The following is a 72,089-nucleotide window of genomic DNA, read 5'->3' on the forward strand; positions in this document are numbered from 1 at the left end:
CATTAGCGAGACCGAACGGCAGAACCCGGTATTCAAAATGCCCTTAACGGATTGTTAAACGCCGTTTTCCACTCGTCCCCCTCCCTGATGCGCACGAGATGGTAAGCGTTACGAAGGTCCAACTTAGTAATGAACCTGGCTCCCTGCAGAATCTCGAAGGCTGACGACATAAGGGGAAGCGGATAACGATTCTTAACCGTTATGTCATTCAGCCCTCGATAATCCACGCAGGGGCGCAGGGTACCGTCCTTTTTTCTTAACAAAAAAAAACCCCGCTCCGGCGGGAGAGGAAGAAGGGACTACGGTACCGGCGTTGAGAGCAACAGACAGATAATCTTTGAGAGCCTTACGTTCGGGAGCCGACAGAGAGTATAGTCTACCCCGGGAGGGAGTGGTCCCCGGAAGGAGATCAATACTACAATCATATGACCGGTGAGGAGGAAGGGAGGTAGCCCTGGACCGACTGAAGACCGTGCGCAGATCATGATATTCCTCCGGCACCCTGTCAAATCACCAGGCTCCTCCTGTGAAGAGGGGGCAGAAGAAACAGGAGGGATAGCAGACATTAAACATTTCACATGACAAGAAACGTTCCAGGATAGGATAGAATTACTAGACCAATTAATAGAAGGATTATGACACACTAGCCAGGGATGACCCAAAACAACAGGTGTAAAAGGTGAACGAAAAATCAAAAAAGAAATGGTTTCACTATGATTACCAGAAACAGTGAGGGTTAAAGGTAGCGTTTCACATAATATACTGGGGAGAGGACTACCATCCAAGGCGAACATGGCCGTGGGCTCCCCTAACTGTCTGAGAGGAATGTCATGTTCCCGAGCCCAGGCTTTGTCCATAAAACAGCCCTCAGCCCCAGAGTCTATCAAGGCACTGCAGGAAGCTGCCGAACCGGTCCAGCGTAGATGGACCGACAAGGTAGTACAGGATCTTGACGGAGAGACCTGAGTAGTAGCGCTCACCAGTAGCCCTCCGCTTACTGATGAGCTCTGGCTTTACTGGACATGAAATGACAAAATGTCCAGCGGAACCGCAATAGAGACAGAGGCGGTTGGTGATTCTCCGTTCCCTCTCCTTAGTCGAGATGTGAATACCCCCCAGCTGCATGGGCTCAACACCTGAGCCAGTGGGGGGAGATGGTAGTGATGCAGAGAGGGGGGACACTGTTAACGCGAGCTCTCTTCCACGAGCTCGGTGACGAAGATCTACCCGTCGTTCTATGCGGATGACGAGTTCAATCAAAGAATCCACGCTGGAAGGAACCTCCCGGGAGAGAATCTCATCCTTAACCTCAGCGTGGAGACCCTCCAGAAAACGAGCGAGCAACGCCGGCTCGTTCCAGTCACTGGAGGCAGCAAGAGTGCGAAACTCTATAGAGTAATCCGTTATGGATCGATCACCTTGACATAGGGAAGCCAGGGCCCTGGAAGCTTCTTTCCCAAAAACTGAACGATCAAAAACCCGTATCATCTCCTCTTTAAAGTTCTGATACTCGTTAGTACACTCAGCCCTTGCCTCCCAGATTGCCGTGCCCCACTCACGAGCCCGTCCAGTAAGGAGAGAAATGACGTAGGCGATACGAGCTCTACCCCTTGAGTATGTGTTGGGCTGGAGAGAGAACACAATATCACACTGGGTGAGAAACGAGCGGCATTCAGTGGGCTGCCCAGAGTAACACGGTGGGTTATTAATTCTGGGCTCCGGAGACTCGGAAGCCCAGGAAGTAGCTGGTGGATCGAGACGGAGATTGGGAAACTGTTTTGAGAGGTCGGAGACCTGAGCGGGTCTCAACGGCATGCCGAGCAGCAGACAATTCCTGCTCGTGTCTGCCGAGCATCGCTCCCTGGATCTCGACGGCTGAGTAGCGAGGATCCGTAGTCGCTGGGTCCATTCTTGGTCGGATTCTTCTGTTATGCAGGTGAGTGAGGACCCAAAAGCGACTTAACAGAAACTGAGTTTATTAAAGTCCAAACAGAGAAAACATAATCCTCAATCCTTTACAGGAAATGTCCAAACAGGGAAAACATAAATCCTCCTTAGTTGTTGAGGAGAATTGCAGGATAAGCGGCAACAGACTGCAGGTCCCTTCGGGTAAGCGCGGGCCGTAGCGGACAGAGACACCTGCTCACACGCAGCATCTGATGAAAAGGCAAAACACGACAGGACGGAACAAGGACACAGCAAACAGCAAACAAGAATCCGACAAGGACAGAGGCAGAAACCGAGAGAGAAATAGAGACCTAATCAGAGGGCAAAATAGGGGACAGGTGTGAGAGAGTAAACGAGGTCGTTAGGAGAATGAGGAACAGCTGGGAGCAGGAACGGAACGATAGAGAGAGAGAGGGATAGAGAGAGAGAAAGAAACCTAATAAGACCAGCAGGGGGAAACGAAGAGAAGAGAAAGCACAGGGACAAGACATGACAATACATGACAATACATGACACAAGGGACTAGATCAATAAAAAAGTGGTCAGAGGAAGCAGATGCTAAGCTACAGGAATGTTTTGCTAGCACAGATTGGAATATGTTCCGGGTTTCCTCCGATGGCATTGAGGAGTACACAACATCAGTCATTGGTTTCATCAATAAGTGCATTGATGACGTCGTCCCCACTGTGACCGTAAGTAACCCAACCAAAGCCATGGATTACAGACAGCATTTGCACTGACCTAAAGGCTAGAGCTGCCTCTTTCAAGGAGCGGGACTTTAATCCAGAAGCTTATAAGAAATCCCGCTATGTCCTCCGACGAACCATCAAACAGGCAAAGCGTCAATACAGGACTAAGATCGAATATTACTACACCGGCTCTGATGCTCGTCTGATGTGGCAGGGCTTGAAAACTATTACAGACTACAAACGGAAGCACAGCCGAGAGCTGCCCAGTGACACGAGCCTACCAGACGAGCTAAATCACGATGCAAGTTACACTAAAACATGCATAAGAGCACCAGCTGTTCCGGACGACTGTGTGATCACCCTCTCTGCAGCCAATGTGAGTAAGACCTTTAAACAGGTCAACATTCACCGCAGGGCCAGACGGATTACCAGGACGTGTAATGTGAGCATGCGCTGACCAACTGGCAAGTGTCTTCACTGACATTTTCAACCTCTCCTAGTCTGAGTCTGTAATACCAACATGTTTTAAGCAGACCACCATAGTACCTGTTCCCAAGAACACTAAGGTAACCTGCCAAAATGACTACCGAACCATAGCACTCACGTCTGTAGCCATGAAGTGCTTTAAAAGGCTGGTCATGGCTCACATCAACACCATCATCCCAGAAACCCGAGACCCACTCCTATTTGCATACCGCCCAACAGATCCACAGATGATGCACTCCACACTGCCCTTTCCCACCTGGACAAAAGGAACACCTATGTGAGAATGCTATTGATTGACTACAGCTCAGTTCAACACCACAGTGCCCTCAAAGCCCATCATTAAGCTAAGGACCCTGGGACTAAACACCTCCCTCTGCACCTGGATCCTGGACTTCCTGACTGGCCGCCCACAGGTGGTAAGGATAGGTAACAACATCCGCCACGCTGATCATCAACACTGGGACCCCTCAGGGATGCGTGCTCAACCCCCTCCTGTACTCCCTGTTCACTCATGACTGCAAGGCCAGATCCGACTCCAACACCATCATTACATTTGCCATTGACACAACAGTGGTAGGCCTGATCACCGACAACGACTAGACAGCCTATAGGGAGGTAGCCGTGTGGTGCCAGGACAAGAACCTCTCCCTCAACATGATCAAGACAAAGGAGATGATTGTGGACTACAGGAAAAAATGATTGAGCACACCCCCCTTCTCATTGACAGGGCTGCAGTGGAGCACATTGAGAGCTTCAAGTTCCTCGGTGTCCACATCACCAACAAACTAACATGGTCCAAGTACACCAAGACAGTCGTGAAGTGGGCACAACAAAACCTATTCCCCCTCAGGAAATTGAAATGATTTGGCATGGGTCCTCAGATTCTCAAAAGGTTCTACAGCTGCCCTAGTAATAGCCTGTTCTCTCTGCTACCGCACGGCAAGCGGTACTAGAGCGCCAAGTCGGGGTCCTAGAGGCTTCTAAACACCTTCTACCCACAAGCCATAAAACTCCTGAACATCTAGTCAAATGGATACCGAAACTATTTGCAGTGCCCACCCCCCCTCTCACCCCCTCTACACCACTGCTACTCTCGGTTGTCATCTATGCATAGTCACTTTAATAACTCTACCTACATGTACATGCTGGTCATTTATGAACATGCTGGTCATTTATGAACATTTGAACATCTTGGCCATGTTCTGTTATAATCTCCACCCGGCACAGCCAGAAGAGGACTGGCCACCCCACATAGTCTGATTCCTCTCTAGGTTTCTTCCAAGGTTTAGGCCTTTCTAGGAAGTTTTTCCTAGCCACCGTGCTTCTACGCCTGCATTGCTTGCTGTTTGGGGTTTTAGGCTGGGTTTCTGTACAACACTTTGAGATATCAGCTGATGTACGAAGGGCTATATAAATACATTTGATTTGATGTACATACTACCTCAACTAACCGGTGCCCCTGCACATTGACTCTGTATCGGTACCACCCTGTATATAGCCTTGCTGTTGTTTTTTTCCTGCTGCTCTTTAATTACTTGTTACTTTTATCGCTTATTCTTATCTGTATTTTTTAAAACTGCATTGTTGGTTAGGGGCTCGTAAGTAAGCATTTAACTGTAAGGTCTACACCTGTTGTATTCGGCGCATGTGACTAATAACATTTGTACAGGTGCCTTCTTTTTTGTAAGCTCATAACCATGTCTGTGAGGTGTATACTTTTGTTTCAGAAGTAGATTTGTTTAAGACTACCAAGAAACACTCTGCGACCCTGATTTAGCCCAATGCAGTAATATGTAATAAGGGACTTTTATCAAAGACTGTACCATCTTATGTGTAAGATGTTTCTCAAGAGCAAGTTGGAGAGGCTCATTGCCACTTGCAACAGTTCTGAGATACCTTTGCAAGGTTGTATGGAAAACAGTATTGCACACCAGACATGCACCTACATAGCCACTTGAAGAAATGTGCTTTTGACTATGGTCCAGTATGATCAGAGGAAGAATAAGGATCTGATCAGCGTTGTCCATTTTTTTTATATGGAACTTTGCATTGTACTGTGAAACTGCTTGAGGTGTTAAAATCCCATTTGCCAACCAGCCTTTTTTTAGCTTGGCCTTTAATCAATGATGCCTTTGTGTTTTATGTTCTTTGATAACATTTTATCTATTTTATTGCCGACCTTGTTTTTTAACATTTTATTGCTTTAAGTGTGTTGCTATTTTATATGCACTTCAAATAAAGTTTGAATTGAAGTTTGATTTTATATTGGATCTTTAATTAATGATTGTATTAATATAGACTCCATTAACTTTATAGTCCATCATTCTTATTAAGACATTTTTTAATGTATGAACTAGGTTATAGGCCTACTAAATACATTGTTGGAGTATATTGCCTACTGAACTGGGGCATGATATGAGGACAATGAAGAGAATGAGTTAGGGGCTAGCATGTGTAAAGACCCATGACCCTTCTGACTAATCAAGACTGGCCAACTCTGTTTTTATTCTGACTTCTCAATACTGAGCTTCTACTTCTACTTCTTAATATTAAAGATATTCTGACTTACATGTCCACACTCAGAAACAGGCCATTTTACAGTGTCTCAAATTCATAGACAGAGCAATGGATGCAAGGACGAACTGACCATATGATCCATCGATATACATTCTTTTGTTTTAATCATAGTAAATCAAGCTTATATTTTTGGGCTCATTTATTTATATTATAATAACGTAAGCCACATAACTGTGGGGGATCTCCTCCAATAATTTTGTTTTACACTTTGGCTCAAAAGAAGCACTGGCCACTGTGTTTTTTGTATTTTTGTTTATTTTCTTGTTTGTGTTTCAGAATGGTCGTAACCATGGGAAACCTTAGTTGATCACAGACAAGACATTTACCCGAAGAAATACGCTATAGCCTACAAATATGATATACTAGTCAAAATGAAAGCCTCAATTTATTATAGATATGACAAACAGTAGCCTAACTTCTATGATTAACAAGCATCGAAGAAAATCCATCAGGAAAAATGCTTTTGATCAGGTCAATGCTCTGTAGAACCTAGGATTGAACAAGATCAAGACTGGACATTATCATAAATGATTTGTTGCATTTCTGTGATGTTTTAGCCTACTTCTCACTATTTCAAAACTTTGTGATCTTGTCCTTTTCATCATACTGCAGATAGCCTATAAGTCTACTCAAGTATACTTTGAAAAAGAGATTTGCTAATCTCAATATGATCTCCTGTTTGATACAAATAAAAAATAAAAACCGGACAGTATCGACAAGCTTAATGATTTGTTGTGTTTGTGTGATATTTAAAAATTAAACCTCAACATGCGCTTTGCATGGATTGTCCATTGCCCCGTATAGAAAGAGAAAGAAAGTGCTATTATATTACAGGAAATATGAGTGTTTTTAAAATGATTCGGAGTTGAGAATATTAGCGGCATATCCAGACACATTTTATTTTTAAAGATAAATAACATTTTCAGGAGAGGGATTGTCACGGCTGTCAAAAGAACTGGACCAAAGAGCAGTGTGGTGATCATACATTTTCTATTTTATTCAAAATAATGCCGACTAAACAATAAACAATACAACCCGTGACGCTTAATGCTATGTGCCATCAAACAAAGTTAACTTCCCACAAACACAGGAGGGAAAAAGGGTACCTAAGTATGGTTCCCAATCAGAGACAACGATAGACAGCTGTCCTTGATTGAGAACCATACCCGGCTAAAACAAAGAAATAGAAAATCATAGAAACACAAAACATAGAATGCCCACCCCAACTCACACCCTGACCAAACCAAAATAGAGACATAAAAAAGGATCTGTGAGGTCAGGGTGTGACAGGGATTGTATTATTTTTTAAACTAATCTTTATTATTATTTGTTTTTTTTTCATGAATCGCTAATCACAGGAAATAAATCATAATAATCTTCAGAAATGACTTTGTCAAAGATACAAAATAACTAGGGCTTTGGGTTAAGTGGGTTAAAATGCTGAATTCTTTATTCATATAAAAAAATTGGATTTATTGCATTTTCCGTGTGGTCTATATTAAAGGGCACTTCATTTAATATAAAAGGCGTTTAAAATCCAATATTGGTGCACAATTTATACTTAAAAATATCAAAGGGATGCAAAAGGGACTCATTTCGTGGAACGCTGTTGCAGATGAAATTAGGCCGTTCCCTCTATACTGGAAACGTGTATCTGTCACTGATCAAACAACAGAAATACCACGACCATCATTGACATTAGCAAGGGTTGATGTGTGAGAAAAACATGCAACTAAAAAGCTGTCAATCAATCTGTGGCTAAGCCACTTCATTTCCAGTCAACTCTGTCTCAGAACCCCCCCGCTGATGGAAACCATCTAAACATCTTTACCACATTTTCCACCACCATGGTTTCGTCACAATATGGCTTGCTTTGCACCTGTGTGCTAACTCTAGCAGTTAAACGGTACATTATGGTTATAGTCTACTCTTTGTTATCATCATGATGAATCATGTTCATAAACGTTCTCTGATGTAGCTTATAGTCAGCCAACGGCAAACCGTTTGTTTAATGTATTTTTTAAAGCCTTTACAAGAGAAAGCAAACATGTTTAAGTATACTAGCAGATTCAATAAAAAAATAGTCCCCTTTTATCTACAGGCACATAAATACTGCGAATATGAATGTTTTGCCAAGGTTTATCTACCGATTTCAATGTGTTCCAGTTATTCTATCAAAATCCTTCTTTAAAAAATCTAGATCAATTTATTCCCTCTTTTATTCAGAATTTAAAAAACCTGCGCCTACGTAGTTTACCTTCAAAGGCCTAAAAACCAAGGTGGCCTGCCAATACCAAACATGCAGTTGTATTATTGTTCTACCAAACGGACGATTCATTTAACTTCTGTCATACTACACTGAGTACACCAAACATTAGGAACACCTTCCGAATATTGAGTTGCAACCGGTGCGTCGAGCACCTACTGCCACACCCCGTTCAAAGGCACTTCAATCTTTTGTCTTGTCCATTCTCCCTCTGAATGGCACACATACACCATCCATGTCTCAATTGTCTCAAGGCTTAAAAATCATTCTTTAATGGATTTAACAAGTGACATCAATAACTGATCATAGCTTCCTCCTGGATTCACCTAGTCAGTCAATGTCATGGAAAGAGGTGTCCTTAATGTTTTGTATTCTCAGTGTATTTATATCAACTATTTTATATTTAATACAAATGTTTTGTTTTTTACTGAGACTGTTGATGGATGGAATAATTTGTTGAAAATAGATAATGTTATTAAAAGCAGTGCTGGTATATGGTAGCATTGCCATAATTATGACTACTTTGGGATATGCACTTCAAGTAGCAGTGATTGGGAACACTCCCCGCTTTCAACATATTGTGCCCTCGACCTGAGGAACAGAAAGGACAAGAAAACAAGGTTACACACACATTGCATACTTTCTCCCCTAGCTATAATGTCACTAGCTCTGGTCCAGGGTTTTAGTGTGCTGCACACACACCTGTCCACACTAGCAGGTCTGTACTAGCTCTAGTCTAGTACGTAGCTAGTTAGGTCTGGTCCGCACTAACACTGGTCTGCATTAACCAGTTCGGGTCCAGGTAGTAGCTAGTAACTAGCTAGTTCTGGTCTGCACTAGATTTGGTCCAGGGCATAGCTAGTTGCTACCTGGCAAGTAGCTACTTCTATGTAATTTTACTACCCGTGCTGTTGGTAACGGTAACACGCCATCCTGTCTGGCACCATTCGAAATCCTGTTTCAGTTCCCGTCTCACAGTGTTTGTGCCTTGAGGAGGTATCTGCCAGACAGACCCTACTGCAAAAGTCCGTCCTCTCTTTGACTCCTCCGTCCTCTTCTCTGTGCATGCACATAACTTGCAGGGGGCACTGGGGGATCATGACACCCCCAATATTAGAGACAGGTCAATTTGACCACTTCAATAATATACAATGATGAATTTGGGTGCGTTCCTCTGTTCAGTGGGCGAACCCTGCCGGTTCACGCTGGGGTCATAGGCAGAAAAAGCATGCATGCAGTCCAGAAAAAAAAGCAGCCGTTGGAAGTACAGTCACCGCCTGGGTCAGTGAAATGGCCAAGAATTGTGCAGCGCTGTAGCTGGTCTCCACTGCCTAGTTAACGCAGCAAAGCTGCTCAATGAACAGAGGAATGTTTGGCGGAAATGAGGAGCCGAGCACTGAAAGTTTAGCATATTTTCGACATCTACATGGAAGGTGTGAACTGAACTGTAGGCTATTGCCATCTGCTGTGTGCTCAGTTAGAAGCCACATTAGCCTAGCCATTAGCCCAAACAAAGAAACTATCCGTCAAAGTTGATACACTTGCATCCAGGTGTAACAGTTGTTCTTCCTTCCCTCTCCTTGACCCAACCTGGACTCAAACCAAGGACCCTCTGAACACATCAAGAACAGTCACCCACAAAGCATTGTCACGTATCGATCCACAAAAGCCTGAGTTCTTGCAGAGCAAGGGAAACAACTACTTCAACGTTTCAGATTGAGTGATGTACCAATTGAAACACTTCTAGCATGCGCTGCTAACTAGCTAGCCATTTCTCACCGGTTACACACGTATACATACTTATGTGGGTGAGTCAACTTATTTTAATGACAGCATTTAATATGATTCAATCCATGTTATTATCAAATGTGTGCTCCATTTGAAGTCGAAAATATACTTTATTTCATTAGACAAAAAAAGTTGTATAATTTTTTACTGCAGTATTGGTTGCTTTGGTTATTAACAGCCTTGTGGCTATTGTAGTCTTTTGACTGTAGAAAAACTTGTCCCAGATGAGGCAGGCATGCGAGGGATGGGCAACTGCGACTGCGCAATGAAGTGTCTGAGCAGAGGAAGGCTTGATTGATAGGGGTGGAAAATCCCACCGTAAAGTGTCAGGCAGCTACTGGCTTTCTGTGTCTTTACACCACAGAGTGCTATTCAAGTCATCTTTTTATGATTGGATCCCACCTGCCGCTTCTGGTTTTGCCCGGACCTCAGAGGCCGTGTTTTTTAAGGTAAAAAAAGTTGAGCAAGGATAAAGGTGCTTTCTCACCTCGTCCGTTAAATACGAGCACGTCTTCTTTATGCCGCCTTTCACCAATCCGTAATCCGCCAATTATTTGATCGGAACTGGTTTGATTTTTGTTCTCCGAGACACGTGTTGTAGAGACGGAAGAGGAAGTGAGACATCTCACTCACAATCGTTTTCTGGTTCAATAGACGTCAATAAACTGAGCAGACCAGACCCAGCTGCAATCGCATGGTGACTATGGCAGAGCCACCCCATTAAGCAAACCATAACTGTCATTTTTTTCCAACGGTAAACAACCTATCTTAATTTATCCTCCATATTTGACGTGTTCTGCCACTGACAGGTTCAATGTGTCAATGAATTTCTCTGTGTCGGTCTGTCCAGTGCAGCAATGTATCAATTCCCACAGCCAATCTGATCACATCACAACAGAGCTTCACGCTCTCATCACTGAAACTTCTCCGGCAGTTTATTTCCAACACTGTAGAATATTTTATATTCAGCATGCAAGATCAGGTGCTTCTCTCCTCGAATAGGCCTATTCTTTTTTTTCTAACTCAAAAGTTGTGACTAAAATATATTTATATTCCTGGGACTCACATTGTTCTAGGTGACAAATTCAAGAGCTATAGACATTTACATTTTACATTTAAGTCATTTAGCAGACGCTCTTATCCAGAGCGACTTACAAATGTTGAATAGTGAGAGGAGAGAAGAGAGAGAGGCCAGCAGAGCATGAGATGCCAGTGGAGATGTGTGAACAGTGAAGACAGAGAGATATGTTAATTCATACATCAACACATTATTCAGATGCTAGCCTAGCCTATATACAGAGTGTACAAAGCATTAAGGACACCTTCTCTTTCCATGACATCGACTGACCAGGTGAATCCAGGTGAAGGCTATCACCCCTTATTGATGTCACTTGTTAAAACTTTTCTGGGATTGGTTTCCCTTCCACGGGACAGTTAAAATAACGTAGGCTAATGTGATTAGCATGAGGTTGCAAGTGACAAGAACATTTACAGGACATAAACATAACTGATATTGGCAGAAAGCTTAAGAACTTGTTAATCTAACTGCACTGTCCAATTTACAGTGAAAGAATACCATGATATTGTTTGAGGAGAGTGCACAATTTTGAACTTAAAAGTTATTTTAATAAACAAATTAGGCACTGATGTCATCTAGTGGCCAAACTCTAAACTGCAACTGGGTTGGAATAATACATTATGGCCTTTCTATTGCATTTCAAAGATGATGGTACAAAAAATACGAAAGAACGGTTAGTTGTTTCTTTGTATTATCTTTTATCAGATCTATTGTGTTATATTCTAATACATTCCCTTCACATTTCCATAAACTGAAAAGTGTTTCCTTTCAAATGGTACCAAGAATATGCATATCCTTGCTTCAGGGCCTGAGCTACAGGCAGTTAGATTTGGGTATGTCATTTTAGGTGAAAATTGAAAAAAAGGGTCTAATCCTTTAATCCACTTTAGTTAGTGTAGATGAATGGGAGGAGACAGATTAAAGACTGAGACATTAATTGTGTGTCATTCAGAGGGTGAATGGGAAAGACAAAAATGTAAGTGCGTTTGAACTGGGGAAGGGGGGTTACAAGGTAATTGAGATATATATGTAGGATCTAAGGATACATGCCAACTCTTTTCAGCCTTGTGAGGGGTAAGATGCATTGTCGTTCATTCTTCACGACTGTGTTGTGTGTGGACCATGTTAATTCCTTAGTGATGTCAACACAGAGGAACTTGAAGTTTTTGACCTGCTGCACTACAGCCCCATCGATATGGATGGGGGCTTGATTGGCCTTCCATTTCCTGTAGTCTGACATTGAGGGAGAGATTATTATCCTGCCAGGTCGCTGCCTGCCTCCCTGTAGGCGATCTCATCATTATCGGTGAACAGGCCTCGCACTGTCGTGTCGTCAGCAAACTTAATGATGGTGTTGGAGTCATGTGCGGTGTCGTGTCTTTGGCATCATTCAATTCTTATGGGTAGGTGGGACGGTAGCGAGTGCAGAGTGCGAAATTCAAACTACAGAATTATAAATATTTAACTTTCATAAAACCACAAGTGCAATACATCAAAATAAATCTTAACTTCTTGTTAATCCAGCCACTGTGTCATATTTCAAAAAGGCTTTACGGCGAAAGCACACTGAGGATTATCTGAGGACAGCCCCTCGCATACATAACCATGAAAAACATATTTCAACCAGGCAGGTGCGACACGAAAGTCAGAAATAGCGATATAATAAATGCTTGGAAACACTACAGCCAAAATGGGTGCCACCTAGAAAATGTACAATTTATGGCTAATTTTTCCAAAAACCAGCCTGAAACTCTTTCTAAAAACTGTTGATATCTAGTGGAAGCCATAGGAACTGCAATCTGGGAGGACTTTGCCTTATAATAAAAGTGACAGCCATTGAAAATACTGGTAGGCTGACATTTTTATGGGGTTTATTTGTGATAGTTTGAGAGCCCTGCCAGATCCGAAGAGTGTCAGAGCCGACGTAGTACGATTAGATCTTAGTCCTATTTTGAGTATTTGCCAGTTTGATAGCTCGTCAGAGGTCGTAGAAGGATTTCTTAAAAGCGTCCAGATTAGAGTCTTGCTCCTTGAAAGTGGTAGCTCTAGCCTTTAGCTCAATCCGGATGTTCCCTGTAATCCAAGGCTTCTGGTTGGGATATGCACGTACGGTCACTGTGAGGACGAAGTCATAGATGCACTTATTAATTAAGCCAATGAGTGATGTGGTAAACTCGTCAGTGAATATTGTCAGTCGGATGAATATTAGGCCTACTACAGTGAATATAGGCCACTACTTGTGCTATGAAAGACAGAGATTGAGACAATCACTCACTCTAATTAAAATCTTTTGCCGGCAACCAACCATTACGTCCCAAAATGTATCAAAGGCTGGCTAAAGAACAGGTTGCTGGCTAAAGGCTGGCTAAAGAACAACAGGTGTTGTTTCATTGCCTTCAAACCTTCCTTGTCAATTCATTTGATCAGCTCGATTGGTTCAGCGTTATCACAATGTAGCCCTTGCCTACAGACAAGATTTGAAGGTAGGAAATGAGAAATGGGATTTGCTTTTGCTTTTGTGTCTGAGATGCGATGGTGATTGATAGATCCAATTAGAGGCGTGTGCATGTGTGAGTTCGCTGATTGTCTCTATGTCCATTCAGAAAGTTTCCTAATGTAGCCTGTCTGGACTCCATCTCTTTAATTCGATAGAAGAAACAACTGCTATAACTGAAATGAGTGGAACAAAAACCAGGCATAGGCCTATGCGAGGAATGCCAACATCAGACTATTGTCAATTTAATCTTATCTTTAGGCTAATTCTCTTATAATACACTACATGGCCAAAATCATTTCAACATCATGGGCATTTATATGGAGTTTGGTCCCCCCTTTGCTGCTATAACAGCCCCCACTCTCCTGGGAATGCTTTCCACTAGATTTTGGAACATTGCTGCAGGGGCTTGCTTCCATTCAGACACAAGAGTATTAGGATGGTCGAGCACTGAAGTTGGTTGATTAGGCCTGGCTTGCAGTCGGTGTTCCAATTCATCCCAAAGGTGTTTGATGGGGTTGAGGTCAGGGCTCTGTGCAGCAAAGTCAATTTCACCCACACCGATCTCAACAAACCATTTACAGTATGTATGGACCTCGCTTTGTGCACGGGGGAATTGTGATGCTGAAACAGGAAAGGGCTTTCCCAAACTTTTGCCACAAAGTTGGAAGCACAGAATTGTCTAGAATGTCATTGTATGCTGTAGCGTTAAGATTTCCCCTTGCTGGAACTAAGGGGCTGAGCCCAAACCATGAAAAACAGCCCCATACCATTATTTCTCCTCCACCAAACCGTACAGTTGGCACTATACAGATAGCTTTCTCCTGGCATCCGCCAATCCCAGATTCGACCGTCTGACTGCCAGATGGTGAAGCGTGATTCAACACTCCAGAGAACGCGTTTCCACTGCTACACTACACTACTGAGTGTAGCAGTGGCGGCAAGCTTTACACCACTCCAGCCGATGCTTGGCGTTGTGCATTGTGATTTTAGGCTTGTGTGCAGCTGCTCAGTCATTTCATAAAGCACCAGAAGAACAGAGACAGTTTGGAACTCGGTAGTGAGTGTTGCAACCGGGGACATACGATTTTCACTCGCTACATGCTTTAGCACTCAGCTGTCCCGTTCTGTGAGCTTGTGTGGCCTGCCCCTTTGCGGCGGAGCCAATGTTTCTCTTAGACATTTCCACTTCACAATGACAGCACTTACAGTGGACCGGGGCAGCTCTAGCAGGGCAGATATTATACGAATTGACTTCTTGGACATGTGGTATCCTATGAAGGTGCCACGTTGAATGTCACTGAGCTCTCCAGTAAGACCATTCTACTGCCAATGTTTGTCTATGGAGATTGGATGGATGTGTGTTCGATTTATACACCTGTCAGCAATGGGTGTGGCTGAAATAGCAGAATCCACTAATTTGAAGGGGTGTCCACACACTTTTGTATATAGAGTGTATGTACGAAAGGTTTCTATGTGCACTGAGTATACAAAACATTGAGAACAACTGCTCTTTCCATGACATATAGTATATTGACCAGATGAAGCCAGGTGAAAGCTATGATCCCTTATTGATGTCACCTTTTAAACCTACCTTAATCAGTGTAGATGAAGGGGAGGAGGCAGTTAAAGAAGAATGTCTCAGCTTTGAGACATGGATTGTGTATGTGTGCCATTCAGAGGGTGCAGGTGATAGTTGCAATTTGTTGGGTCGTGCATTGTGAAACCCCCCCTAGGTAATCATCGAACAGATCTCATCCTTCCTTGGTTGCTATGTAAAAGAGACAGATCTTTCTTCAACTGATGTTTTTTGGTAAACCAGCAACAGCATGGGCAGAGAGGTTGTGGCAATGGTGCCACAAAAGACCTTGGTTTCTACGTTGCACTCCAAAGAAACACCTTGTGTCCTCTAACCCACCCCCCCCCAAAATATAGACATTGTGGGACCCCAGATAGCATATAAATTGCAGGAAATTAACTTCAACATTTTCTCTCAGCCTCTAGGCATAATGTGTGGAATTGTACTTATTTTATTTTATTTAACCTTTATTTAATTAGGCAAGTCAGTTAAGAACATATTCTTATTTGCAATGATGGCCTACCAATAACCTAATTATTTGGGGGATACAGACGAACACATGGGTGTGATCCTTCTACAGTGGTCCCCTGCAGCATATACGCTCAAACCCGTGTGATTAGAGGACTCTAGTTACAATTGACGTAACAGTTAACATTGAGCTGGCCACACTGTTTTTACACTGAAACATTTTGCACAAACACAGTCTTTATAATGTTATGTCCTCAATGTGAGCAATTTATTTTTTGGATGCAATGTTCAGATATTCACAGAAGTAGCAACAGCATAACACAATTCTCATCCAAATCAGAACATGTAGGCTACATTAGTCCTAGCGCTAACTGAAGAAAGAGTGAGCTAACGCAAGCGGTCATATTTAGCTAACTCTCCGCTGACAGAAACTATAGTATGAATGAGCTAATATCCATTACAGTTCATCACTGGAGAATTCACCACGAAGCCATTTTTGGTTATGCACTTCAACCAAAGATAAGAAGAGGTGACAAGATGAGTTGGGTCTGTTTGTAGTATGCATGTTGAAGGTAGTGTGTCATCTACTATCATCACATCACAAGTTTCCTCAAAAGACGTGTGACCCATCCCTACACCTTGTTTTGTAATTGTCACGCGCTGGCCATAGAGGCTTTTATTCTCTATTTTGGTTAGGCCACGGTGTGACTAGGGTGGGCATTCTATGTTATTTTTTCTATGTTTTTGCATTTCTTTGGCCGGGTATGGTTCCCAATCAGGGACAGCTGTCTATCATTGTCTCTGATTGGAAACCATACTTAGGTAGCTTTTCCCACATGGTTTTTGTGGGTAGTTATTTTCTGTTTAGTGTTTTCTGCACCTCATAGGACTGTTTCGGTTTTTGGTCATTCACTTTGTTATTTTTGTTATTTCAGTATTCAGTTAATAAAAATCATGAACACGCTGCACCTTGGTCCTCTCCTTCCAACAGCCGTTACAGTAATACCATATGTGGTCCAAGAGACATTTACGTGACACGCAGAGTGTAAAACATGGCTCCACACAAAGCTGTCAATTAGTTTAGCATTAGCTCATCATAATTAGTATAATCTCAAAGTGTTTTACACATATCATATGTGTCCATTACAATCTAAGCAAGAATTGGAAATAATGATTTGTCACCAGTACTTGGAAACGTCAATAAAACATTACATAAATAAATTATTACCACACAAACTATATTCTGATAATGATTTATTGATACAAGTGGCACCTGCCGGCAGTCAATCACGTAACCTCTGACACTCATTCATAGTCATTCAGTGTTGTTGTTTATGCAAGTAGCTAGTGGGCTAAGCTGTAGCATTAGCAATGTCTTTAAAAAAGAGACCTCTGACGTATGCATTTGTATGACAGTGAGGAATCAGATTGACAGTGACTGAGGACCTAACCCAACCTTCTGGCCATTGAGAACCCTCAATCTGATGACTCCTGGCCGTGTGGTGCCAGGATAACAACCTCTCCCTCAACGTGGTCAAGACTAAGGAGATGATTGTGGACTACAGAAAAAAGGAGGACTGAGCTTGCCCCCATTCTCATCGATGGGGCTGTAGTGGAGCACGTTGAGAGCAACAAGTTCCTTGGTGTCCACATCACCAACAAACTAACATGGTCCAAGCACACCAAGACAGTCGTGAAGAGGGCATGACAAAACCTATTCCCACTCAGGCGACTGAAAACATTTGGCACGGGTCCTCAGATCCTCAAAAGATTCTACAGCTGCACCATCGAGAGCATCCTGACTGGTTGCATCACTGCCTGGTATGGCAACTGCTCGGCCTCCGACCGCAAGGCACTACATAGGGTAGTGCGTATGGCCCAGTACATCGCTGGGGCCAAGCTGCCTGCCATCCAGTACCTCTATACCAGGCGGTGTCAGATGAAGTCCCTAAAATTGCCAAAGACTCCAGCCACCCGAGTCATAGACTGTTCCCTCTGCTACCACACGGCAAGCGATACCAGAACGCCAAGTCTAGGTTCAAGAGGCTTCTAAACAGCTTCTACCCACAAGCCATTAGACTACTGAACATCTAATCAAATGGCTACCCAGACTATTTGCATTGTGCCCTCCCCGCCAACCCCTCTTTTACGCTGCTGCTACTCTGTTTATCATCTATGCATTGTCACTTTAACTATACATTCATGTACATATCTCAATTAGCCCGACTAACCGGTTGTCCCCGCACATTGGCTACTCAGACTATTTGCATTATGTCCAGCCACCCGCCAACCCCCTCTTTTACGCTACTGGCACTCTATGCATAGTCACTTTAACGATACATACATGTATGTTTTACCTAAATTAGCCCAACTAACCGGTGCCAGCGCACATGGACCCTGTACTGGTACCACCTTTATAGAGCTTCGCTACTGTTATAATCACTGTCATTTTACTTCATTTTTTTGTTGTTGTATTTCTTTACTTATCAATTGTTTACCTAATAAATATGTTTTACTTAAAAATTGCACTGTTGGTTAGGGCTTGTAAGTAAGCATTTCTCTGTAAGGTCTGCACCTGTGTTCGGCGCACGTGGCAAATAAACTTTGATTTGGATGATATGGGGTGAGTTTTACTGTAGACCTAGCTACATAAGCTGTATGTGTGTGAGTATATATCTCTCTCTCTTTCTCTAGCCCCATGTGATAACTTTAATATTTTAAAATTAATTTGGTATCAGCATTGCTGGCTTCATTAAATATAGTTCATGTGATGGATTTTGGATGTCCTTGATCATATTTGGGGCGGTAGCGTAGCCTAGTGGTTAGAGCGTTGGACTAGTAACCGGAAGGTTGCGAGTTCAAACCCCCGAGCTGACAAGGTACAAATCTGTCGTTTTGCCCCTGAACAGGCAGTTAACCCACTGTTCCCAGGCCGTCATTGAAAATAAGAATATGTTCTTAACTGACTTGCCTGGTTAAATAAAGGTAAAATGAAATGAAAAATTTATTTTCCGGAGGGCCTATACATGAGGCCAACTTTAACACCCAGTCTCATTATTTTGCGTGAATGATATATCTGAACTTTAAATAGACATTTGAATACAAAATCATTTTTATAGGAACTTTTTATTCTGTGGCTGCATGAAATAGCAAACATAACATGAATTCAGTGATGACATTACTTCATCTTTGTCAATCATTGTAACGGCTGTTGTTGGTGGTGGAAGAAGAGGAGGAGGACCAAGATGAAGCGTGGTAAGTGTCCATGTTAGATTTATTCGATAAGCTGAACACTGAAACACAAAGTAAACAAACGTACAACCGAAACAGTTCTGTCTGGTAGAAACACAGAGACAGAAAACAACTACCCACAACTCAAGTGGGAAAAACAGGCCGCCTAAGTATGGTTTTCAATCAGAGACAACGATTGCCAGCTGCCTCTGATTGGGAACCATACTAGGCCAAACACATAGAAATGGAAAACATAGAACACAAAACATAGAATGCCCACCCCAACTCACACCCTGACCAAACTAAAACAGAGACATAAAAAAGGAACTAAGGTCAGGACGTGACACTCATTGATGAAACAGAAACATCCATACTGTAGTTAGGCGGTGAGTTGAAAATAGATTCCAAGATTCAGACTTGAGCGGGTGCTCATCTCATTCTCAATGCTGTGTGCACCCGTATTGTTATTAATTATTATTATTATGCACACTGTAATCTATGCCCACAGTGATATATGGCACCGCCCACAAGGCGAAATGGTGTGAAAAGAGTGTGTTCCGGTAATGCCAGCCTACTAAATCCAAGAGTTTGACATGTTGGGAGGGGACCAGTAACTTACTGATCAAACTTTATCAATGTACCAGTTACAGTCATTTGTCATATGTGGGTTAACCTACTTTAAACTAGTTTCCTCTGAATATCATCCAGTTTGATGAAAAACATGATTTTCAATGTTCGGGACCTTTCAATTGTTTTTAACCTGTCTTTTATTAAGCATTCAAAGAAAGCTAACATTGCAGGTTAGCTTACAGCTGAAGCTCACCACCCTACAACTTTGCAAAGCATAAAACAACAGACTGATTTCAAAGCCGATTGACCACCCAAAAATGGTTTATTTCAAATTGCCTGCATAAGTGATTTGTGAATGAGTGACTGGTGACTGGTCTTAAAGAGACAATTGCAATTGCAAATGGACAAAAAATATTAGCTTTTCTTTCAAAAACAAAGACATTTCTAAGTGACCCCAAACCTTTCAATGGTGGTGTATATCATTGATAGATGCCAACAACTTTAGCGGTTCCCAGTCATTCTTAGCATCCATGTTTGGTCTAAATTAAACTGTAGAGTCTCAGAAATACGATGATATTGCCAACACAGGGCAAATATTAAGTAGGAAACAATTTTGTCAGCATTATATGTCTTCACATTTACTTCAGACAGATGGCAATGTCATTAGCTAGTAAAGGTTGTCCAAAAAAATCTAGCAATACTAATGTTAGCTAGGTAACAGTCGGTGCTCTCCCCTCACGTTCAGATAGCTAGTTAACGTTATACTACAGCTAAAGGAAATCTGGTGACAGCACAATGATGACAAAAGGTTTTCCTACTAATTATTTGTCTACTTGAGAAATATCACAGTTTCCCAGTCATTATAATGCACTTTAGACTAAATATTAATCAGCGCCAATTGAGAATGCATCGAGTAGAACTTTTAGTCGGCCACCAGTCCTCAAGAGAAAGCTCTAAAGAATATTGTGACGAAACAAGCAACCCATTAGTATTTTTTACCTTTAAAACTTTTACAGATGTTTTCAAACGACTTTGGAATACAAAAACTTCTCATAGATATCAGTAATAGTACTTTTTTCTCACTGTGAGGAATTGGAAGACGAATATGGGGACCGAAATTTCCTCATTTCCCAGAGCTCTTTCAGAACTCTTCATAATGAAGAGATGAGCTTTTCTTCAGGAAGGGGGGCTATTTCCCATGTTCCTGTGGTGCAGCAGGAGAGAGAGCCCACAGCAGTACACCATGCTCTTCACTATCATCACTGTATAAACCAGAGAGGCCAGATGCAGACTGCACATGGACTGGAAGGTTGCTGAGGAAGAGGGAGAAGACTGATGGGTTCATTTCAATCTCGTGCCTTCAGATTGTATTGATACCCCTTGACTTATTCCACATGTTGTTGTATTACAGCCTGAATTCAAAGAAAACATTTGTTTTCTCACCCATCTACACACAACACCCAATAATTAAAAAGTGAAAGCGTGATTTTAGAAAATGTAGATAATTCATTGAAAATTAAATACACGAATATCTCAAATACATAAATACAATTTTATTTGTCACAAGCTTCATAAAAAAGAAAGTGTAGACTAACAGTGAAATGCTTACTTAGAGGCCCTTCCCAACAATGCAGAGAAAAAAAATGAAATTATTGAAACATTAAAACACAAGGAATAAATAGACAAGTAAAAGATAACTTGGCTATTTACACAGGGGACCCGTACCGAGTCGATGTGCAGGGGCACGAGGTAATAGAGGTAGATATGTACGGTGCATTCAGAAAGTATTCAGACCCCTTTACTTTTTCCACATTGTGTTACATTACAGCCTTATTAAAAAAAAAAACTTTTTTAATCTCATCAATCTACATAATGACAAAGCAAAAACTGGTTTCTATACATTTTTGCAAATGTATAAAACATTTAATTTGAAATATCACATTTACATAAGTATTCAGACCCTTTACTCAGTACTTTGTTGAAGAACCTTTGGCAGCAATTACAGCCTCAAGTCGTCTTGGGTATGACACTACAAGCTTGACACACCTGTATTTGCGGAGTTTCTCCCATTTTTCTCTGCAGATCCTCTCAAGCTCTGTCAGGTTGGATGGGGAGCATCGCTGCACAGCTATTATCTCTCCAGAGATGTTCGATCGGGTTGAAGTCCGAGCTCTGGTTGGGCCACTCAAGGACATTCCTGTGTTGTCTAGGCTGTGTGCTTAGGGTCGTTGTCCTGTTGGAAGGTGAACCTTTGACCCAGTCTGAGGTCTAGAGCAGGTTTTCATCAAGGATCTCTCTGTACTTTGCTCCATTAATCTTTCCCACAATCCTGACAAGTCTCCCAGTCCCTGCCGCTGAAAACCATCCCCACAGCATGATGCTGCCACCACCATGCTTCACCATAGGCATGCTAACACCATGCTTCACCGTAGAGATGGTGCCAGGTTTCCTCCAGATTTGACACTTGGCATTCAGGCCAAAGATTTCAATATATTTTTCTTCAGACCATAGAATCTTGTTTCTCATGGTCAGAGTCCTTTAGCTATTTCCAGCCTTTCAAAGCATTTCATGGCTACAGATGTGAGTGCTACGAGGCAATAGTCATTCAAACAGGTTATCTTGGCATTCTTGGGAGCAGGGTCTGCTTGAAACATGTAGGTATTACAGACTGTGTCAGGGAGAGATTAAAAATGTCAGTGAAGACATTTGCCAGCTGGTCAGCGCATGTTCTGAGCTCTGGTCCAATTCACACACTTATCAAGAGAACATCCCTGCTCATCCCTACTTCCTCTGATCTGGTGGACTCACTAAACACAAATGCTTTGTTTGTAAATTTTGTGTGTGCCCCTGGCTATCCGTCAATAAAAAAAACAAGAAAAATGTGCAGTCTGGTTTGCTTAATATAAGGAATTAAAAATTATGAATACTTATACTATTACTTTCAATACTTAAGTACATTTTAGCAATTCCATTTACTTTTGATACTTAAGTATATTTAAAACCAAATACTTTTAGACTTTTACTCAAGTAGTATTTTACTGGGTAAATTTCACTTTAACTTGAGTCATTTTCTATTAAGAGATCTTTACTTTTACTCAAGTAGTATTTTACTGGGTGAATTTCACTTTAACTTGAGTCATTTTCTATTAAGAGATCTTTACTTTTACTCAAGAATGATTATTTAGTACTTTGTCCACCACTGTTAAAGTGGCATTAATAAAGTGACTAGTGCTCCATTTGTTAAAGTGGCCAATGATTTGAAGTCTGTATGTAGGCAGCAGCCTCTCTGTATTAGTGAAGGCTGTTTAATACTCTGATGGCCTTGATGCAACTTTTAGAGGAGGAACCACTGTGTCATACTGCGGCACACCTTGCGGGCTGCTGCAGCACTCTGTGGCATGTTATCTATTTGTCAGACATTTTTTCTGTTACTGCAAGTTATTGCTAGTTTGAGGGCATCAGAGGGCATCTTTGAGAAGCATTTGATAGTCTTCCGTATTGTCATTAACAGAGAATTGAAAACATTTTTGTAATAACATAGGATATGGGATTGATTTTAAGAAATTTGGCTTAATTAATTTGATTAATATTATGGTGTTTCTATTCAGAGAAACTAAAAACGAAACCCTCATGGTTTCCGTTAGGATGGAATGGAATATATGGAAGGAGTATGCTGTCTTTGCAAATAAGAATTTGACTTGCCTAGTTAAATAAAGGTTACAGTACACTAAGAGCATAACATTTCTGCACCCTAATTTTATAATTATTGTCTTACCAAAACAGAAATTAAGTGAAAATAAAAATCTCATTAATTTACCAAGACCAGTCCCCATGCTTTTCTCAGAGCAACGTGAAATGGTGCTAAAATAGTTGAAGGCTTTTGCTTCTAACTTCAATATGCTCTTTAAATAAATAAGACCTACACCATTTTTAACAGCACATTACTAAACACGAGTGGGAGTCATTTTGCCTATGAAAGGTGTCGTGGAAATTTCCTCTATTTACCAAATCATGGGAGCAAACCACACACACAAGTCAGAGTTAGTTATCAAAGTCCATCTTTAATTATATCAGCTCTATCACAATCCTGTGACTCTCAGGTAATTTCAGTGTCTCTCAGAGAATTCTCTGAGAGCCTCCTCCACATTGCAATAGCATTTTGACTTTCAACAGTTCAGTATCTCTAATGAAAAGTTGAGAGTCCCAACACAATGGCAAAATGGGATCCTTTATAGCAAAGATACACAGGATAAAACAGCATCGGCATAATTCATTGTTCAGCTTTGTCTCCTCTCTCAAACTCAGAACTATAAACCAATCCTCCATATCAACAGTCATATATCAAATTGTCATTTAGATACAACCAATTCTAAATACAACCAATCCTGGACAAGATCACAGAGACACACTGACTGGCACACAGACATTGTGGAGCAAAAGATATGTTTACACATGATGACACTTTGACCTCTCCCCTCTCTGCGGCCCATGCAACTTAGTCTTGAAATAGAACAGATAACTGCAACCCGCCACAGTATTATACAAAAATACCATTCTGATGAGAAGTAACTTACAAACATATGATGAATATAAAACATCTTACATATGTTACCAACAAATGCCTATAGTATATCTAAAAATATTTTTTTCAATGACGTGACTCTCCGCCAATAATTACATTTAGAGGATTGGAGGACTCTAAATTATTATCGAAGGGGCATTTTCCTCTAGGATCTGTGAGAATATTTTAGGGGCTTTTATATACATTTACATTTACATTTAAGTCATTTAGCAGACGCTCTTATCCAGAGCGACTTACAAACTTCTAAATGATTTAATATGTAAATAAAGTCAGTTTGTTATTTAGATGTATTTATTTCTGGAGAAACCTAACTTGATTATTTAGCAGACATCACTTGCTTATATTCATTAAGATGATGAACGACCGACAAAGGCAATCTGTAATCTGCTGGCATTACGGCACAACATCCACATTGCTTTAATTACAGTCAGGAGTGTCACGACTTCCGCCGAAGTTGGCTCCCCTGCCTGTTCGGGCGGTGCTCGGCGGTCGTCGTCACCGTCCTACTAGCCGCTACGATCCCTTTTTCGTTTGTCTGTTGGTTTTGTCTTATTAGTTTCACCTGTGTTTGTTTTAGTTTAATTAGCTTCCCTATATGTAGTAGTTTGACCCGCCCTTGTTTTGTGCAGGATTGTTGTTTTTGTTACTCTGTTGGTTGTAGTTGTCATGTTTGTATTCTCCGGACTGTTTGGTCCTGTGTTTGGGCTGGTCTGTTTTATGCGCCCTGTATGTTGGCGTGACCGTTTTTCTGGCCGGAGAATAAAGCAGGATTTACTGAATTTTTTATATATATATATATATATATATATATATATATATATATATATTATATATATATATATATATATATATATATATATAAATATCAGAACATTAACTATGTGTGTTCGCTTGTTTTGTACTGTTTTATAGTTTCGACCAAATGATTTGTCTGACAAACAATGACCTTCGTGTCCTGCAGGCCCAGATCAAAGCTGGCGAACCATTCAATAATGTCATCTTCACAGTCGAATCAACCGAATCAACCGAGCAATTTGCTCAAAAAGGAAGAATAAAAAAAGGAAGACGATCAAGAACGCCGAGTCCCAAGTATCCGCTCAAACTCTGTGTGTGGGGCAATTTCTGAAATATTATTTCACACCTAGCTTGGCTATTACACAATTATTTAGTAAAGGTTGATTAGTCTATTGTTCAGCTAAAAGCCCATCCTGCTACGTTTGTGAAAAACTAATAATACTTTTACCCCTTTCCACGTTAAAGATACACTTCAAAACAAACTATCGATTTTCCTGAGAGATATAAGAAAGGTCAGGAAAATGTATAGTTTTTTTTAGACACATTAAAAAAAATGTTGAGCACTTCCATATATACTTCCTTATATTTTTTAACTAGTACCCGGCTACTTAAAGACAAGTCTTGTGAGTTTTGTGAACGTCCTGGAGCAAAACTTGTTCATGAGAAACTCACCTGTCCATAGAGGGGTAGCCTAGTGGTTAGAGCGTTGGACTAGTAACCGGAAGGTTGCAAGTTCAAACCCCTGAGCTGACAAGCTACAAAATCTGTCGTTCTGCCCCTGAACAGGCAGTTAACCCACATTAGGCCGTCATTGAAAACAATAATTTGTTCTTAACTGACTTGCTTAGTTAAATAAAGGTAAAATATTAGTGTGTAGCCCAAACTGTTTGGACGCTACAGACGTTTTCATGAGAAGACCGATTTTCAGGATGTCTCATGGTCTGACAAACACAGCTGTAGCTCGTCCATTGGCAGATTGAGATGCAGCCCATGCCAGAAATGAATATCTTTAGTTTAAACAGATATATTTTGATGGGGATTTCTCACGGGGAGCGGACATTGACTCTAGGGGGTTGCTATTTTGGCACATTTTGATCTTGCCTTAAGTAACGCAATTGCTGTGACCAGGACTGAAGTGAGCTGCATCACATACGCCTAAAACAACATTTCAGGACTGTGGTCGGATGCAGGACCAGTTATTGTGGGAACGGGTGGGAGTCAGACAAGAAGTCAGAGGGAGCAATATGAAAAGCATCAGGAGCATGATAAAGAAATGAGTCGCCCGCAGACCTCAAGTTCAAAGTTCATAAAATGATCAAATGAATCTCACCATTGGGTATGTAGGGTGGTACCATCGCATTGGTAGATGGAGAGCAAACATTTTGCTTTGATGAAAAACCTACAAGTAACAAAGAACATGTATTTGTGAGAAATAAGTAATTGATTGACAATGTGAGGATTACATGCAGAGTTGGGGTCAATTCGAACTAAATGTTTTTCTCGTTTTTATTCAAAGCACCCAACCCTGGTGTAATTCAACCAAATATTATTGTATGTCCAATCACTACATCTTTAATTATTTCTGGAGGATAATTTCATTATCACAGGTAGTTCACTAATGTCTCAATTCAATGTTTCAATTACACAGTTTTTAAATAATCTGGAAAGTTACTAACACATTGCCATGTGAACTAGTATTTAAAAAACAAACAAGAAGGAAAATACCACTCAAATTCTGGAATATTTCAAACTTTGGCTACCTTTTGATGTGTCAGCTTCTTCAGGGCCCGCTTCATGCTCCACCGAACAGATGTATTTGGCCTCTGCCTTTCCCTGATACATGATCATACTGGTCGTCTGTCCTTCCTCCCTCTGCTCCAGCTGTTCCATCTCTGCTTTGGGCACCTCCACAGTTCGGCCGTTTTCATCCTCCATCTTCCATGACATCTAGACCAAATCTGGAAACATGTCCCTAGCCAGACATAGCAGGGTGGTCTTCCCATTCAGCTCAGGTTTGAATGCCAGGTACACGGTCACTTTGGGTTTCCTGAGTTGGTTCTCATCTGATTTGCATGTGAAACAATCGAAACTCACGTTATAAGAAAAAGAAAAAAGTGAACACCTTTGTGTGTTTAAAAGGAAACACTTTGCACTTTCCAATCTATTGTAGTACTAAAATATCAACACACAAGGATGGGCACAACAAAAAAGCCTTTCTAGCCATCAGAAACAAGATTTCAACAATGCCATGGTATAAAATAGAATAGTGTATTATATATCTATCAGCTCAGAAAGGTTCTTAACCCGCATCGTCAGGAGGTACACCTGATCCAGAGTAATCAGCTCTACCACTTGACCAGACTCCAGCCCCACGCAATTAGTTTTAAATTTCTCTAAGATAGTGTTTGCACAACATAGCATTTATTTATTTATAGGAAAATAAAGTTATTTTTCCCTATTCTAAGCCATTGCATTTGCGTCTAACAGAATATGTATGCAACATCTAAAATTAGTTTAATTTCATTTGTTAAATATAGTCAAATAAACAAATATAATATACAGTATCTAGTAGAGGTCCTTACCAGTGACGATGAGTTTTGACCCGGATCCAAACCGCAAAATCTCCTGTGTCCCAGATCCAGAATCACACTCCAAGTAAATCCTAGACAAAAACGTATATTTTTGTTAATTTAGATCCCCCCCCCACACACACTATTGACACAATTGCATTTTTTCTGCTTTCAGTTCATCTGCATTTTACATGGTTATAGTCAATATAGACCATACAGTAGTAATACATTATATACAATATTTAGATAATATATAATACTATTGTTATATTCAAAAGGTATTCCAAGAAACTATTTGCGAGTCAAATGTATTCCTCAGTGTGATTTCTCGCTGATTTTCAGAAATTATAATAAAAAAATAAAGGTGGTTCAAAGTATTTTAAGGGTGATTATTCAACTGTGTAAACATGAGTCCCCCCCCCCCCAATGGTGGTCATCAAATGTGATTTCTAACCATAATAATAAGGAGCTGCTGGTCAGTCTATGAGACGGGTAGGCTGACTTCAGTACAGAAACAGGCTTGAGCCAACTGAATCAGAGAATGAATAGGTCCTTCTCTAATTCTGCCTACTAGAAACCAGATGTTGTAAGTGTTTGTAATACTGTCAAAGTTGTCTTTCATCTCAAATGTTGTGGAATATAACCGCTACCAATTGTCACTCGTTTGGAGATATAGTGCTCACATGCAAGTTGCGCATCTTGTCACTTTGCACTAAAAAGCTTTACCAATTTGGGAAAATATACTTTTCTATATAATTGATGACGCAACATGCCACCAGTTAGAGCTCTTGTGAACTCTTAATCGGGAGCCGCCAATTATGCAATGTTATGCTTTTAAACTAAATGTTTTAAGAAGAACCAGCTTTAATTGTGAGAAAAAATCCAGCTTTTTTTCTTCTTTTTCTTGCAGATGTTATATAATTTGAAGCAGAAAGTTGGGCAGAGAGTGCTACATGGTCTCTAATTCAGAATCAAACTAACTACGGTAACATCAGTTTTCATCAGTTCTTTGACACTTTGGGAATCCCAGTAGGGACAGTAGTAGGTGGTTGAGTGATTGGTTAATATTTCAGGAATTTTCAGAGTGTACATACTGGATCCCACTTTCTCTGCTGCGACTTCCTCAACGCCAGGGTCACTCATCCATTGTTTATTTTGGTGTCTCATCTCCTGTGTTCTTTCATCAGCAGTTGCCATGTACAGCATCCTCCTCAAAGTCTCTCCCTCTTTGTGAAGGTACCAGTGGAGGTAACTGCTGCAGAGGACTGTCACAAGCCATTCGATGAAAGACATTTTGTTTTGGGTGTCCGTTTTTGTCAGGGTGAATTCCTGGCAAGCTCTCCAGTTTCTGACACTGTACAGAATGTGTGATGAACAAAGAAAGTAACATTGTCAGCAAGGCCAATACATAACATAACAGATTCCATGGCCAGTATTCAGGATTATGGATGGGATTCAATCTGATTGAACTTTGTTTGCTTTGCACATTTGAAAGGAAACATTCCTGCATTTGTGAAGACCTCAATCACAGTAAAAACGACATATGTTGGAAATTATCTTTAAAAGGTGCATAAGTGACAATGTGATCGGATTGAATCCTGGTCTATCTCTCAGACGGTGTTTCCCCAGGCACCTAGTAAATACAGAAAAGCAATATACAAAAACTAAATGAACTCAAATACTGAATTATAGTCATTCTCGACTGTGGCTTCTCTCAGGGAACTTTTGGATCTGACATTATCAGTAGTGCAAAAAAAAAAAATGTAAGTGCGTTTGAACTGGGGAAGGGGGGTTACAAGGTAATTGAGATATATATGTAGGATCTAAGGATACATGCCAACTCTTTTCAGCCTTGTGAGGGGTAAGATGCATTGTCGTTCATTCTTCACGACTGTGTTGTGTGTGGACCATGTTAATTCCTTAGTGATGTCAACACAGAGGAACTTGAAGTTTTTGACCTGCTGCACTACAGCCCCATCGATATGGATGGGGGCTTGATTGGCCTTCCATTTCCTGTAGTCTGACATTGAGGGAGAGATTATTATCCTGCCAGGTCGCTGCCTGCCTCCCTGTAGGCGATCTCATCATTATCGGTGAACAGGCCTCGCACTGTCGTGTCGTCAGCAAACTTAATGATGGTGTTGGAGTCATGTGCGGTGTCGTGTCTTTGGCATCATTCAATTCTTATGGGTAGGTGGGACGGTAGCGAGTGCAGAGTGCGAAATTCAAACTACAGAATTATAAATATTTAACTTTCATAAAACCACAAGTGCAATACATCAAAATAAATCTTAACTTCTTGTTAATCCAGCCACTGTGTCATATTTCAAAAAGGCTTTACGGCGAAAGCACACTGAGGATTATCTGAGGACAGCCCCTCGCATACATAACCATGAAAAACATATTTCAACCAGGCAGGTGCGACACGAAAGTCAGAAATAGCGATATAATAAATGCTTGGAAACACTACAGCCAAAATGGGTGCCACCTAGAAAATGTACAATTTATGGCTAATTTTTCCAAAAACCAGCCTGAAACTCTTTCTAAAAACTGTTGATATCTAGTGGAAGCCATAGGAACTGCAATCTGGGAGGACTTTGCCTTATAATAAAAGTGACAGCCATTGAAAATACTGGTAGGCTGACATTTTTATGGGGTTTATTTGTGATAGTTTGAGAGCCCTGCCAGATCCGAAGAGTGTCAGAGCCGACGTAGTACGATTAGATCTTAGTCCTATTTTGAGTATTGGCCAGTTTGATAGCTCGTCAGAGGTCGTAGAAGGATTTCTTAAAAGCGTCCAGATTAGAGTCTTGCTCCTTGAAAGTGGTAGCTCTAGCCTTTAGCTCAATCCGGATGTTCCCTGTAATCCAAGGCTTCTGGTTGGGATATGCACGTACGGTCACTGTGAGGACGAAGTCATAGATGCACTTATTAATTAAGCCAATGAGTGATGTGGTAAACTCGTCAGTGAATATTGTCAGTCGGATGAATATTAGGCCTACTACAGTGAATATAGGCCACTACTTGTGCTATGAAAGACAGAGATTGAGACAATCACTCACTCTAATTAAAATCTTTTGCCGGCAACCAACCATTACGTCCCAAAATGTATCAAAGGCTGGCTAAAGAACAGGTTGCTGGCTAAAGGCTGGCTAAAGAACAACAGGTGTTGTTTCATTGCCTTCAAACCTTCCTTGTCAATTCATTTGATCAGCTCGATTGGTTCAGCGTTATCACAATGTAGCCCTTGCCTACAGACAAGATTTGAAGGTAGGAAATGAGAAATGGGATTTGCTTTTGCTTTTGTGTCTGAGATGCGATGGTGATTGATAGATCCAATTAGAGGCGTGTGCATGTGTGAGTTCGCTGATTGTCTCTATGTCCATTCAGAAAGTTTCCTAATGTAGCCTGTCTGGACTCCATCTCTTTAATTCGATAGAAGAAACAACTGCTATAACTGAAATGAGTGGAACAAAAACCAGGCATAGGCCTATGCGAGGAATGCCAACATCAGACTATTGTCAATTTAATCTTATCTTTAGGCTAATTCTCTTATAATACACTACATGGCCAAAATCATTTCAACATCATGGGCATTTATATGGAGTTTGGTCCCCCCTTTGCTGCTATAACAGCCCCCACTCTCCTGGGAATGCTTTCCACTAGATTTTGGAACATTGCTGCAGGGGCTTGCTTCCATTCAGACACAAGAGTATTAGGATGGTCGAGCACTGAAGTTGGTTGATTAGGCCTGGCTTGCAGTCGGTGTTCCAATTCATCCCAAAGGTGTTTGATGGGGTTGAGGTCAGGGCTCTGTGCAGCAAAGTCAATTTCACCCACACCGATCTCAACAAACCATTTACAGTATGTATGGACCTCGCTTTGTGCACGGGGGAATTGTGATGCTGAAACAGGAAAGGGCTTTCCCAAACTTTTGCCACAAAGTTGGAAGCACAGAATTGTCTAGAATGTCATTGTATGCTGTAGCGTTAAGATTTCCCCTTGCTGGAACTAAGGGGCTGAGCCCAAACCATGAAAAACAGCCCCATACCATTATTTCTCCTCCACCAAACCGTACAGTTGGCACTATACAGATAGCTTTCTCCTGGCATCCGCCAATCCCAGATTCGACCGTCTGACTGCCAGATGGTGAAGCGTGATTCAACACTCCAGAGAACGCGTTTCCACTGCTACACTACACTACTGAGTGTAGCAGTGGCGGCAAGCTTTACACCACTCCAGCCGATGCTTGGCGTTGTGCATTGTGATTTTAGGCTTGTGTGCAGCTGCTCAGTCATTTCATAAAGCACCAGAAGAACAGAGACAGTTTGGAACTCGGTAGTGAGTGTTGCAACCGGGGACATACGATTTTCACTCGCTACATGCTTTAGCACTCAGCTGTCCCGTTCTGTGAGCTTGTGTGGCCTGCCCCTTTGCGGCGGAGCCAATGTTTCTCTTAGACATTTCCACTTCACAATGACAGCACTTACAGTGGACCGGGGCAGCTCTAGCAGGGCAGATATTATACGAATTGACTTCTTGGACATGTGGTATCCTATGAAGGTGCCACGTTGAATGTCACTGAGCTCTCCAGTAAGACCATTCTACTGCCAATGTTTGTCTATGGAGATTGGATGGATGTGTGTTCGATTTATACACCTGTCAGCAATGGGTGTGGCTGAAATAGCAGAATCCACTAATTTGAAGGGGTGTCCACACACTTTTGTATATAGAGTGTATGTACGAAAGGTTTCTATGTGCACTGAGTATACAAAACATTGAGAACAACTGCTCTTTCCATGACATATAGTATATTGACCAGATGAAGCCAGGTGAAAGCTATGATCCCTTATTGATGTCACCTTTTAAACCTACCTTAATCAGTGTAGATGAAGGGGAGGAGGCAGTTAAAGAAGAATGTCTCAGCTTTGAGACATGGATTGTGTATGTGTGCCATTCAGAGGGTGCAGGTGATAGTTGCAATTTGTTGGGTCGTGCATTGTGAAACCCCCCTAGGTAATCATCGAACAGATCTCATCCTTCCTTGGTTGCTATGTAAAAGAGACAGATCTTTCTTCAACTGATGTTTTTTGGTAAACCAGCAACAGCATGGGCAGAGAGGTTGTGGCAATGGTGCCACAAAAGACCTTGGTTTCTACGTTGCACTCCAAAGAAACACCTTGTGTCCTCTAACCCACCCCCCCAAAATATAGACATTGTGGGACCCCAGATAGCATATAAATTGCAGGAAATTAACTTCAACATTTTCTCTCAGCCTCTAGGCATAATGTGTGGAATTGTACTTATTTTATTTTATTTAACCTTTATTTAATTAGGCAAGTCAGTTAAGAACATATTCTTATTTGCAATGATGGCCTACCAATAACCTAATTATTTGGGGGATACAGACGAACACATGGGTGTGATCCTTCTACAGTGGTCCCCTGCAGCATATACGCTCAAACCCGTGTGATTAGAGGACTCTAGTTACAATTGACGTAACAGTTAACATTGAGCTGGCCACACTGTTTTTACACTGAAACATTTTGCACAAACACAGTCTTTATAATGTTATGTCCTCAATGTGAGCAATTTATTTTTTGGATGCAATGTTCAGATATTCACAGAAGTAGCAACAGCATAACACAATTCTCATCCAAATCAGAACATGTAGGCTACATTAGTCCTAGCGCTAACTGAAGAAAGAGTGAGCTAACGCAAGCGGTCATATTTAGCTAACTCTCCGCTGACAGAAACTATAGTATGAATGAGCTAATATCCATTACAGTTCATCACTGGAGAATTCACCACGAAGCCATTTTTGGTTATGCACTTCAACCAAAGATAAGAAGAGGTGACAAGATGAGTTGGGTCTGTTTGTAGTATGCATGTTGAAGGTAGTGTGTCATCTACTATCATCACATCACAAGTTTCCTCAAAAGACGTGTGACCCATCCCTACACCTTGTTTTGTAATTGTCACGCGCTGGCCATAGAGGCTTTTATTCTCTATTTTGGTTAGGCCACGGTGTGACTAGGGTGGGCATTCTATGTTATTTTTTCTATGTTTTTGCATTTCTTTGGCGGGTATGGTTCCCAATCAGGGACAGCTGTCTATCATTGTCTCTGATTGGAAACCATACTTAGGTAGCTTTTCCCACATGGTTTTTGTGGGTAGTTATTTTCTGTTTAGTGTTTTCTGCACCTCATAGGACTGTTTCGGTTTTTGGTCATTCACTTTGTTATTTTTGTTATTTCAGTATTCAGTTAATAAAAATCATGAACACGCTGCACCTTGGTCCTCTCCTTCCAACAGCCGTTACAGTAATACCATATGTGGTCCAAGAGACATTTACGTGACACGCAGAGTGTAAAACATGGCTCCACACAAAGCTGTCAATTAGTTTAGCATTAGCTCATCATAATTAGTATAATCTCAAAGTGTTTTACACATATCATATGTGTCCATTACAATCTAAGCAAGAATTGGAAATAATGATTTGTCACCAGTACTTGGAAACGTCAATAAAACATTACATAAATAAATTATTACCACACAAACTATATTCTGATAATGATTTATTGATACAAGTGGCACCTGCCGGCAGTCAATCACGTAACCTCTGACACTCATTCATAGTCATTCAGTGTTGTTGTTTATGCAAGTAGCTAGTGGGCTAAGCTGTAGCATTAGCAATGTCTTTAAAAAGAGACCTCTGACGTATGCATTTGTATGACAGTGAGGAATCAGATTGACAGTGACTGAGGACCTAACCCAACCTTCTGGCCATTGAGAACCCTCAATCTGATGACTCCTGGCCGTGTGGTGCCAGGATAACAACCTCTCCCTCAACGTGGTCAAGACTAAGGAGATGATTGTGGACTACAGAAAAAAGGAGGACTGAGCTTGCCCCCATTCTCATCGATGGGGCTGTAGTGGAGCACGTTGAGAGCAACAAGTTCCTTGGTGTCCACATCACCAACAAACTAACATGGTCCAAGCACACCAAGACAGTCGTGAAGAGGGCATGACAAAACCTATTCCCACTCAGGCGACTGAAAACATTTGGCACGGGTCCTCAGATCCTCAAAAGATTCTACAGCTGCACCATCGAGAGCATCCTGACTGGTTGCATCACTGCCTGGTATGGCAACTGCTCGGCCTCCGACCGCAAGGCACTACATAGGGTAGTGCGTATGGCCCAGTACATCGCTGGGGCCAAGCTGCCTGCCATCCAGTACCTCTATACCAGGCGGTGTCAGATGAAGTCCCTAAAAATTGCCAAAGACTCCAGCCACCCGAGTCATAGACTGTTCCCTCTGCTACCACACGGCAAGCGATACCAGAACGCCAAGTCTAGGTTCAAGAGGCTTCTAAACAGCTTCTACCCACAAGCCATTAGACTACTGAACATCTAATCAAATGGCTACCCAGACTATTTGCATTGTGCCCTCCCCCGCCAACCCCTCTTTTACGCTGCTGCTACTCTGTTTATCATCTATGCATTGTCACTTTAACTATACATTCATGTACATATCTCAATTAGCCCGACTAACCGGTTGTCCCCGCACATTGGCTACTCAGACTATTTGCATTATGTCCAGCCACCCGCCAACCCCCTCTTTTACGCTACTGGCACTCTATGCATAGTCACTTTAACGATACATACATGTATGTTTTACCTAAATTAGCCCAACTAACCGGTGCCAGCGCACATGGACCCTGTACTGGTACCACCTTTATAGAGCTTCGCTACTGTTGTAATCACTGTCATTTTACTTCATTTTTTTGTTGTTGTATTTCTTTACTTATCAATTGTTTACCTAATAAATATGTTTTACTTAAAAATTGCACTGTTGGTTAGGGCTTGTAAGTAAGCATTTCTCTGTAAGGTCTGCACCTGTGTTCGGCGCACGTGGCAAATAAACTTTGATTTGGATGATATGGGGTGAGTTTTACTGTAGACCTAGCTACATAAGCTGTATGTGTGTGAGTATATATCTCTCTCTTTTCTCTAGCCCCATGTGATAACTTTAATATTTTAAAATTAATTTGGTATCAGCATTGCTGGCTTCATTAAATATAGTTCATGTGATGGATTTTGGATGTCCTTGATCATATTTGGGGCGGTAGCGTAGCCTAGTGGTTAGAGCGTTGGACTAGTAACCGGAAGGTTGCGAGTTCAAACCCCCGAGCTGACAAGGTACAAATCTGTCGTTTTGCCCCTGAACAGGCAGTTAACCCACTGTTCCCAGGCCGTCATTGAAAATAAGAATATGTTCTTAACTGACTTGCCTGGTTAAATAAAGGTAAAATGAAATGAAAAATTTATTTTCCGGAGGGCCTATACATGAGGCCAACTTTAACACCCAGTCTCATTATTTTGCGTGAATGATATATCTGAACTTTAAATAGACATTTGAATACAAAATCATTTTTATAGGAACTTTTTATTCTGTGGCTGCATGAAATAGCAAACATAACATGAATTCAGTGATGACATTACTTCATCTTTGTCAATCATTGTAACGGCTGTTGTTGGTGGTGGAAGAAGAGGAGGAGGACCAAGATGAAGCGTGGTAAGTGTCCATGTTAGATTTATTCGATAAGCTGAACACTGAAACACAAAGTAAACAAACGTACAACCGAAACAGTTCTGTCTGGTAGAAACACAGAGACAGAAAACAACTACCCACAACTCAAGTGGGAAAAACAGGCCGCCTAAGTATGGTTTTCAATCAGAGACAACGATTGCCAGCTGCCTCTGATTGGGAACCATACTAGGCCAAACACATAGAAATGGAAAACATAGAACACAAAACATAGAATGCCCACCCCAACTCACACCCTGACCAAACTAAAACAGAGACATAAAAAAGGAACTAAGGTCAGGACGTGACACTCATTGATGAAACAGAAACATCCATACTGTAGTTAGGCGGTGAGTTGAAAATAGATTCCAAGATTCAGACTTGAGCGGGTGCTCATCTCATTCTCAATGCTGTGTGCACCCGTATTGTTATTAATTATTATTATTATGCACACTGTAATCTATGCCCACAGTGATATATGGCACCGCCCACAAGGCGAAATGGTGTGAAAAGAGTGTGTTCCGGTAATGCCAGCCTACTAAATCCAAGAGTTTGACATGTTGGGAGGGGACCAGTAACTTACTGATCAAACTTTATCAATGTACCAGTTACAGTCATTTGTCATATGTGGGTTAACCTACTTTAAACTAGTTTCCTCTGAATATCATCCAGTTTGATGAAAAACATGATTTTCAATGTTCGGGACCTTTCAATTGTTTTTAACCTGTCTTTTATTAAGCATTCAAAGAAAGCTAACATTGCAGGTTAGCTTACAGCTGAAGCTCACCACCCTACAACTTTGCAAAGCATAAAACAACAGACTGATTTCAAAGCCGATTGACCACCCAAAAATGGTTTATTTCAAATTGCCTGCATAAGTGATTTGTGAATGAGTGACTGGTGACTGGTCTTAAAGAGACAATTGCAATTGCAAATGGACAAAAAATATTAGCTTTTCTTTCAAAAACAAAGACATTTCTAAGTGACCCCAAACCTTTCAATGGTGGTGTATATCATTGATAGATGCCAACAACTTTAGCGGTTCCCAGTCATTCTTAGCATCCATGTTTGGTCTAAATTAAACTGTAGAGTCTCAGAAATACGATGATATTGCCAACACAGGGCAAATATTAAGTAGGAAACAATTTTGTCAGCATTATATGTCTTCACATTTACTTCAGACAGATGGCAATGTCATTAGCTAGTAAAGGTTGTCCAAAAAAATCTAGCAATACTAATGTTAGCTAGGTAACAGTCGGTGCTCTCCCCTCACGTTCAGATAGCTAGTTAACGTTATACTACAGCTAAAGGAAATCTGGTGACAGCACAATGATGACAAAAGGTTTTCCTACTAATTATTTGTCTACTTGAGAAATATCACAGTTTCCCAGTCATTATAATGCACTTTAGACTAAATATTAATCAGCGCCAATTGAGAATGCATCGAGTAGAACTTTTAGTCGGCCACCAGTCCTCAAGAGAAAGCTCTAAAGAATATTGTGACGAAACAAGCAACCCATTAGTATTTTTTACCTTTAAAACTTTTACAGATGTTTTCAAACGACTTTGGAATACAAAAACTTCTCATAGATATCAGTAATAGTACTTTTTTCTCACTGTGAGGAATTGGAAGACGAATATGGGGACCGAAATTTCCTCATTTCCCAGAGCTCTTTCAGAACTCTTCATAATGAAGAGATGAGCTTTTCTTCAGGAAGGGGGGCTATTTCCCATGTTCCTGTGGTGCAGCAGGAGAGAGAGCCCACAGCAGTACACCATGCTCTTCACTATCATCACTGTATAAACCAGAGAGGCCAGATGCAGACTGCACATGGACTGGAAGGTTGCTGAGGAAGAGGGAGAAGACTGATGGGTTCATTTCAATCTCGTGCCTTCAGATTGTATTGATACCCCTTGACTTATTCCACATGTTGTTGTATTACAGCCTGAATTCAAAGAAAACATTTGTTTTCTCACCCATCTACACACAACACCCAATAATTAAAAAGTGAAAGCGTGATTTTAGAAAATGTAGATAATTCATTGAAAATTAAATACACGAATATCTCAAATACATAAATACAATTTTATTTGTCACAAGCTTCATAAAAAAGAAAGTGTAGACTAACAGTGAAATGCTTACTTAGAGGCCCTTCCCAACAATGCAGAGAAAAAAAATGAAATTATTCAAACATTAAAACACAAGGAATAAATAGACAAGTAAAAGATAACTTGGCTATTTACACAGGGGACCCGTACCGAGTCGATGTGCAGGGGCACGAGGTAATAGAGGTAGATATGTACGGTGCATTCAGAAAGTATTCAGACCCCTTTACTTTTTCCACATTGTGTTACATTACAGCCTTATTAAAAAAAAAAACTTTTTTAATCTCATCAATCTACATAATGACAAAGCAAAAACTGGTTTCTATACATTTTTGCAAATGTATAAAACATTTAATTTGAAATATCACATTTACATAAGTATTCAGACCCTTTACTCAGTACTTTGTTGAAGAACCTTTGGCAGCAATTACAGCCTCAAGTCGTCTTGGGTATGACACTACAAGCTTGACACACCTGTATTTGCGGAGTTTCTCCCATTTTCTCTGCAGATCCTCTCAAGCTCTGTCAGGTTGGATGGGGAGCATCGCTGCACAGCTATTATCTCTCCAGAGATGTTCGATCGGGTTGAAGTCCGAGCTCTGGTTGGGCCACTCAAGGACATTCCTGTGTTGTCTTGGCTGTGTGCTTAGGGTCGTTGTCCTGTTGGAAGGTGAACCTTTGACCCAGTCTGAGGTCTAGAGCAGGTTTTCATCAAGGATCTCTCTGTACTTTGCTCCATTAATCTTTCCCACAATCCTGACAAGTCTCCCAGTCCCTGCCGCTGAAAACCATCCCCACAGCATGATGCTGCCACCACCATGCTTCACCGTAGGCATGCTAACACCATGCTTCACCGTAGAGATGGTGCCAGGTTTCCTCCAGATTTGACACTTGGCATTCAGGCCAAAGATTTCAATATATTTTTCTTCAGACCATAGAATCTTGTTTCTCATGGTCAGAGTCCTTTAGCTATTTCCAGCCTTTCAAAGCATTTCATGGCTACAGATGTGAGTGCTACGAGGCAATAGTCATTCAAACAGGTTATCTTGGCATTCTTGGGAGCAGGGTCTGCTTGAAACATGTAGGTATTACAGACTGTGTCAGGGAGAGATTAAAAATGTCAGTGAAGACATTTGCCAGCTGGTCAGCGCATGTTCTGAGCTCTGGTCCAATTCACACACTTATCAAGAGAACATCCCTGCTCATCCCTACTTCCTCTGATCTGGTGGACTCACTAAACACAAATGCTTTGTTTGTAAATTTTGTGTGTGCCCCTGGCTATCCGTCAATAAAAAAAACAAGAAAAATGTGCAGTCTGGTTTGCTTAATATAAGGAATTAAAAATTATGAATACTTATACTATTACTTTCAATACTTAAGTACATTTTAGCAATTCCATTTACTTTTGATACTTAAGTATATTTAAAACCAAATACTTTTAGACTTTTACTCAAGTAGTATTTTACTGGGTAAATTTCACTTTAACTTGAGTCATTTTCTATTAAGAGATCTTTACTTTTACTCAAGTAGTATTTTACTGGGTGAATTTCACTTTAACTTGAGTCATTTTCTATTAAGAGATCTTTACTTTTACTCAAGAATGATTATTTAGTACTTTGTCCACCACTGTTAAAGTGGCATTAATAAAGTGACTAGTGCTCCATTTGTTAAAGTGGCCAATGATTTGAAGTCTGTATGTAGGCAGCAGCCTCTCTGTATTAGTGAAGGCTGTTTAATACTCTGATGGCCTTGATGCAACTTTTAGAGGAGGAACCACTGTGTCATACTGCGGCACACCTTGCGGGCTGCTGCAGCACTCTGTGGCATGTTATCTATTTGTCAGACATTTTTTCTGTTACTGCAAGTTATTGCTAGTTTGAGGGCATCAGAGGGCATCTTTGAGAAGCATTTGATAGTCTTCCGTATTGTCATTAACAGAGAATTGAAAACATTTTTGTAATAACATAGGATATGGGATTGATTTTAAGAAATTTGGCTTAATTAATTTGATTAATATTATGGTGTTTCTATTCAGAGAAACTAAAAACGAAACCCTCATGGTTTCCGTTAGGATGGAATGGAATATATGGAAGGAGTATGCTGTCTTTGCAAATAAGAATTTGACTTGCCTAGTTAAATAAAGGTTACAGTACACTAAGAGCATAACATTTCTGCACCCTAATTTTATAATTATTGTCTTACCAAAACAGAAATTAAGTGAAAATAAAAATCTCATTAATTTACCAAGACCAGTCCCCATGCTTTTCTCAGAGCAACGTGAAATGGTGCTAAAATAGTTGAAGGCTTTTGCTTCTAACTTCAATATGCTCTTTAAATAAATAAGACCTACACCATTTTTAACAGCACATTACTAAACACGAGTGGGAGTCATTTTGCCTATGAAAGGTGTCGTGGAAATTTCCTCTATTTACCAAATCATGGGAGCAAACCACACACACAAGTCAGAGTTAGTTATCAAAGTCCATCTTTAATTATATCAGCTCTATCACAATCCTGTGACTCTCAGGTAATTTCAGTGTCTCTCAGAGAATTCTCTGAGAGCCTCCTCCACATTGCAATAGCATTTTGACTTTCAACAGTTCAGTATCTCTAATGAAAAGTTGAGAGTCCCAACACAATGGCAAAATGGGATCCTTTATAGCAAAGATACACAGGATAAAACAGCATCGGCATAATTCATTGTTCAGCTTTGTCTCCTCTCTCAAACTCAGAACTATAAACCAATCCTCCATATCAACAGTCATATATCAAATTGTCATTTAGATACAACCAATTCTAAATACAACCAATCCTGGACAAGATCACAGAGACACACTGACTGGCACACAGACATTGTGGAGCAAAAGATATGTTTACACATGATGACACTTTGACCTCTCCCCTCTCTGCGGCCCATGCAACTTAGTCTTGAAATAGAACAGATAACTGCAACCCGCCACAGTATTATACAAAAATACCATTCTGATGAGAAGTAACTTACAAACATATGATGAATATAAAACATCTTACATATGTTACCAACAAATGCCTATAGTATATCTAAAAATATTTTTTTCAATGACGTGACTCTCCGCCAATAATTACATTTAGAGGATTGGAGGACTCTAAATTATTATCGAAGGGGCATTTTCCTCTAGGATCTGTGAGAATATTTTAGGGGCTTTTATATACATTTACATTTACATTTAAGTCATTTAGCAGACGCTCTTATCCAGAGCGACTTACAAACTTCTAAATGATTTAATATGTAAATAAAGTCAGTTTGTTATTTAGATGTATTTATTTCTGGAGAAACCTAACTTGATTATTTAGCAGACATCACTTGCTTATATTCATTAAGATGATGAACGACCGACAAAGGCAATCTGTAATCTGCTGGCATTACGGCACAACATCCACATTGCTTTAATTACAGTCAGGAGTGTCACGACTTCCGCCGAAGTTGGCTCCCCTGCCTGTTCGGGCGGTGCTCGGCGGTCGTCGTCACCGTCCTACTAGCCGCTACGATCCCTTTTTCGTTTGTCTGTTGGTTTTGTCTTATTAGTTTCATCTGTGTTTGTTTTAGTTTAATTAGCTTCCCTATATGTAGTAGTTTGACCCGCCCTTGTTTTGTGCAGGATTGTTGTTTTTGTTACTCTGTTGGTTGTAGTTGTCATGTTTGTATTCTCCGGACTGTTTGGTCCTGTGTTTGGGCTGGTCTGTTTTATGCGCCCTGTATGTTGGCGTGACCGTTTTTCTGGCCGGAGAATAAAGCAGGATTTACTGAATTTTTTATATATATATATATATATATATATAAATATCAGAACATTAACTATGTGTGTTCGCTTGTTTTGTACTGTTTTATAGTTTCGACCAAATGATTTGTCTGACAAACAATGACCTTCGTGTCCTGCAGGCCCAGATCAAAGCTGGCGAACCATTCAATAATGTCATCTTCACAGTCGAATCAACCGAATCAACCGAGCAATTTGCTCAAAAAGGAAGAATAAAAAAAGGAAGACGATCAAGAAAGCCGAGTCCCAAGTATCCGCTCAAACTCTGTGTGTGGGGCAATTTCTGAAATATTATTTCACACCTAGCTTGGCTATTACACAATTATTTAGTAAAGGTTGATTAGTCTATTGTTCAGCTAAAAGCCCATCCTGCTACGTTTGTGAAAAACTAATAATACTTTTACCCCTTTCCACGTTAAAGATACACTTCAAAACAAACTATCGATTTTCCTGAGAGATATAAGAAAGGTCAGGAAAATGTATAGTTTTTTTTAGACACATTAAAAAAAAAATGTTGAGCACTTCCATATATACTTCCTTATATTTTTTAACTAGTACCCGGCTACTTAAAGACAAGTCTTGTGAGTTTTGTGAACGTCCTGGAGCAAAACTTGTTCATGAGAAACTCACCTGTCCATAGAGGGGTAGCCTAGTGGTTAGAGCGTTGGACTAGTAACCGGAAGGTTGCAAGTTCAAACCCCTGAGCTGACAAGCTACAAAATCTGTCGTTCTGCCCCTGAACAGGCAGTTAACCCACATTAGGCCGTCATTGAAAACAATAATTTGTTCTTAACTGACTTGCTTAGTTAAATAAAGGTAAAATATTAGTGTGTAGCCCAAACTGTTTGGACGCTACAGACGTTTTCATGAGAAGACCGATTTTCAGGATGTCTCATGGTCTGACAAACACAGCTGTAGCTCGTCCATTGGCAGATTGAGATGCAGCCCATGCCAGAAATGAATATCTTTAGTTTAAACAGATATATTTTGATGGGGATTTCTCACGGGGAGCGGACATTGACTCTAGGGGGTTGCTATTTTGGCACATTTTGATCTTGCCTTAAGTAACGCAATTTCTGTGACCAGGACTGTCAAGTGAGCTGCATCACATACGCCTAAAACAACATTTCAGGACTGTGGTCGGATGCAGGACCAGTTATTGTGGGAACGGGTGGGAGTCAGACAAGAAGTCAGAGGGAGCAATATGAAAAGCATCAGGAGCATGATAAAGAAATGAGTCGCCCGCAGACCTCAAGTTCAAAGTTCATAAAATGATCAAATGAATCTCACCATTGGGTATGTAGGGTGGTACCATCGCATTGGTAGATGGAGAGCAAACATTTTGCTTTGATGAAAAACCTACAAGTAACAAAGAACATGTATTTGTGAGAAATAAGTAATTGATTGACAATGTGAGGGTTACATGCAGAGTTGGGGTCAATTCGAACTAAATGTTTTTCTCGTTTTTATTCAAAGCACCCAACCCTGGTTAGATGGAGTAATTCAACCAAATATTATTGTATGTCCAATCACTACATCTTTAATTATTTCTGGAGGATAATTTCATTATCACAGGTAGTTCACTAATGTCTCAATTCAATGTTTCAATTACACAGTTTTTAAATAATCTGGAAAGTTACTAACACATTGCCATGTGAACTAGTATTTAAAAAACAAACAAGAAGGAAAATACCACTCAAATTGTGGAATATTTCAAACTTTGGCTACCTTTTGATGTGTCAGCTTCTTCAGGGCCCGCTTCATGCTCCACCGAACAGATGTATTTGGCCTCTGCCTTTCCCTGATACATGATCATACTGGTCGTCTGTCCTTCCTCCCTCTGCTCCAGCTGTTCCATCTCTGCTTTGGGCACCTCCACAGTTCGGCCGTTTTCATCCTCCATCTTCCATGACATCTAGACCAAATCTGGAAACATGTCCCTAGCCAGACATAGCAGGGTGGTCTTCCCATTCAGCTCAGGTTTGAATGCCAGGTACACGGTCACTTTGGGTTTCCTGAGTTGGTTCTCATCTGATTTGCATGTGAAACAATCGAAACTCACGTTATAAGAAAAATAAAAAAGTGAACACCTTTGTGTGTTTAAAAGGAAACACTTTGCACTTTCCAATCTATTGTAGTACTAAAATATCAACACACAAGGATGGGCACAACAAAAAAGCCTTTCTAGCCATCAGAAACAAGATTTCAACAATGCCATGGTATAAAATAGAATAGTGTATTATATATCTATCAGCTCAGAAAGGTTCTTAACCCGCATCGTCAGGAGGTACACCTGATCCAGAGTAATCAGCTCTAACACTTGACCAGACTCCAGCCCCACGCAATTAGTTTTAAATTTCTCTAAGATAGTGTTTGCACAACATAGCATTTATTTATTTATAGGAAAATAAAGTTATTTTTCCCTATTCTAAGCCATTGCATTTGCGTCTAACAGAATATGTATGCAACATCTAAAATTAGTTTAATTTCATTTGTTAAATATAGTCAAATAAACAAATATAATATACAGTATCTAGTAGAGGTCCTTACCAGTGACGATGAGTTTTGACCCGGATCCAAACCGCAAAATCTCCTGTGTCCCAGATCCAGAATCACACTCCAAGTAAATCCTAGACAAAAACGTATCTTTTTGTTAATTTAGATCCCCCCCCACACACACTATTGACACAATTGCATTTTTTCTGCTTTCAGTTCATCTGCATTTTACATGGTTATAGTCAATATAGACCATACAGTAGTAATACATTATATACAATATTTAGATAATATATAATACTATTGTTATATTCAAAAGGTATTCCAAGAAACTATTTGGCGAGTCAAATGTATTCCTCAGTGTGATTTCTCGCTGATTTGATTGGACCTCCCAATGAAGCATCAGAGAATGTGGTTAGATAGGGGAGACATAAAGATGAGAGTTAGAAACCACACCAAACCCAGGTGATGATGTTTTAACAGCTTCTCAACCCTCTGCTAATGTCACATCCCGTGGTGACGCTAAGGTCTCTCATTGAGAAGGAACTGTAAGGTAGTTTTCTGCACAGGGAATGAACTGCAGTTGTCACTGTGGTTATCAAAGGTAGCACAGTAGTACGTGGCTACATGATCTGCCTTTTGGGTAGGGATTGTCAGTGTGAATATGTCCGAATTTTCTGCCTTTTCTGCTTGGTAATCCTCAAAATCAGGATCCTTGGTTGATTTTTCCACCACCTTTATGCATGAACAGAATCCACTTCAGAGCTTCTCCGTCTTTTTGCTGATACCAGTGAATGTTACCAGTGTTGAAGCCTGTAGCTCTGCATTCAATAACACCGGATTTGCCGGAGGATTTGGTCACTGTTAACTGCTCCTGATGCAGATTCACAGCTTCTGCTGCTGCTGTAGAAAAGAGAGAACAGATGGTGTGATTAAAGTGGATATACTGTATCTTTCAACGGAGTATTTAACATCAGCACCACCAGACACTTCAAATACAAAAATGATACACTTACCGACTAAAAGGATATAGGTAAGACACAATGGACGCATGATTGTGCTGAGATATGCTGGCCTGTTATGTGGCAAGTGTGAGATGCTGTGTTCGACTAGTAAAGCTTTAGAAGGAAGTGACTCTAAAAGCAGTGAACCAAACTCGAGAAGGGACACCTAAAAAAACATTGCATTTCGCCCGGTGGGCAGTGGTACACCTCACAGTGGGTGTGGACTAAAGTGTGCACACCAGGCAACAACTGTGTCCAAGCGTGTGTTCCAGGCCTAATTTGATTAATGTACACGATCTAACTTTGTGTCAACTTTACTTGCTAACCATCGGCAAAAGTTGAATGAAAAATAAAATGTACATGCAATGGTACCTGAACATGACTTTGAATTTGGTCAACTTACATGAAATGGTACTTGGTGTACACCTATAATTAAATTATTCAGCATTGTTGGGTTATTACATCTCATTAATAAAATCAGGGAGCTATTGTCTTCACAAAATGAGTATAGTAACAGATATGGAGAATACGATTATGATATGTTTTATTGTCTGTGATTTAAAAAAAAAATGCATTTATCTTTCTAAAGTCACTCAAACAGTGCGAAGTGCTGTGCACTCTGAATAAATCCACTGGCTAGTTCTGCTGTCTGTAAAGAAATGGGCGGGCTGTGATCCTGCTGCTACAATTGGATAGAGCGACTGTTCACTTGCTTTTTGTCACTTGATCGTTTCACCTGTCACTTCTCCTCGCATGTTTTGCTCAGACCATTCAGATGTGCTACTGCCTACTACTACTTCGATAAATCAGTTGGCGAGGACGTTGGCAAGCAAGCTATCAATGAGCATAATATCTAACAAGCGGAGCTTGTTGGAAAACAAAGATGAGAGACCAATGAGTTCTGACAGTAAAAGCAAACTCAACTGCCCGCTGCAAGTTTTGAGAAACAACAGGTACACAGCTCCTGATCTGCAGCTTCCTTGATTTATATAAGTGTGCCTGTAGACGATTAGGTGCTGCCAAGCTCTACTGAGGCATTTTCTAAAAACTTTTGTTTTTCAGATTACGAGTATAATCCGATCCGAATATCTGTCATTTTAAGGATACGATTACGGATGAGTATTCACAGAAGCTATATTTACAACTGCAATAAAAATCACCACCGGCATAGATTTATTTTTAGGCCCACATTAATCATGAGAATAACCATTGTGATCTAGCATAAAGTCGGTTTATAGCTAATATTGCAAGACAGCTCAAACTAACCTACCTAGCTAGTTAACGTTGCACCAACAAAATAGTATTGAGTGTGCAGTGGGCAGCTGGGAGGAGCTGCTCTTATTTTCCATGGACTTTACAGTGTCCCAAAACGTTTTGGAATTAGTGCTACAGGATGCAAATTTCTGCTTGAAAAAGCTAGTCTTAGCTTTCCTAACTATGCGTATATTGGTTCCTGACTTCCCTGAAAAGTTGCATATCGCGGGGGCTAGTCAATGCGAATGCAGAACGCCACAGGATGTTTTTGTTTTGGTCAAGGGCAGTCAAATCTGGAGTGATTATTTCATAAAATATGGACGTTCAAATTTAGTATGACATACAGGTAAATTGTGAGGGACCATGCTTGGTTTGTGTGATTTCATTAAACAGAAACTTAAAACTGAAATTGTATGATCAGACATAAACAAGGGGGCAGCCCACACTCTTCATAATATTGAAATACCCTTTGATGTTGGAATTATTCCGAAACTATTCTACTGAACATGCCATTCCTTGTTTTCTGATCTTCCTCGTTGTTTTTATTCTGACTATCATTAACCCCTAAATCAAAGAGAAGCCAATCCCAAAATGTTTCACTCATGCCCCCCTTTCATAGTTGGGGAACACAAAAATATGGAATAGGAATAACACAATGATTCAAATTTAGTACTAAAATATGTATTTTACTCAACAAGAAACACTTAATACAAAACACCAGTACCTGGTTTTCCTTCCATATTGAAATCAAGAATAACAGATGTATAAAGGATAATTAAAACAGCCTACTGCTACAATGTCACATCCCCTTCAATGATTACTAGGGTTGGTCAATTGCTATTGTAGATTTTCAGAAATTATAATAAAAAAATAAAGGTGGTTCAAAGTATTTTAAGGGTGATTATTCAACTGTGTAAACATGAGTACCCCCCCCCCCAATGGTGGTCATCAAATGTGATTTCTAACCATAATAATAAGGAGCTGCTGGTCAGTCTATGAGACGGGTAGGCTGACTTCAGTACAGAAACAGGCTTGAGCCAACTGAATCAGAGAATGAATAGGTCCTTCTCTAATTCTGCCTACTAGAAACCAGATGTTGTAAGTGTTTGTAATACTGTCAAAGTTGTCTTTCATCTCAAATGTTGTGGAATATAACCGCTACCAATTGTCACTCGTTTGGAGATATAGTGCTCACATGCAAGTTGCGCATCTTGTCACTTTGCACTAAAAAGCTTTACCAATTTGGGAAAATATACTTTTCTATATAATTGATGACGCAACATGCCACCAGTTAGAGCTCTTGTGAACTCTTAATCGGGAGCCGCCAATTATGCAATGTTATGGTTTTAAACTAAATGTTTTAAGAAGCACCAGCTTTAATTGTGAGAAAAAATCCAGCCTTCTTTTTCTTTTTCTTGCAGATGTTATGTAATTTGAAGCAGAAAGTTGGGCAGAGAGTGCTACATGGTCTCTAATTCAGAATCAAACGAACTACGGTAACATCAGTTTTGATACAGGATTTGTCTTGTAGTTAAACACTTTGGGAATCCCAGTAGGGACAGTGGTTGAGTGATTGGTTAATATTTCAGGAATTTTCAGAGTGTACATACTGGATCCCACTTTCTCTGCTGCGACTTCCTCAACGCCAGGGTCACTCATCCATTGTTTATTTTGGTGTCTCATCTCCTGTGTTCTTTCATCAGCAGTTGCCATGTACAGCATCCTCCTCAAAGTCTCTCCCTCTTTGTGAAGGTACCAGTGGAGGTAACTGCTGCAGAGGACTGTCACAAGCCATTCGATGAAAGACATTTTGTTTTGGGTGTCCGTTTTTGTCAGGGTGAATTCCTGGGAAGCTCTCCAGTTTCTGACATTGTACAGAATGTGTGATGAACAAAGAAAGTAACATTGTCAGCAAGGCCAATACATAACATAACAGATTCCATGGCCAGTATTCAGGATTATGGATGGGATTCAATCTGATTGAACTTTGTTTGCTTTGCACATTTGAAAGGAAACATTCCTGCATTTGTGAAGACCTCAATCACAGTAAAAACGACATATGTTGGAAATTATCTTTAAAAGGTGCATAAGTGACAATGTGATCGGATTGAATCCTGGTCTATCTCTCAGACAGTGTTTCCCCAGGCACCTAGTAAATACAGAAAAGCAATATACAAAAACTAAATGAACTCAAATACTGAATTATAGTCATTCTCGACTGTGGCTTCTCTCAGGGAACTTTTGGATCTGACATTATCAGTAGTGCACTAAAATAAATCAAAAGTGGAATTCCAACAAGCGAATAAGTTAACCCACAAAACGTACCCACAAAAAGGAGAAAGATTCGGTACAGAAGAGCTAAAGACATGTTTCATCTAAGTCTACTTGTTTACACAATGTGCTGTTTGTCCTCAGTGCACTGTTGCACTGTTATGCAAGTGGGAGTCACCTCCAGAGCTGCACAATTTTGGGAGGTGCATGGAGTTAGGCACGGATCTTCTGTACAGCCAACGTTCACTGCATCATCATAATCTCTGGCGCCGCATGGACCCTTCGCGGTGTAGATGCCAGATCGACCAAAAATGTGGGTTTTATCCTGGCCTCACTTCAAGACCCTGATTAAAAAATTAAAAAACAAGTGTGTGAAGTATCAATATAATGTATGAATTGTCAATTCAACTGAACATTATAGATCAAACAATGATAATTAGTATTTTAAATTGTGATTTCATTTACATTTTAAAAACCCTAAACGTAATGAATTCAGCTGACACAATGCTGTAAATAGAAGAATCTAGCTGGTGGGTATAATGCCAGCTAATGTGTAAGGCCCTTAATTGACAATGTATCCCTGATATGGGTGAGTGAATGTCAAGTTCACTCTTTATCGCTTACACATTTTCAAATACATAAGAATAGTGAACGTCATGATGGAAGGATGCATTGCTAAAGTATTGTGTGTGGAACACTGATTAAACCTGATGTCACAGTTTGTCAGTAGCATATGGTGAAGGTTTGCATTTCTCTCTCCTGACAATAGATGAAAAATAATGTGTCAGGTTTATTTGTCTCAGTCATGTCATAAAATAGCCAGACTTTGATGCAAATGATGTGTGTCAGGAAAGTCTAAAGTATATACTGTCCATACAAAAAGACTGTTACTGTAAGGTCCTTGCACCCTCTTGTGGCACATACATGCATTTATCTTTGAGAGTCCTTGAATGGGGTAAAAAAAATCAGTCGAAGCATCCTTTCAAATAGAACACCCAATTAATCCCAAATAACGACAACGAGCTACACAAATCCACCCGAAACCACTCATTCCTTTCATTTACAGTGTTAAATAACACTCATATGTGAGAACAATATTTTTTATGAACACATGTTTCATTTTGGCATTATAAAAGTTTGGTGGCAAAAGGAACAATTGTTGTGGAAATCTATTGCATTTCAAGTCGACGACAAAATCCACAATGCAATGCTCTCTCCGTGGGCTGGCTGGCTAGCTTGGTAGCTAGCTAGCAAGCAAATGTAGCTACACACAATAATACCAAAGACAATATCAGCATGTAAATTAGGAGTCTACAATCTCATGTTCAACCTGGCAGACATACTTATGAGGAGATGGGAAACGTTGCCCATACTCTGTCAACGGACTCTGCCCTTTTGGGCGATTCAGCGACAAGGAGTGAATTGGAGTCTATAAGTGGAGGTTGCTGAGCAGAGGACGGCTCATAATGTCTAGAAAGGAGCTAATGGAATGGCATCAAACAAATGGAACCCATGTGTTTGATGTGTTTAACACTATTACACTCCAGGCATTAACACGAGTCTGTCGTCTCCAATTAAGGTGCCACCAACCTTCTGTGCAGTCTATTGGGCGCTAGCTCAAAAACACAACATTAGCACACATTTTTTCAACAAGTACAAAACATTATGTTCTTTCGAGGAAAATAGGCACGTAGATACACTGTACATTGACTTTGATAAGGGATTGCATGATGATTAGCTTAGCAACCGCGTGACGCAGCATGACAACGTGAATACGATTGGTCGACAGTCTGCTGGGTGGCGCGTGATACGTTCTTTCATTTATTGGATTCGTAAAAAAAAAGAATTATTCTTAAAGTAGGAATATCGCAAAAATATATTCAATGGTTCATTCGAGAGAAGACATCCTCCCAGGTTATGACTTCGGAAGTATTGAAATCTAACGTGTGATAGAGGTTTTCGCAATCTAAAAGTCACATTCCTATTAAATTCCATAGTAGTGAGAACTACTTTATACAGTGCTACGTCATACCTGCCGGATTTCGGCATGCTTGAATGCCAGTAACTCAGATACACATGAAAACATGAAGTGACACAGGGAATTGATAGAACATCACTCAGAGATGCACAAAAACAATATTACATTCAAAATAGGTGAACCTTTCCTTTCCTTGTTCACAGTGCAGGCCTTAATGCTCAAATCAGGTTTGTTGTTAAAATATGTTTTGGAAAATTGACTGTCCAAACAGCAAATTGGATATGTGTGTGTGTGTGTTCAGACAGCAGTCATTTGCTGACTTGGCTACACTGGTTGCCATAGTAACGACGGGTGTGTGAGCAGTGGTGTTGAACATTGAACATTTATTTTTGATCAATGTAAAGAGAAAGTCAAAACAATGAAATCACACTTACACATTGCCTTCACTAAAAGTACAGAATACATCATAATAACAATTACTTAATTGACTGGTGTAAATAACTAACCCCGAAAGCAGTAAATGTCACTCTGCATTTATTTCATTACACAAAATATTAAAAAACAAATGTCAGATCAACCCTTTTGCATGTATTTTTAGTGAGTGGTAAAAAAAGGACTGAAGGGTAATAATTCAACAGTGGAGTGACATCATCTAGTAAGTGTAACTATTGTTCATTGAGTGGGATGTTATAGATCGAGAGCTGTTTTTGTACTTGATACGGTTCTGTAGTGCCGCTAACTGCTGTAAGGAATCTGCATCCAGGCCAAAGCGCCGCTGATATGATGTCAGAGTATTCATCAACAACTACATTATGCACATGGCTCAACCATAGACAGCAGAGAAACGTCCTATAAAACCCATACCAACAACCTCTTATCTACTGTATGAGCACCATCTATTATAGTAGCTGGTTTTCAACACAATGTGAATCTGTGGTCAGTTAAATGGTTGTATCAGAAACTTCGTTCAGTCAGGCACATGAACAATTTATTTTTGTAAGGCTCATGTAGTAAAACCCTCTATTTAGAGTCCACAGATCTATAATATGTCATGTGCATTACTTAACCTTGTGTTTTTATTTAGAGTTTACATCTACTGATTCAGAGGGGTTGGGCTAAATGCGGAAGACACATTTCAGTTGTACAACTGACTAGATTTTCCTGTCATTACCATCTACTGCCTTGAATGACCAACACTAAAACTGCTAAATACTACCATCTGGCGGTCTGCTCATGAACTGCAATATTGCACTAGTTAATATGGGAAAGTAAAGAGTGACGGTTTTAGATAAAGATTAATGCGATTCAGAAGAGAACACAGGAAATGGGTCAATAATTTGTTCTCATGTAGAACATATGTACTGAATGAGTAGTGTTGGGTAAAATCACAATTTATATATAGACAATTAACACTGGTTCATTCTAAACTAGGATTATTTTCAAATCCACTTTCTAGAGGGAGTCATGTTCAAATATCATGCAATTGTTTCAAAGCACATCCAATTTGGTTCTCAAAAGGCTAGGATTAGATTATACTAGAGTTAAATTGTAAAAGCAGGTGTATTTTCTGTGAATATATATTTTCAGAGTAAATTTACTATGAGTAAAAAGCTGTAGATCCCAATATGAATTTCCCATCTAATGCAGTAAGGTGTGCTAACCTATATTAAAACTATTGTGATCTTACTGTCCCATTGATCAATTACATTTGAACATTTATTTTCAAGTAGCATAATTTTATTATCTACTTATCAGCATTTCCTTGTTTGAAGACAGTATTCAAGAAAGAACGCAAACACAGATATAGCTTGCAATTCAATATTGAACATTATCTCACTCATTGGCCATCAGTGCCTTCATCAGAACATTGTGTGCATCATCAGTCAGCTCATTCAGACACTTCCTCAACATGTAGTCGGTTGTACCACAGGAAATCCCTGCGGCAGCTAAGCTGCCAACAATAGGAATGTTACTGAACAGGTACTCAACCACCGTTACCCCTGTGAGAACTGCACTGTGAAGCAACTTGACAACCACAACTTTGTTTATTTCTTTGTTCAGAGGTGACTTGAGGACTGCTTTCAGCTCCTCCACTGGCACATTCATTCTGTTAGCTAGGCTCTGCAGGGACTCATCATCAAGACCAAAAGCATTATAGTACTTATTGGTCTCAATTACCAAGATGCTTACATCTACAGCAAAGGAAAGGCCTGGGATAGGTATTGCTGCCACAACGGCAGATACAAAAGCTAGTCTCCATATGTTGGCTTTGAAAGCCTCCTTCCTCTGGTTGATTTTCAAGGTTATATTAGGGATGGACAACAGTAGTACATGCCAATTGTGGTCAGGAAGCTCTTTCTCTGTTGTCTCCTCAAGGTCATGGAAATCTTAGTGACCAAGGTCAAAACTGAGATGAGAAAGACAGGAGAGCCCAGACCTTGATTCTCAAGCCCTGAGGAGCAGAACAAAGTATAGTCAAATACAACCCCACTAACAATATGAAAAAACTAATTTATTTTGTTTAGCAATAGAGTACATTTACATAATGCACATAGTGTGTAGACAAACCTTTGATGCAGTATTGTCTGATTGTTTCCAGTGTCTTATCCTGGTCAAACTTCTCTTTTCTCCCCTCAGCCCTCATGTCGTTGTCAATCTTGGAGCGAACAAAGTAGAACTTCTTCTTCATCTTCTGGATCTCCTTGGCCAGAGTAATGTCATTGGCTCTGAATCGCTCTGATGAGACTATGATGAAGAAATCAAAGCGATCAAATTCAACTTTATGAAGGTACTCTTCTGGTTTGAAGTTAGCGGTGCCAATACCAGGGAGATCCCAAACTTTCATATTTGGGTATTTTGGGTGGGGGTAAGCCTTTGCCTCCATGGTAGTTTCCACCACACCAGTTAGAGCAGCTCCTTCTTCATTATTCTTCATGCCTCTGAATGCTTTGACAAAGGTAGATTTACCGGAGCATGTCTCTCCTGTGACAGAAATATTCAGCTCCACATTATTCATCTCCTTCAAATAATCTTGAATCTTGCCTGCAGCTGTGGTCAAGCTGTTGTTCTTCAAGCTCTCTTTGTACTGCTGAAACTTCATCAATATTCTCCATGGCAATCGTATTTCAAATAAATGCAAGTGAATGAATGTATGTATGTTTGACAATGGCGAGACTAGGAACTATATATATAATGACAGTCTTAGACCACACCCACCCATAACTGGCAGCAGCATTGTAAGATAACTTATCTTTACGGTCTACTTTGTACGTCAGGGTATGGGACCAAGGATAACGACCTGTTCTCTACATCTGGAAATGTTTATGAACATTCACACAGATTGAATACCTACAAGGTATGGGTCACGCACTGGCCATAGAGAGGCTTTTATTCTCTATTTTGGTTAGGCAAGGATGTTACTAGGGTGGGCATTCTATGTTCTTTTTTCTATGTTTTTGTATTTCTTTGTTTTTGGCCAGGTATGGTTCTCAATCAGGGACAGCTGTCTATCGTTGTCTCTGATTGGGAACCATACTTAGGTAGCTCTTGCCCACATGAGTTTTGTGGGTAGTTGTTTTCTGTTTTGTGTCTTTCTGCTCCTGTCAGGACTGTTTTTGTTTTTATTCATTCTCGTTGTTATTTTTGTTATTTCAGTGTTCAGTTAATAAAAATCATGAACACTTATCACGCTGCACCTTGGTCCTCTCCTTCCAACAGTGTCACGTTCTGACCTTTATTTCCTTTGATTTGTTATTATTTAGTATGGTCAGGGCGTGAATTGGGTGGGCAGTCGATGTTTGTTTTTCTATGTTTTGGGGTATTTCTATGTTTCGGCCTAGTATGGTTCTCAATCAGAGGCAGGTGTCATTAGTTGTCTCTGATTGAGAATCATACTTAGGTAGCCTGGGTTTCACTGTGTGTTTGTGGGTGATTGTTCCTGTCTCTGTGTTTGCACCAGATAGGACTGTTTGGGGTTTTTCCACATTTCTTGTTTTTGTAGTCAGTTGTTCATGTGTACCTTAACGTATTAAAAACAACCATGGACACTTACCACGCTGCATATTGGTCCTCTGATCCTTTTCGCCTCTCCTCTTCGGAAGAAGAGGAGGAAATCCCTGACAAACAGCCTTTACAGTATGGCTGTAATTATGGCCACTTGGGTCAATTCCATTTCACTCTGTTCAAGGGACATTGTATCCAAACAGCACAAATTGTGTTAAAAAATAAGTGAAATAATGTTCCTCTTCGTTTTACAGGTGAGGTGTTAAAAGTCCATGTTGAAGTATACAACTCGATGCCCACTATAACCTCAGTTTTACCAAAAAGAAAATCAGAGCTTCTTTAAGCATAATAGGACATTCTACACTGATGACATTGTATAAGGCCCAGTGCAATCAAAGACATGATTTTCCTTTGATATAACCACAAAATGAGGGTGGAAATAATACCATTGAAATTGTGAATATGATAAACCCCGTTCTGTGTAAGAGCTGTTTGCCTGCCTGGTGACAAATGCTATTTATGTTGTCTCCTCCCCCCTCAGACCACTCCCAGATAGTTCTAGCAAAAATATTTCTACACGCACTTACATATGACTTGACAGAGAAATTGATAAGATTGTGGGAGCTGTTTTGTTAGACTTCAGTGTGGCTTTTGACATTATCAATCCTAGTCTGCTAAATCTAATTTTACATAGGTATTCAGACACTTTGCCATGAGACTAGAAATTGAGCTCGGGGGCATTCTGTTTCCATTAGTCATCCTTGAGATGATTCTATACCTTGATTTGAGTCCACCTGTGGTAAATTCAATTGATTTTACATGATTTGGAAAGGAACGCACCAGTCTATATAAGGTCCCATAGTTGACAGTGCATGTCGAGCAAAAACCAAGCCATGCGGTCGAAGGAATTGTCCGTAGAGCTCCAAGAGAGGATTGTGTTGAGGCACATTCCTGCAGCATTAAAGGTCACCAAGAACACAGAGGCCTCCATCACCACCAAGACACTTCCTAGACCTGGCCAAACTGCACAATCCGGGGAGAAGGGCCTTGGTCAACACAAATCATAATATATCATCTCTGTAGGTGTCTCAGCTGGTGGTTTGTCATGTGAAGGACATTGAAGTGGATGTGACCGCTAACCTGCAGGAGAGGCTCACCGGGGTGACGGACCTCCTGTCACGGATCTCCATGCTTGTGTCTGAGGACCTGGAGAGGCTGTGTCTACAGCTGTGGGGCAGGACAAGTATGGTAACCTGATAGAGGAAATTATGGTTGAAATGACTTATGAATACATTCCAATCAGAACTGACTAGTCTCTCTTGCTCCCTTTCCCAATTGTATATAATGTAGTCAGGAGTTTAGTAACAATGAAGGTCTGTTCCGTAGTTCATTCAGTTGTACAAATCTCCAGGTGGTGGGAACGGGCCGTCTCCAGATTGTCGAGAATGTTGATTTATGCTGACTGGCCTTGACTTCGTGCTGATAACGCGAGGGCCCTCTGCTTATGAAATGGTACGTTTGGAAAACGCTGACGTCATTTTCAGTTTATAACCTCTCTGGAATTAAATGCTCTTACCTGACTTTTAAGACTGGTCTCGATCTACTTCATACATAATTCATGAACTTACACCTCATTAATGAATTGGAAACGAGTGCGAATTTGGTTTTGGCTGTAAAACAATTAGGAATTTAGAAATTCCTCTATCATAACCTAACCTCACTGTATGAAGGAGGAGGCTGTGTGTAGGGACACGCAAGGTAACCTAATTGTGTGACACCCATATTGTCTTACTTTGCCAAGGCAAATGCTCTATATTTAGCTAGAGCTGTGTGTTGTTTTTATGGATAGTCATCTCCAATCTGTTAAAATATCTGTTTGTCTTCCTCTTAACCTGAATGACGTTCAAAAGTTTGCCAACATAAATGTGATGTATCACCTATCCTTTGTTTTTGAGTTAATTTAGCTGTATACCAAAATGTCTTCTCACCCTCCTCAGACCGCTGAACCCTGACCTTTGACCCTCGCACAGCCACCTGCTCCCCTCTCAGGAGAACCTATGGGCGCCTCTTCCCACTATAATCTTTGAACCCCACATCACTCCCCCGTATGACCTCAAGGGAATTCCCCGGATGGAAAAGTGGAAATGGTGTATGGTGTGAATGAACGGTCTACGCTGGAGCCTTCAACTGGATGAGTTCAAGCTGAGGGCCTGGCGCAATGTGTGCCGGGAGATGGTGGCTGGCCACTCCCAACACTCCCGCATCGGAATGCTGCTGGACTACCAGGCTGGAAAACTGACGTCCTATGAAGACGACCGACGCAGCTGCTGACTTCCACTGTGCCTTCACTCAGGAGCTGTTCCCTGCCTGTTGGATAGGGGAAGGCGTCAGCGTCACCCTCTGCTCGCCATGACTACAACACGAAAGGGAATGACCGGGACCTAACAGTCTTTTATGGAACTAGTCTACATGACTATAGACTTAGACATCGCAACATTATACCTGCCCCATTATGGTGTCTGCACGGACAGCACCATTGAGGCAACCTCCATTTCAAGTAAATTGTCTTCTACTACTTCTATGAGTTGGCAAACAAACTGAAATGGTTCACACTGCCACCTAGACTGTGTTTGAACAGGTATAAAGCAAAGGTTGGTGATTTACTGCCACTTGGGGTTATGGAATATTTTCATTGGCTGATACCACCTGTGATCTGTATGGAATTCTGTGATCTTTCTTTAACCCGTAGGAAGTCCCACCCACCCCCCCCCCCTTTTATCCTCAGAAAAGAATAAATTCGGCAGGGCATGGACTCTTCAGGGATACTGGCCCATGTTGTCTCCAATGCTTTCCACAGCTGTGTCAAGTTGGCTGGATGTCCTTTGGTTGGTCCATCCTTGATACACAGGGGAAACTGAGCATGAAAACCCCAGCAACGTTGCAGTTCTTGGCACAAACCGGTGCGCCGGCCACCTAATAACATACCCTGTTCATAGGCACTTAAATGATATATCCATATTTTTCTCAAACGTCGTGGAAGCTTGGCGTATTACAAAAACTCTCCCCCTCCCCACCCCCACCCCCTTTCTCAACAAGCCTAGAGTCACTCCTACTTTGCATGCTCTCACCCTTTCATTCTAAAATGCGTGGATTTGTTTATATAGGCATAGCTAGCTAACTAGCTAGCCAGCCATTTCATACAGCTACAGCAGCAGTCCACTAGCTAACCACTGGACACACAGAATGTCGAGTGATGAGGTGAAATATAACGTTAAACTCCAAAAAGTATTTGTATTGTAAAACCATATGTCAAGTTAACGTGATGTGTTCTTTCAGTTCCCTTGCTATCCTTGTTAACGTTTGCTAAACCAATGTTAGTTTGACACAATTGCAGCTACAGCTAGCTGCAATAGTTTCAACCTTGTGAAATTGTTTTGTAATAGCCAATGTATTTAAGAAAGTATTTCACATGGCAGGACATCCAGCTAACGTCATTCATTGTATGCGCAGGTTGCATTGGACAACATTGATGATGGCAGTCCAACTAGCAGGGCAAGGGGCAGGGCTAGAGGGAGAGCCAGGGGCAGAGGACGGACAGGCAGAGGCAGGCAGTAGAGAGACAGAAATTAGGATGAGGAGAGTCTTTTTGCTCTCCGACATGATAGAATGGCTGCCACACAGGTTTGTATTATGTTAAATGCCAATATATGTATCAAAAATAAATTACTTTCTCTTGAATAGCTATTGTATAAACATAATAATTGGTGGATGAATACATTTTTGTTTTTGGTATTTATCGACACGTACTACTTTCAGTAGAAACATGATCTAGTTTAATCAATTTGCAATGGAAAGTAGTTGCTTTGAATGAATCGTAGACCTTGACCATACATAGGAGAACAACCTTTTAGCTGAGTGTGGAGAGAAATATCACATTCTGCCTTACGGATAATAGTCTGTGTGCATCTGTTCATTCAGGAATTCATCATCAGGGAGCTGGATTATGCAGACAACAAAGAGGTGGTGAGGCGAATGTTTAAGCGAGAGCCAGGATTGGTTTTTGATGTCCTAGAGATTTACCAACAACTGTATGGTAAGCCTATAGAGGGAGAGGAAGTGTTGCGGTCAGGGACCAGCCTTCTGTGTAAGCCAGCTGCCACATTTTGCCCGGGTACTGCCTAGACAACAGATATTTATGTTTGCACAGGCGGTAAAGGGTTGACGTGCTGGCAGTGGCTGACGCAGCAGAGCCTGGAGATGACTCCAGGGAATACCGGCATGCTGCCTACACACAGTTTAGCAAGGCTTGGAGTAAGTTCTCATTTACCTACAGTGACCTGGCACAAGTCATTGGTGTTAAATGTTGTTTTGAGGGTGACATTTCAACCGTAGAATTATGTTTGATGTGGCAGCTTTGTGCAGGAAACTGAGTTGTCATCCCCAGTTACTGTGTTTGGAGAGTCAGAGATACCTTCCCTGGTCCCCATTCTGAGTACACTGGGTTCCACCCTGGGCGCTAGGATTCTCAAAGTATTTGGCATGATGACGTACTAGTGTTATGCCCAAAGAATGTCCATTGCCAGACACTTATCGGCATGACATTAGTATGACATTGTGTCACTTGCTGTGAACAGAACACAACCTCTCCCTCAGTATGCATTCTCCACACACAAACACCTGCCAGGTGCCTCTTCAGGACATCAACCTTCTTACTGGGCACATCAAGCCATATAAAATATTCTAAAGGTTGCTTGTTTATTTCTCACCCAAAAGTGTCATACTGCACTTTCTCCCGGCACACAAAGTTTAAATGGGAAAAGGTCCGATTTTTATTCAAACATCTGAAAGTGTGCTTGAATAAAACATTATTTAACTTTTTTTAGTTTGTATATTAGTTTTTTTCTGAATAAAAGTTTCATACACTATTGTACACATTTCAGACAACGTTTGTCTTTATTGGTTACCGTTGACATAATTCCACGTTTGAAATGTCACCCTCAAAACAACATTTAACCCCAATGACTTGCAGGTAAATGAGAACTTACTCCAAGCCTTGCTATTCAAGGAGATGTGGGAAGTCCAGTCAAATCTAAACAACACAGGAAGCGATCGTAGTTGCTTCCCTTGATGCCCAGGCCTGTGCCCTTGGTTCGTAATGAGGCAGAGATGGGTGCAGGTCATGGACGACTCACTGATTACGACTTGCACTGTTAGCAGTTGATGCCATTCTTCAATAACACAAACTCCAAAGCAAATCAGGGGGAGAATAATAGGTTTATTTGAGAAGGACATATCATAGTTGTCATGCTGTGAGGTAGTCTGTTCAGTCTCCCTGTCCTCAGCTATTCCCTACAGAACAAAGGGACAGGATGCCATTTATAACTCCCCCACCCTAGCCTGGGGTTGACCAATCAGAGGTCCTTGCAGTATAACTGGGCCAATGGCCAAAAAACAAGTATCCTGCTCCGGACTCAGGAGTGACATTCCACAGATTTTAAACAGCTGTTGATCTGAAACCCAACTCCTATTTACATTCCCTATTGACCATTAGTCCTCTCGTCCTCTCAAACTCTGCGTTGTGTATTTATCTTCAAAATATTCTTATACTCCCCCATAAGACCATTTAAAAAATAAATATACTTAAATTGTATTTTTAGAAAACAATAGAAAACATAAAAAAATAGAATTAAAACATTAGCAGTAAGCATAAAATAATTCACATGAAACACCTTGCATTTCTATAAAACACAAAGGGCATATTGTACTTGCCGTTGCAATAAGAAATAGATTTCACATAAATTTATAGAAAATAGGCACCTGGTATACCACATCTAAGAGAGCATGGTTCATTACAGCACCGTGGACATTGACCACAATCATGAGACTTGGTGTGAAGATGAAGACCCTTATGATCCCCACTACGTTCTTGTGAACACCACTGACACCCATCTCCAAAAACTACACGGATGATGTATCCCCTATCACATAACCGTCAGATTTTAGCAGACAACCATTGGTTAATAGCTTGATAACCTGGATGAGGATAAGAAAAATAACCACAACTCCCACTTTTGGAAGTATGATAATCAAGGGCCAAACGATTTTGCATCGCCACAGTCTGAATGGCAACCATCTCAGCTATAATTAACTCAAGACTCTTAACTGTACTATTAGATAGGATTTCCAAAGAGTTAGCCATATTAATAACATCCAAATTGATGCAGCCTCAGACGATAGATTCTCATATCTTGTAATGAAGGAAACAAAAAGTGAAAGTAACATGTCCTGGTTTCAAGAGAAATTGATACTTCACATAGATTTCCCTAAGTAAGCATGTCCCAATTTTCAGAAAAGCATTGGACATTTCACCTAGACATCCCTAACATGAAGACTGCGGTGTACAACATAGAAGCTTGTCAGGTTCTGATTATCTTACTATGCTTCTTCACCCGAATTTGGCCCCCAATTGCTAATCAATCAGTTCTTTATTCTCCAGTCTCCGCTTTGTCATCAAAATGGACAACCTTCCAATGAACGACATGTATCCATCATGATTTTTCCTGGACTTTTACCGCCGACCTCTTTATGAGCAAAACTTGATAAGGACCTTCCCATGTTGGCCCTGTGTGGTCACATATTTGTTTTACCATCCCCCACTGTCCTGGCACTACATCCTGTCCCCCCTTGGGAGTTACTCCCCACGCCTCTTTTACTTGTCTGTCTTCTTCCCCTACCGCAATAGAGAGTTGAATGCAGTAGTTAAGCATTGTGTCACTCATAAAATGAACATCTGCTTTTTATCACATTGTCCATTGTAGTTACTACCCATGCTCAGCCTGCCTCACACCCCCCTCCACAGTGCTTGAACCGTCTGTGGATAAGATAAACTCAGGGCTTTTTCCAACAAATGATTCTACATTACATTACATTTAAGTCATTTAGCAGAAGCTCTACAAACCCATCAGAGAGCTGATCCAAAACAACTCACAACAGTCGTGTTCAAGTAATGTGGTATCTGTAGGATGCATCAGAGTTACTTGATTACATGGTGTCTTTTCAACTACACCCGTGTCCCATAGATCTTTAATCACTACTTTAGTAATGTCCATAGCTTCCTTGCTAATGGGCTATTGTTTTGTGTAAGCACACTGGTTCAATATCCCATTTCTCTTCATAGTCCAAGTAGCATGGTTCCTAACTGTAGATTCCTGCATCAATCTCCATTGGACCAATAGAATTTGATAATGGTTTTGTTTGTGTCATATCTGTTCCACCTCCCCCTCTCCTGTTGCTCGCATCTTCTTGCCTGTGTACTGAGGACATATACTGTTGAAGTCATTAAAACTCATTTTTCAACCACTCCACACATTTCTTATTAACAAACTATAGTTTTGGCAAGTCGGTTAGGACATCTACTTTGCATGACACGTAATTTTTCCAACAATTATTTACGCACAGATTATTTCACTTATAATTCACTGTATCACAATTTCAGTGGGTCAGAAGTCTACATACACTAATTTGACTGTGCCTTTAAACAGCTTGGAAAAGTCTGGAAAATTATGTCATGGCTTTAGAAGCTTCATTTGAGTCAATTGGAGGTGGACCTGAGGATATATTTCAAGACCTACCTTCATCTTGGCTTGACATCATGGGAAAATCAAAAGAAATCAGCCAAGACCTCAGAAACAAGATAGTAGACCTAAACAAGTCTGGTTCATCCTTGGGAGCAATTTCCAAACTCCTGAAGGTACCACGTACATCTGTACAAAAAATAGAACGCAAGTATAAACACCATGGGACCAAGTAGCCGTCATACCACTCAGGAAGGAGACGCGTTTTGTCTCCTAGAGATGAACGTATTTTGGTGCAAAAAGTGCAAATGAATCCCAGAACAACAGCAAATGACCTTGTGAAGAAGCTATAGGAAACAGGTACAAAAGTATCTATAGACACAGTAAAACAAGTCCTAAAACCACCACAAAAAAGCCAGACTATGGTTTGCAACTGCACATGGGGACAAAGATCGTACTTTTTGGAGAAATTTCCTCTGGTCTGATGAAACAAAAATAGAACTGTTTGGCCATAATGACCATTGTTATGTTTGGAGGATAAAGGGGGAGGCTTGCAAGCCAAAGAACACCATCCCAACCGTGAAGCACGGGGGTGGCAGCATCATGTTGTGGGGGTGCTTTGCTGCAGGAGGGACTGGTGCACTTCACAAAATAGATGGCATCATGAAGAGGGAACATTTTGTGGATATATTGAAGCAACATGTCAAGACATTAGTCAGGAAGTTTAAATTTGGTCGCAAATGGGTCTTCCAAATCGACAATGACCCCAAGCATACTTCCAAAGTTGTGGCAAAATGGCTTAAGGACAACAAAGTCAGGGTTTTGGAGTCGCCATCACAAAGCACTGACCTCAATCGTATCAAATTTGTGGGCAGAATTGAATAATTGTGTGCGAGCAAGGAGGCCTACAAACCTGGCTCAGTTACACCAGCTCTGTCAAAAGGAATGGGCCAAAATTCACCCAACTCATTGTGGGAAGCTTGTGGAAGGCTACCCGAAACGTTTGACCTAAGTTAAACAATTTAAAGGCAATGCTACCAAATACTAATTGAGTGTATGTAAACTTCTGACCCACTGGGAATGTGATAAAAGAAATCAAAGCTGAAATAAATCACTCTCTATTATTCTGACATTTCACATTCTTAAAATACAGTGGTGATCCTAACTGACCTAATACAGAGAATTTTTACAGGGATTAAATGTCAGGAATTGTGAAAAATTGACTTTAAATATATTCGGCCATGGTGTATATACATTTCCGACTTCAAATGTGTGTAGATTTCCCAGTAGGCATTTCAGTTCCTATGCACAACTATTACAGTATGATAGACCTTTGAATTCAATAGGGCTGTCAAACGATTAAAAAGTAGTTAAACCTGATTAATCACAAATTAAGATGTACTTTAAAGGCCCAATGCAGCTGTTTGTATATCAATATCAAATAATTTCTCAGTAACAATTAAGTACCTTACTTTAACAGTTTTCCATTGAAATGGACAAAAGTAGCTTTTTAGTAAAAACTATTTCTCAAGGAAGAATTTGTCTAGGACGTTCTGTTTAGAAGGTCCTGTATAGAATGTATTTTCAACCAGCAACTGTCATGTTTGTAAGTTTCATCAGCTGATGTACAATATGATACAAAATGCAGGAAAAACAGAATTTTGACTGCACTGGGCATTTAAGATTTTCCATACCCACCAAAAATATGACAAGAATATTGATGTCTTGATAAACAACATTTTGTAAATTGAGAAATCACACCTTCTTTAACCTCAAAGTCAACCTGTTTTTACATTGTATTATTGTTTTTAGCTGTATAGATTATGTATTTTTGATGTTTTCGGTGTATTTTGAATGCTTTCAGACAATGAGATTAATCATGAAAAAAAAGACGAAGTTCCAGCAAACAACTAACACTATTTTTCCCCTGAGGACATCATTTCATGCACGATAGAAAAGCGCAATACGTACAGCATTTCTTTTACACGCTGTGCGATGCCACTCAGCTCGGTAAACAAAAACAATAACTGTAGTGTGATGGCCATTGGCCATGTTTTGCTGTTTCTCGGATCTCAGCTTTAACTCTGACATGCCTAGTATTTCAACAAGTTTACAGTCTCACTGCGGAATTAGAAGTTCATACACGTTCTCCAAATGTAAAATGTCGAAGTTGCTCCGAACGTCAGCTTTGAAATGTTTTCTGTTGTTCCTGCTGCTCTGTATCGTTCCACTTCTCCAAACGGCAAATTTCAAAGTCAAGGGTTAAGTTTAGGCACTCATTCCGAATGGTTAAGGTTTGATATAGGGTTAAAACCAAAAATAAGAAACCAGTGTCCACAACTGGGATCGAACACACAACCTCTCATCCACCACCCCCATCCACAATATCATAGCAAAACCCAAGCTCACTTGATGTTGAGCAGCTGGTTTTGAAGGAATTTCCAGACGTCCTCAAGACATTTCGACGTCAATCTTGAACGACCTGGCTGAGTATTTAGTTTTAAATTGTGAAAGCTTTTTTGTGTCTTTGGGAAGTTGCGTTAGCTATCATCAGCTATAGCATACATACATTCTCTCTGCAAATAAACACACACACACACATAGATAAGAGTAATGTTAATACAAGTTAGCTATGATCAGCAACATCCACTCATCTATAGCCTACACATTCTGTCTTCAATAAAACACACACATAACGTATGTGTAGCATATAGCCACAGAGTTTCTAAACTCAGAGGACCAACATTGCTAGGCTTCCGATATTGCTTGCGAAGCAGCCTCGTCAGACCAGACTGGGGTTTGTGTGAAAGACTTGTCCTTCGTTGTTCCTTTTCAAAATTTCTAAAGGTACAACCTAGATGCAAACCAATGTTTTAAGTACTCATTACTACAATCTTATGAAAGTGACAAACGTTTTGTCGTAAAACAACTTCATATCGAAGGAGTGCGTTTGATTTGACGGCATGCACATGTGCAGTTTGGTGTGCACCACTGTTAGACAGCGATAACGTATTTCTGAGCATTAGTTTAGCTAGCCCCCTAAGGTCAATGTCCGTGTGGAAATATATTTAGCATAATACAAACATCCAAATAAAAATCTGTCAGTTTAAGCTAGAGATATGTTTTTTTGCTTTGGATGCGTCTCAACCAGCCATATTCGCCCATGTCGCACGTCCACATCGGCAGTGACAGACGGAGCAGTGTTTGTCAGACCATGAGACAATCCGAAATTTGGTATTCTCAGAAAATTGTCTGTAGCATCAGAATGGTTTGGCCTAAAAACTATTATCTGTGGAAAGAAGAGACACGAGGGTCTTGCTCTACGACCCCCACAAGCATATTTTCTGCATTCAGTACGCCGATCTGCCAACTTCCGTCTTCAGCATCCGAACCGTTTGGGCTACACACTAAAATGTGAAAAGGTGAGACTCTAACGAACACGCACACTACCGTTCAAAAGTTTGGGGTCACTTAGAAAAGTCCTTATTTTTGAAAGAAAAGCTCATTTTTTGTCCATTAAAATAACATCAAATTGATCAAAAACACAGTGTAGACATTGTTAATGTTGTAAATGACTATTGTAGCTGGAAATGGCTTGTTTTTATGGGATATCTAGTAAGTGTACTTCTGTTATTATCATTATCAGCAACCATCACTCCTGTGTTCCAATGGCAAGTTGTGTGAGCTAATCCAAGTTTATCATTTTAAAAGGCTAATTGATCATTAGAAAACCCTTTTGCATTTATGTTAGCACAGCTGATTAAAGAAGCAATAAAACTGGCCTTCTTTAGACTCGTTGAGTATCTGGAGCATCAGCATTTGTGGGTTCGATTACAGGCTCAAAATGGCCAGAAACAAAGTACTTTCTTCTGAAACTTCAGTCTATTCTTGTTCTGAGAAATGAAGGCTATTCCATGCGAGAATTTGCCAAGAAACTAAAGATCTCGTACATCGCTGTGTGCTACTCCCTTCACAATACAGCACAAACTGTCTAACCAGAATAGAAAATGAGTGGGAGTGCATTATTGGCCAGTCTGATATATGGCTTTTTCTTTGCAACTCTTCCTAGAAGGCCTCTTCACTGTTGCGGGTACTAATGCAAATGAATTACTTAGAAATCATACAATGTGATTTTATGGATTTTTGTTTTAGATTCCGTCTCTCACAGTTGAAGTGTACCTATGATAAAAATTACAGACCTCTACATGCTTTGTAAGGAGGAAAACCTGCAAAATTGTCAGTGTATCAAATACTTGTTCTCCCCACTGTATATGATGCTTGGTATGACAGCCTAAAAACAGTTTCTACATATCTTCTTACTAATCCATCTTTGATATAGCAGTGTCCACAACTGCATTGACATGGAGATGGGAACAGACTGAGGTTCCCATCAAAACCACTGGATGGCGATGAATCGTTGGCTTTCATGAGGTAAACTTTGGTCAAAATTACTTTGTTGAACAATAACTGGTGGAGAGATGTAGGTTTAATGACAGAGAATGTCAGTGTATGGGTGAGACTTAGTTCTGAAATACCTATGTAAAGTGTTCTGATTTCCTCTGTCAGATGTGACATTTGTTGACTTTGGTGATTTTTGTATCAGTCCAGACCAGGGTTGTACACAGACATTCAGGGCGCAGCTGCTCAAAACTATTGTGATTTTCAATGCTCTTAAATCCTAAAATATTATTTATCATCCTTTAACTGATATATGGCTGGCTGTATAGTGGCTTGTGTGGATATTTTAGTATATGATGGTTAGCTAAGGTTTAGACTACCTGTGTTGCTGCTGCCCAGACACAAGTGCAACTCCCGACTGAAGAAAGCATGATGTTGAGTCGAAGTTTCGTTGATGCAGCCGCTTCTCTTTATTTCTTTCTGCCTCTCTCTGCCAACCAGACCGAATATTGATGATGTATATCAAGTGCAACTCAAATCATATGCTGCTGTGGCAGTACTGTTGATATTTAAATGTGTTTCACATTATGGCCATTCTGGTGATGGTCTGGGCCAGAATGGCTTTTGCCAGGATCTGACCAGTGACTAATCCTATTTGCCTGAGCAATTTATCCCTATTAGCTTTTTGACTCTGCCTCTTCATGTTTTTACACTGTGGTCATTATTCATTTATGTCACTGTTTCACAGGTATGGAACTGAAGCACACAGGGGCTGCCTTTGTTCAGGAAATGGAATGAAATTGCTGCATACAATGCATTATACACTGTGTACAAAATATCAATATTGAGTTGTACCCCCTTTTGCCCTCCCAATAACCTCAATTCATCGGGGCGTGGACTCTAAAAGGTGTTGAAAGTATTCTACAGGAATTCTGGCCCCTGTTGACTCCAATGTTTCCCACAGTTGTGTCAAGTTGGCTGGATGTCCTTTGGGTGGTGAACCATTATTGATACACACAGGAAACTGTTGAGTGTGGAAAAACCCAGCAGCTTTGCAGTTCTTGGCACGTACCACCGTACCCCGTTAAAAGACACTTACATCTTTTGTCTTTCCCATTCCCCCTTTGAATGGCACACGTACACAATCCATGTCTCTTTTGTCTCAGGGCTTAAAGGGAAGAGAAAGGCTCTGTGTTTCTCCTGCTGTTTTGTACAGACTCTTCCTGGACTCAGCCTTAGCAGACTGTCCTGAATTCCTCTCTGACTTCATAAGTAAATGCAGCCTAATGAAAAGTAAATCACTGGGAGATTACGACTAATTAAAATGCCATTTACCCATGTTAACATACACTACTGGTCAAAAGTTTTTGAACACCTACTCATTCAAAGGTTTTTCTTAATTTTGACTATTTCCCACATTGTAGAATAATCGTGAATACATCAATGAAACTATGAAATAAAACATGGAATCATGCAGTAATCATAAAAGTGTTAAAAAATCAATCATTTTAATCATTTAATCATTTGAGATTATTCAAATAGCCAGCCTTTGCCTTGATGACAGCTTTGCACACTCTTGGCATTCTCTCAGTCAGCTTCATGAGGTATTCACATTGAATGCATTACAATTAGCAGGTGTGCCTTCTTAAAAGTTCATTTGTGGAATTCCTTTCCTTCTTAATGTGTTTGAGCCAATCAGTTGTGTTGTGACTAGGTAGGGGTGGTATACAAAAGATAGCCCTACTTGGTAAAAACCAAGTCCATATTATGACAAGAACAACTCAAATAAGCAAGGAGAAATGACAGTCCATCATTACTTTAAGACATGAAGGTCAGTCAGTATGGAACATTCGAAGAACTTTGAACATTTCTTCACATCTCAACATCAAAATTTCATAGGAGACTGTGAATCAGGCCTTCATGGTCAAATTGCTGCAACAACAAAAAACACTTCTAAAGGACAACAATAAGTATGAGATACATATTTTGGCCAAGAAACATGAGCAATGGAAATGTGTCCTTTGGTCAGGAGTCCAAATTGGAGATTTTTGGTTCCAATGCGGTGTTGGTGAACGGATGATCTCCGCATGTGTATTTCCCACCGTAAAGAATGGAGGAGGAGGTGTTATGGTGTGGGGTTGCTTCGCCTGTGACACTCTGATTTATTTATAATTCAAGGCACACTTAACCAGCATGGCTACCACAGGATTCTGTACCAATACGCCATCCCATCTGGTTTGAGCTTAGTGGGACTATAATTTATTTTTCAGCAGGACAATGACCCAACACACCTCCAGCGTGTGTAAGGGCTATTTTATCAAGAAAGAGAGTGATGAAGTGCTGTATCAGATGACCTAGCCTCTACAATTCCCCGGCCTCAACCAAATTGAGATGGTTTGGGATGAATCGGACTGCAGAGTGAAGGAAAAGCAGCCAACAAATGCTCAGCATATGTGGGAACTCCTTCAGGACTTTTGGAAAAGCATTCCAGTTGAAGCTGGTTGAGAGAATGCCAAGCGTGTGCAAAGCTGTCATCATGGCAAAGGTTGGCTATTTGAAGAATCTTAAATATCAAATATATTTTGATTTGTTCAACACTTTTTTGGTTACTACAGGATTCCATATGTGTTATTTCAGAGTTTTGATGTCTTCACTATTATTAGTAAAAATAAAGAAAAACCATTGAATGAGTAGGTGTTCTTACTTTATGTCCTCCAGTTCAGCTGGCCCTTTGCCACCTTGGACTCAACCCTCACACTTTTATTCTCCCTGTTGGAGAATAGTGATCCTCATCCTCTGGTGCCAGAGTAGCAGACAATGTAGTACAGAGAGGAGGCTGGAATAATAGACAGAGGGAAGATCTAGTGGGAAAGTGGGCAAATAATATTCTACACTACCTTTCAGGACAAGGGAAGGGAAGTGGTTGTGGTCTTTTGGAGCTGGTGCAACCAAGTACCACTTTGTCTTGAAGTGATATTAACTGTATTGAAAGCATGTGTGTGTTTGTGCGTGTACATGCGTTGGTGTGCGTGTGGTTGTTGGCATGGGTTGAGGGTGTGTGTGACACTATACAAAATGTTTCACTACTATATATCCATGAGAATGGTGATGAAACAGGAAACTGTCAGCTAATCTCCTTTGCCACACACCATTTTGGAGATTGGGAATGTGCAGACTTTCATAAAGGTCTAACGGTGTCAAAGCTGGTCTCTTTCCCATGGCCCATGCTTTAGAAATGAAATATGCCATGAGGTGTAATATGAGGCTTGATACACCCTGATTGATTCTCACTGTGAGTATTATGAATGTGAATGATGTAGAAGCTCAATGATGTCAAACAGATAACAACTATGTGTGAACGTAAAGGTAAGCTCCTCAATGACCCAGTTGGAATCAAGTGGAATAGTCAACCACATCTAACATGTTTTCAATGTTTATCTTAACAAAATAAAACCCCTCAATTCTGAGAGTGTGTCCGACAAAACAAAACCACTCTACATCCATCAATGTAGCCAGCTTATCATGCGCCACAGGATATCTTTAAATGGAAAATGATGATGATATCTATGGAAAAGATATCCAAGAACAAGGAGTGAAGAACAAGAAGGAGTGAGTTTCCTGTTTCAATTTGAAGATCAAACATAATGTCTCCACTGAGGATAACAAGGAGCTGTATTAACTCCCGCCTCTGATAAAGAAATGAAGAAATGTTTTTGTTTTTACAGTGAATCAGTTCCAAGTAGGGTTGTAATTGACAAAATCACTGGAATCGTCTGTAATTTTGGTCATTAACACTTAATCTAGGGTCATTTGGAAAAAGCATCTAAATCAACGGTGACAATATTGTTTATTAACTCTTCAACTCTTCCAACTTTTGACAAATTGCCATATTGCCAGGGTAAATCCCAAGAAAGTGTATTTCATGCTGAAACCCTCAAAAACACCAATGGTATTCACTAAAGTTGCCAGTTTATATTTCGGATAATATTTTACAGCTTTGACATTCAATTTGTTATTTTAAAATGATCTCATTTGATTTTAGATGTGATAAGTCCACACAGACAGCCAGAGTTATGCTGTGTTCATAACCAAGTTGGAAGGTGGTAATTACCATTTGTGAATCTGTAAAAAGCAGTTGGATGTATTCAGGTGCTATGAACTTATTGAGAAACGCATATTGTATGTCCTCCAATGAACCATCAAACAGCCAAAGGGCTAACACAGGACTAAGATCGAATCATACTACACTAGCTCAGACACTCGTCCGATGTGGCAGAGCCTGCAAACTATTTCCAACTACAAAGTCAAGCACAGCCGCGAGCTGCCCAGTGACACAAGCCTACCAGACGAGCTAAATTACTTCTATGCTCACTTCGAGGCAAGCAACACTGAGGCATGCATGAGAGAATCAGCAGCTCCGGACGACTGTGTGATCACGCTCTCCGTAAACGACGTGAGTAAAACCTTTAAACAGGTCAACATTCATAAGGCCGTGGGCAAGACGGATTACCAGGATGTGTTATCCGGGCATGTGCTGACTAACTGGCAGGTGTCTTCACTGATCTATTGAGTCTGTAATACCAACATGCTTCAAGCAGACCACCATAGTCCCTGTGCCCAAGAGCACTATGGTAACCTGCCTAAATGATGTTCGTAGCCATGAAGTGCTTTGAAAGGCTGGTAGTGGCCCACATTAACACCATTATCCTGTTAGGGATCCCTTCACCCCAATTCCCGCTCAAATCCCGTTAACGGGATTGATTTGACAACATCCAGTGAAATTATAGCACGCCGAATTCAAAAACAGAAAGACTCACAAAACATAGATGTGTAATACATCAAAATAAAACTTAACTTCTTATTAATCCAGCCACAGTGTCAGATTTCAAAAAGGCTTTACGGCGAAAAGAGACCATGCGATTATCTGAGGACGCATACAAACACATGAATATCAGATTTCAACCAGCCAGGTGCGACACAAAAGTCAGAAATAACAGTATAATTCACGCCTTACCTTTGAAGATCTTCATCTGTTGGCACTACAAAATGTCCCAGAAACATCACAAATGGTCCTTTTTGTTCGATACATTCCTTCTTTATATCCCCAAAATATCAATTTATTTGGCACGTTTGATTCAGAAAATACGTTAGAATGCTATTCATTGACTACAGCTCAGTGTTCAACACCATACTGCCCTCAAAGCTCATCACAAAGCTAAGGATCCTGGGACTGAACACCTCCCTCTGCAGCTGGATCCTGAACTTCCTGACAGGTCACCCTAGGTGGTGAGGTTAGGTAGCAACTTATCTGCCACGCTGATCCTCAAGACTGGAGCCACTCGTGCATGCTCTGTCCCCTCCTGTACTCCCTGTTCACCAACGACTGCATGGCCAGGCAAGACTCCAACACCATCATTACGTTTGCAGATGACACAACATTGGTAGGCCTGATGACAGACAATGACGAGACAGCCTATAGGGAGGAGGTCAGAGACCTG

The 72,089-nt window shown here is 40.6% G+C and overlaps 1 long non-coding RNA gene and 2 pseudogenes across 3 annotated transcripts; 1 reads left to right on the forward strand and 2 right to left on the reverse strand.

The window, feature by feature from the left end:
• Positions 1-36,006: 36,006 nt before the first annotated feature.
• LOC124034886 lies at positions 36,007-45,362 on the reverse strand (annotated as a pseudogene).
• Positions 45,363-45,842: 480 nt separating this feature from the next.
• Positions 45,843-49,900, forward strand: LOC124036004. Of its 3 annotated transcripts, none has more exons than XR_006838832.1 (3): positions 45,843-46,067; positions 47,790-47,864; positions 48,072-49,900. It is a non-coding gene; the product is annotated as an uncharacterized LOC124036004 (long non-coding RNA). The 3 variants fall into 3 exon arrangements; XR_006838834.1 differs by having other exon boundaries at positions 48,075-49,900; XR_006838833.1 differs by having other exon boundaries at positions 48,121-49,900.
• A 1,098-nt stretch (positions 49,901-50,998) lies between these two features.
• LOC124036003 lies at positions 50,999-53,764 on the reverse strand (annotated as a pseudogene).
• Positions 53,765-72,089: the final 18,325 nt, after the last annotated feature.

The sequence above is a fragment of the Oncorhynchus gorbuscha genome, linkage group LG05 (assembly GCF_021184085.1).
Source record: "Oncorhynchus gorbuscha isolate QuinsamMale2020 ecotype Even-year linkage group LG05, OgorEven_v1.0, whole genome shotgun sequence".
Classification (NCBI taxonomy): Eukaryota; Metazoa; Chordata; class Actinopteri; order Salmoniformes; family Salmonidae; genus Oncorhynchus; species Oncorhynchus gorbuscha.